Source organism: Daucus carota, chromosome 7 (assembly GCF_001625215.2).
Source record: "Daucus carota subsp. sativus chromosome 7, DH1 v3.0, whole genome shotgun sequence".
Lineage (NCBI taxonomy): Eukaryota > Viridiplantae > Streptophyta > Magnoliopsida > Apiales > Apiaceae > Daucus > Daucus carota.
This window is the reverse complement of record NC_030387.2, coordinates 25685173-25751406: the sequence shown is the minus strand read 5'-3', so window position 1 is coordinate 25751406 and position 66234 is coordinate 25685173. Positions and strand designations below refer to the sequence as shown.

General features: G+C 37.7%; 6 protein-coding genes across 6 annotated transcripts; 5 read left to right on the top strand and 1 right to left on the bottom strand.

The window, feature by feature from the left end:
- Window positions 1-23687: 23687 nt before the first annotated feature.
- On the top strand, window positions 23688-26232 carry LOC108195388 (peroxisomal membrane protein PMP22). The gene is made up of 7 exons (XM_017362347.2): window positions 23688-23873; window positions 23989-24087; window positions 24845-24946; window positions 25290-25365; window positions 25584-25654; window positions 25735-25820; window positions 25940-26232. The coding sequence occupies exons 1-7, from the start codon at window positions 23802-23804 to the stop codon at window positions 26001-26003; spliced, it is 570 nt and encodes a 189-aa protein (XP_017217836.1). The 5' UTR covers window positions 23688-23801; the 3' UTR covers window positions 26004-26232.
- Window positions 26233-28598: 2366 nt separating this feature from the next.
- Window positions 28599-31386, top strand: LOC108194249 (uncharacterized). Its single transcript, XM_017361185.2, has one exon. The coding sequence runs from the start codon at window positions 28961-28963 to the stop codon at window positions 31172-31174; it is 2214 nt and encodes a 737-aa protein (XP_017216674.1). The 5' UTR covers window positions 28599-28960; the 3' UTR covers window positions 31175-31386.
- A 2924-nt stretch (window positions 31387-34310) lies between these two features.
- Window positions 34311-41924, top strand: LOC108196439 (lysine-specific demethylase JMJ28-like). Its single transcript, XM_017363726.2, has 14 exons — window positions 34311-35011; window positions 35100-35245; window positions 36031-36133; window positions 36229-36361; window positions 36631-36688; window positions 37185-37908; window positions 38065-38394; window positions 39121-39726; window positions 39812-39884; window positions 39968-40053; window positions 40544-40663; window positions 40740-40801; window positions 41371-41446; window positions 41536-41924. The coding sequence occupies exons 1-13, from the start codon at window positions 34457-34459 to the stop codon at window positions 41405-41407; spliced, it is 3033 nt and encodes a 1010-aa protein (XP_017219215.1). The 5' UTR covers window positions 34311-34456; the 3' UTR covers window positions 41408-41446; window positions 41536-41924.
- An 826-nt stretch (window positions 41925-42750) lies between these two features.
- On the top strand, window positions 42751-44163 carry LOC108195597 (protein DESIGUAL 2). The gene is made up of 2 exons (XM_017362577.2): window positions 42751-43505; window positions 43815-44163. Exons 1-2 carry the CDS (start codon window positions 43183-43185, stop codon window positions 44029-44031), a joined length of 540 nt encoding a protein of 179 aa, XP_017218066.1. The 5' UTR covers window positions 42751-43182; the 3' UTR covers window positions 44032-44163.
- Window positions 44164-45874: 1711 nt separating this feature from the next.
- Window positions 45875-47461, bottom strand: LOC108193858 (oxygen-evolving enhancer protein 3-1, chloroplastic). Its single transcript, XM_017360695.2, has 3 exons — window positions 47041-47461; window positions 46477-46772; window positions 45875-46165 (listed from the first exon to the last, which is right to left on the bottom strand). The coding sequence occupies exons 1-3, from the start codon at window positions 47339-47341 to the stop codon at window positions 46067-46069; spliced, it is 696 nt and encodes a 231-aa protein (XP_017216184.1). The 5' UTR covers window positions 47342-47461; the 3' UTR covers window positions 45875-46066.
- A 2881-nt stretch (window positions 47462-50342) lies between these two features.
- Window positions 50343-57098, top strand: LOC108193507 (kinesin-like protein KIN-14C). Its single transcript, XM_017360191.2, has 17 exons — window positions 50343-50574; window positions 51217-51468; window positions 51735-51879; window positions 51960-52069; window positions 52165-52284; window positions 52399-52602; window positions 53256-53465; window positions 53552-53626; window positions 53727-53873; window positions 53944-54079; window positions 54205-54314; window positions 54973-55134; window positions 55235-55452; window positions 55680-55761; window positions 56012-56116; window positions 56213-56317; window positions 56688-57098. The coding sequence occupies exons 1-17, from the start codon at window positions 50527-50529 to the stop codon at window positions 56865-56867; spliced, it is 2409 nt and encodes an 802-aa protein (XP_017215680.2). The 5' UTR covers window positions 50343-50526; the 3' UTR covers window positions 56868-57098.
- The last annotated feature ends 9136 nt before the right edge of the window (window positions 57099-66234 follow it).

Genomic DNA, 66234 nt, shown 5'->3' with positions numbered 1-66234 from the left:
GCACAATGCCAGTTGCAGCTGTATGCTTCTATTATAAATCCGGACTCCTCTTTTATCCAGCTTGTACAGTTTTATTAAGCAATTCAATTATTACAGCTTGTTTTCATAACAAAAAACTCTAAAATATTAACCAGTTAAAAATAGAAGAGGACATGACTTGTTTTATTGATGCCTAGAAAGGTATGAACTCTTATTATTGAAACAATAGATATCTTCCAAAGAAGCACTAAGCTATGCTATACTTCCATTTCACAACTGCATCCAGATAGAAGGAAGACACTTTTCCTTGAGAGTAAAGTTACCGTTCCTCTGAACATATCCTCAAGATATTCCAGTTGGAATTCCTGCATTAATCTAGTTGCTACGTCTACAACCTGAAATAGTCTAGTCCACACGTTCTGCATATCAAATGTGTGTCATTGTTGTCATGGAATGCTAATTATGAAAACGGCCATTTGACTATTCTGTGCAATTAAAATCGGTTCAGTTACCAGACTTCCATCAGTAGAGCCAAATCATCACAATTACACATTCACGGCTAGCTTATCTGACTAATCATATTGGTACCAGCAAATAATCAGATATAACCAGTCTCCAACTTCATGTTAACAAAATCATTTGCAAGGAAAACTAAATAAGTATGTCATAGCTGTAGTTTGCAGTTTGATTAATTTGAATCAATGACAAACATAAATCAGAGGACATCTATCTGACATGATATTCATATGTAAATTAGGTAATCTCCTTCTCTTTCTTGTTATTCCAGAAACTTCTGTTCTAACTGTTTAGCTAGTCAGAACATTGAATCAATCTACGTAGACAAATTATATAAAACTTATACAAGCAGCATCATGCTGCCAACACATAGATATACCACATTGAATCAATCTACATACAGAAATTATATAAAACTTATACAAGAACCAATAGTCGACGAAAAAAATAGAAACCTGGTAAAGGGCTTGACTAAGCTCTTCCCTTTCCGTATGAAGTTGTTTCTCCAATGCCAAATTTGATAATATGAGACAGTCCCATTCCAAGTATTAGAAACAATATATACACACGTATACTAAAATATACCATCAAAAATTGCAGGCTTTTGTAAAGTAAATTGATATCATAACCAATACTGTACAACCTAACATAACGCAAAATGGATATTGCTTAGTAATGCAAGCCCGTAATGTTGGTTTAAAAATCTATAATAAGTTAATACTCTTGATCTAGCTATATAATTGAAAGAAAGACTTATAGGCCGCAAAGGCAGTCCTTGGTCACTAAGAGTGACAGTCGTCTCTGGTTTTCTGGGGTGGTGGAACCTGCAACTTACCATTTGTGCAAAGGCAGCATGCAAGCTCGTAGTATACTAAAGCTGCGCCGACCAATCCTCTTTGTTCCATCTTCCCACACTCTAATTGTTTCTCCTTCAAGGGGTGAAAGATCGAAGAGCTCTGCAACAGCACAGAGAATCGATGATCTATTAATTGTAATAAAGAATAAGTCATAATAGGTTATAAACTTTAGCTTTCAAGAATACCAGGTGTGTTCCACGGAGCTTTTGTAGTTGCAGCCCCCTCACAATCAGGAACACCAGCAGCTTTTCTCTCTGTCCTAGCTTTAAGAGTTGAAAAAAGTAAGTTATACTTTAAACCAATGCCCCTAGGACGTAAGACCGGAGTCATGCTAGGACGGCCTTCAATTGGTGCAAGAGTGCCATGGTGCTATTGATTTGGCCTGATCAGTGGCTAGCGTCAGAGTTTTGATGTGAAGAGGCAAAACTAAAGGGCGGGCACAAAAGAGACACAAATGTAATAAGCAGTCATTTATATTTACCTTTTTGAGCAGTTTCGGTTGCTCAAGCTTCTCCTCCAATTTTTTAGAATTCTTGTGCTTTCTAATCCCGCAATTCACAACTCCTCTGGGATCATCGCAAGTGACAAATGATCTGCATGCAATTGAACAAACAACACCTGTTCATCTGTTAGCTAGCCACTAAGAAAAATTCAGTGAAGAAGTGATTCACCTGGTGCTAGGAAGGAAAGCGGAAGATTACCTGGTGCTCCAAACTGTAAGGCATGATGATGCGAGAAAGATTTAGATTGATAAGACAGCATTGCAGTTGTTACGGCGGGAGCCAAAACTGGCTCCTTATCAAAACAAAGACAACAAAAAGGCACGTCTCATCACCTGACCTTAGTTATCATGAATTTAAAACAAAATTCTAATTAATAAAATATAAAAAGCTAGAAAATCAGAGATTTTGTTTAGAGAGATTTGAGACATGCCATGTCATCATTCTTCGTGACAAGATCATGTTCTTTAGTTGAGTTTCCATTGATCAGCCTGCAGATATAAAAGCAATTAGAGAAGGAAGTTCTTTTTTCATCCTATATAACTTTAAGCAAAGTTTGACATAGAATTAGGGTTACTTACTACAGAGAAGTGGCCATTCAAAAATAGAGCATGCTAAAAAACTAAAATAGAAGCATATAGCAGCACAATGCCAGTTGCAGCTGTATGCTTCTATTATAAATCCGGACTCCTCTTTTATCCAGCTTGTACAGTTTTATTAAGCAATTCAATTATTACAGCTTGTTTTCATAACAAAAAACTCTAAAATATTAACCAGTTAAAAATAGAAGAGGACATGACTTGTTTTATTGATGCCTAGAAAGGTATGAACTCTTATTATTGAAACAATAGATATCTTCCAAAGAAGCACTAAGCTATGCTATACTTCCATTTCACAACTGCATCCAGATAGAAGGAAGACACTTTTCCTTGAGAGTAAAGTTACCGTTCCTCTGAACATATCCTCAAGATATTCCAGTTGGAATTCCTGCATTAATCTAGTTGCTACGTCTACAACCTGAAATAGTCTAGTCCACACGTTCTGCATATCAAATGTGTGTCATTGTTGTCATGGAATGCTAATTATGAAAACGGCCATTTGACTATTCTGTGCAATTAAAATCGGTTCAGTTACCAGACTTCCATCAGTAGAGCCAAATCATCACAATTACACATTCACGGCTAGCTTATCTGACTAATCATATTGGTACCAGCAAATAATCAGATATAACCAGTCTCCAACTTCATGTTAACAAAATCATTTGCAAGGAAAACTAAATAAGTATGTCATAGCTGTAGTTTGCAGTTTGATTAATTTGAATCAATGACAAACATAAATCAGAGGACATCTATCTGACATGATATTCATATGTAAATTAGGTAATCTCCTTCTCTTTCTTGTTATTCCAGAAACTTCTGTTCTAACTGTTTAGCTAGTCAGAACATTGAATCAATCTACGTAGACAAATTATATAAAACTTATACAAGCAGCATCATGCTGCCAACACATAGATATACCACATTGAATCAATCTACATACAGAAATTATATAAAACTTATACAAGAACCAATAGTCGACGAAAAAAATAGAAACCTGGTAAAGGGCTTGACTAAGCTCTTCCCTTTCCGTATGAAGTTGTTTCTCCAATGCCAAATTTGATAATATGAGACAGTCCCATTCCAAGTATTAGAAACAATATATACACACGTATACTAAAATATACCATCAAAAATTGCAGGCTTTTGTAAAGTAAATTGATATCATAACCAATACTGTACAACCTAACATAACGCAAAATGGATATTGCTTAGTAATGCAAGCCCGTAATGTTGGTTTAAAAATCTATAATAAGTTAATACTCTTGATCTAGCTATATAATTGAAAGAAAGACTTATAGGCCGCAAAGGCAGTCCTTGGTCACTAAGAGTGACAGTCGTCTCTGGTTTTCTGGGGTGGTGGAACCTGCAACTTACCATTTGTGCAAAGGCAGCATGCAAGCTCGTAGTATACTAAAGCTGCGCCGACCAATCCTCTTTGTTCCATCTTCCCACACTCTAATTGTTTCTCCTTCAAGGGGTGAAAGATCGAAGAGCTCTGCAACAGCACAGAGAATCGATGATCTATTAATTGTAATAAAGAATAAGTCATAATAGGTTATAAACTTTAGCTTTCAAGAATACCAGGTGTGTTCCACGGGGCTTTTGTAGTTGCAGCCCCCTCACAATCAGGAACACCAGCAGCTTTTCTCTCTGTCCTAGCTTTAAGAGTTGAAAAAAGTAAGTTATACTTTAAACCAATGCCCCTAGGACGTAAGACCGGAGTCATGCTAGGACGGCCTTCAATTGGTGCAAGAGTGCCATGGTGCTATTGATTTGGCCTGATCAGTGGCTAGCGTCAGAGTTTTGATGTGAAGAGGCAAAACTAAAGGGCGGGCACAAAAGAGACACAAATGTAATAAGCAGTCATTTATATTTACCTTTTTGAGCAGTTTCGGTTGCTCAAGCTTCTCCTCCAATTTTTTAGAATTCTTGTGCTTTCTAATCCCGCAATTCACAACTCCTCTGGGATCATCGCAAGTGACAAATGATCTGCATGCAATTGAACAAACAACACCTGTTCATCTGTTAGCTAGCCACTAAGAAAAATTCAGTGAAGAAGTGATTCACCTGGTGCTAGGAAGGAAAGCGGAAGATTACCTGGTGCTCCAAACTGTAAGGCATGATGATGCGAGAAAGATTTAGATTGATAAGACAGCATTGCAGTTGTTACGGCGGGAGCCAAAACTGGCTCCTTATCAAAACAAAGACAACAAAAAGGCACGTCTCATCACCTGACCTTAGTTATCATGAATTTAAAACAAAATTCTAATTAATAAAATATAAAAAGCTAGAAAATCAGATATTTTGTTTAGAGAGATTTGAGACATGCCATGTCACCCTCTGAAGAACCTCCTTTATATAAATATAAGATTTGAGATCATTGATGTGTTAGATCCGGAAAAGTTGATTAATTTTGTTGGAGTGCATAAATTATACTCCCACGTGCGTAATTATATATTTATTTTGACTTTTACTAATTAAACGGCTATTGGTTTGATTGTAATTTATATATAGTTAAAAAAATATATAATTAAAATATATATTTGATTTATTTTAATATGTAATTTTCGATTTTTATCAAACAAATAAATATACTTTTAATATTGAGTCAAAAATTGATCGACTTGATTTCTTAGAAATTAAAGTGGACATGTAATCACATATGAAAGAAATCTATTGTAGGAATTTTAGGAGGTTCCATTCTAATTAATTGATAAATAATTATTAAAAAGATCACGTAAAAGATCATTGGGAAATCTACAAAACTACCTACCTTTTCTTTTATTGTTTTCAAAAATACTACCTTCCAGAATTATTTTTAAAAATACCTTTTCATAAATTTTTTTTTTCAAAAATACTGTTTGCAACTTTTGCAACCTCATTTGCAACTACAGGCGGCGCCAGCCGTGTTGCAACCTCTTTTGCAACTTCATATGCAGCTGAATTCCTGATTTCAAGTTCCAGTTTTCAAATGTCATTTTCGACCTCATTTTCGGAATTGATATATATATATATATATATATATATATATATATATATATATATCGATATATATATATATATATATATATATATATATCGATATATATATGAAATTTGAAAACTGGAACTTAAAATTAGGATTTGTAATTGCATATATGGTTGCATATGGTTGTATTCAGTTGCATATGGTTGCATTCAGTTGATTCTATTGTAATCTAATGGCCCCGCAAAGGGCACACCATACATCTGTTGTTACCTACAGTTTTCAGTTGCATTTAGTTGCAACTGAGGTTGCAAATGAAGTTGCAAAAGTTGCAACTGCAGTTGCAACCTCATTTGCAACTTTTGCAACCTCATTTACAACTATATATAGTTTTCAGTTGCATTTAGTTGCAACTGAGGTTGCAAATGAAGTTGCAACTGCAGTTGCAACTTCATTTGCAACCTCATTTGCAACTTTTGCAACCTCATTTGCAACTTTTGCAACTTACAGTTTTCAGTTGAACTAGTTGCAATTGCAGTTGCAACAGTTGCAACTTTCCATTTTTATTTGCAACTTTTGCAACTTTATTTGCAACTTTTGCAAACTCATTTGCAACTTTTGCAACCTCATTTGCAACTTTTACGGCTGCGCCGCCCAAGGTTGCAAATGAGGTTGCAAAAGTTGCAAATCGTATTTTTGAAAAAAAAAATTCATGAAAAAGTATTTTTAAAAACAATGAAAAAGATTGCAGTATTTTTAAAAAAAATAATTTTACAGATGGGTATTTTTAAAAAGATCCCAAGATCATTTTGCTCATTTCACTAATTGTAAATGATAGCCTCATTTTCCGTCCCTCTATATTTATTGTATCGACTTCTTATAGCAGTAAAAAGATGATATATTCGAAATGACAAATGAGGAGGGATGTTTTGAAAAATCACTGATAAATATATATGTGAAAAAAGAGAGAGACAACTATAATTTAAGATATATTATTTTAAAAGAAAACAATCATCTAAATTAGAATGGAGTAATTTATTAATTTAGAATCTGTTACAAGATTCACGTTGAGAGTTCATCTATTTTGTTAATATCAATATATATTTTGATCTCATTGCTTTTCTTCTCAAATAAAAATCTGTCTCCAGATATTTGAAAACACTTTATTATTAAATATCAAAAAAAATTGTTTATATAATATTTGACACACATACATATAAATAAACAGATTTCAAATATAAATCGCTTAATATACACTTAAACTAAGATGAACTTTTCGTCTACGAAATCAGTCACCAAAGTATATAACATCACTCATCCGATCCTATTAAATCCCCTATGGACTCACAAACATCTCACCAAGACTTCAAATAATCTCTGGACACACAGTTAAACAAGCTCTAGAGTCTAGACATGTCAAAGAGCCCCTAACCCCGCATCGGGGACCATACTCAAGCCCAAAACATTTCCCATCATATATAATGGTATTGAATTTTATTAAGAGTAGAATTATATATGTGTGTGATTATGTGTGTATATCATGTTCTAAAAGTCGGTTAATCGAGATTAATCGTCGATTAATCGCTGTTCGGATGAGTTCTGTATCGATTAAACGTTAATCGGGTCAAAGTTGTTTTTTGAAAAATCGGTATAATCAGTAAAAACCGGTCAATTATAAAAATTATTTTTTTTATTTTTTAAAAAAAATGAAAATTTTAATATTTAATTTAACTAAAAATTAAAAATAAAAAGAAGTAATTTTTTGTGATAACTCAAAATACGTATATAATTTTGTTAATGATATTTGCTATACATATGGGGCCGTTTGGCTAAACTTAAAAAAAGTGACTTCCTGCTTAAAATAAATAAGTGGAATAAAAGTGAGAAGCAGAAGTAAAACTTCAGTGTTTGGATAGATTTTTCTGTTAGTGGACAAAGTGAGAACTAGAAGAAAAAAACTTGGACTTTTAGCTTCTCACTTCCTGCTTCTAAAGCCAAAAAAAAGCTGTTGGCTTCTTTTTCCCAAACACCATTGTAACTTCTTGGTTGTGCTTCTACTCAAAAGAAGTCATATTGATTCTCCAATCCAAATAGCCTAATAATAGGTAATATTTTTGTGATATGTAAATTTATGTTATTTTGACTTTATAAGACAATAAATCCATAATATATGATATAATAATTGTATATAATTTTAAAATAATATTAAATTGATTCTGATTAATGATCCGATCAATCCCAGATTATCCAATTAATCTCTGAACGGTGCTTTCACCAACGATTTTACATAATGTCTTACAAGTCCAATTTTGCGAACGATTATAGTCGACCCCATTGAAGATGCTCTAATCAAGATCGGTCGTTGGTTAAGCCAACCAAGACGAACGTCTAGGGCACCATTATCCGATGAGCACCACAAAATTTATGCATATGTAGTATATAATAATAAATTTAAACATCTGTAAATTTAAACATTTGTAAATTTACATGCATTTGAATTGATTGTGTTGTTAATTTTAAAACAATGTTTTTGATTATATCATTGTATTTTGATTTGAATGATTTAAAATTTTCCTTTAAGGTCTTGAAAAATAGGGGCATCATTTTCAAAAATCGTACAGGACACTCAAATCTCTAGGTCTAGGTTTCTGGCATATGTATGCCCGGGACAAGTTACATAATATATACTCCCTCTGTTTTTTTACATGACGCTTTGACTTTTGACACACACTTTTAAGTGCTTTGACAGGGTAATTAAAAATATTATTTTTAAAATTTCTTTTTCTGAATAATAATATATAATCAAAATTTTTATTCTGAAAAATAATATTTTTAACTACCCTGTCAAAGCATTTAAAAGTGTGTGCCAAAAGTCAAAGCGTCATATAAAAAAATAGAGGGAGTAGAAGCTATTTGTCTCTTATCTATATCCCCCGATAGGGTGAGGTTCAGATTAGAACAATATTAAAATTAGAACTTAGGACCACACACATCCATTAGATGAATATGAATTCAATGGTCATGATCTGCCTAGCTATATTATATAAATTACAACTTAATGTTATTTAATATATCTTATCTTATATGTAAACTAGTTGAGAAGCCGCGCGTTGCGGCGGTCCATAAAAATTATATTAATGATTCAATATTAATATTTGTAGAATAATTTTTTCATGTATACAAAGTAAATAATATAAAAATTAACAACAACAAACTTGTCCGATGAACAAAACAAATATTATAAAAGAATAACCAACAAACATACATCACTAATAGTTAATTTATTGACATCAACCATCAATATCATGTCAAGACTATATTCTTTTTCAATGTTTGGATTTGTCGACTCCAATATAACGGTTTATAATGACATTTGCTTGCAATAACCTTTATTGTATAAACAACCTTCACTTATCGTTGCAGAAGAACGACACCTCCGAGTTAGAAATCGAGCAAGATAAAGGTATTTCTAAGTTTTGATATTTTTCATCCAAAAATTTCAGAAAAATAGAACGGAGCGATGTGAGAGGCGTCACCTACACGCCCCTCGCTTCTCCTTTAAAAATCGAGTAAGAGAACTATCAGATAGGTTTGTGGTATTGAGAGAGGAGGTTGTGTTTAGATGATCCAAAACCCTACGATCTATACGGGTATTTATAGGTGCAGAGAGACTTGTTTGCTACTCTTTCCCATAATTAAATAATCTGAACAAAATCAGATTAAAATTTTCAAACTACTATATTCCATAAATAATCTGTCTTTCCCATAATTAAATAATCTGAAACAAAATCAGATTAAAACTTTCAAGTAACTATATTCCATAAATAATCTGAAACAAAATCAGATTCTGAAACTTGCTTCTAATATACCTGAAACTAAAAAAGGTAGTTCTAATAACAAAATCAGATTAAAACTTTCAAGCTACTATATTCCATAAATAATCTGAAACAAAATCAGATTCTGAAACTTGTTTCTAATATACCCGAAACTAAAAAAGGTAGTTCTAATAACAAAATCAGATTAAAACTTTCAAGCTAATATATTCCATAAATAATCTGAAACAAAATCAGATTCTGAAACTTACTTCTAATATACCTGAAACTAAAAAAGGTAGTTCTAATTTTTGATATTTTTCATCCAAAAATTTCAGAAAATTAGAAAAATAGAACGAAGCGATATGAGAGGCGCCACCTACACGCCCCTCGCTTCTCCTTTATATAAGTATATTGATTATTATTACAAATCATAATAATCATTAAATGTTGCCTACTCATTATAATAATCAGTTAATATATATGCACTTTGTTATAAATGCAAATCAAACCTACAACTTGTGATTCTCAATCAATTTTAATAATATAATATTGTAAAACACGAGATTCTGTTGCAGTACATGTAATATTACAAAAATGAGATGTTGCTGCAGTATATATCTAACTAAAATAGATTACAAAACACGAGATTCTGCTACAGTACATGTAATATTACAAGAAACAAGATTATGTTGTAGTACATATCTAAATAAAATATATTACAAAACACGAGATTCTGCTCCAGTACATATCTAGCTCATATAATATTACACAACACGATATTCTGATGCAGTACATATCTAACTCATATAATATTACAAAATACGATATTCTGCTGTAGTACATATAAATAATCATAAGATATCAAAACATACACAATCGAACTCTTCGTATTTTACTAAGATATATGAATTAAATATTAAATATATTTTTATTGCAAAATGATCAAATATAAATTAAGAATGTGCATTAATTGAAGGCATGTATTTTTAAATATGTACCATATTAAAACATATTCATATGTTTAATTTCACACATTATAATTACTTTCATTTATGATTATTGATAACGCCAATCTCCGATCCCGGTCCTTCCTCCGCCGTGACTGGTGGTCCCGTGGTGTAGCTGCTGGATGGGAGCCTACAAAACAACGCCGGCGGGGGGGTTTGGCCCCAAAGCGCCTCCGGCGTGAGAGTAAGCGTGGGTTTCGGAAGGATAAAGATAAGAGAAAGTGTTATCTATGTGTGGTGGGTGAAGGTGTTTGGCTGGTGGTTGCTGGTGGCTGAGAGTGTTTGAGTATATGCTGAGTGCAAGTGTGTGTATGAATGAGTGTAAAGAGAGTGTCGTTAAGTTAGAGTGTACCCTTAAGCCCTTGGTCCTTGGTCTATTTATAGGCCAAGGATTAGGGTTTAAGGGCGCGTACCTGGATCCTGGTCCTACACGTGTAGAGGTTTGATCCCCTACACGTGTCCAGGTGTCAGCGTAGGAGTAGTATTTTGGAATGTTCCTTGGCTTGTCTCTATCGCCAGTAGTTGACCGTTATGTTTGTCTTTATCGTGTCAGTCTGTGGCTTGTGCAGTATTTGTCGGCTGGTACATGTTTGGATCCCGTTCGGGGGTATGCTTTAGGCTATACCCGGGTTCAATGTCATACCCGGGTGGTGTATCCTGGAGGGATCGAGGGGTCGACTGTGGTGTTGGTGGCTATCCGGGTGTGTCTTGATCGGGTTATACCTTATCGGACCCGGGTGTGTCTTGACCGGGTTATACCCTATCATTTGCCCCCCACTCCCTTACATAGATTTTCTATGTGAGGGAGTAGAGTAGAGTTTTTCGCTTTTGCTTCCCCGATTGAGTGGATCCGGGTGTGGTTGGTGTTTATGTTTGCCCCCGGGCCTGGACGGATCCGGGTTAGAGCGGAGTCTTTGCTGATGTCCTCCCGTTTGGGTGGACCCGGGTAAGGTTAGAGATTTTGTTGTTGCTCCTCTGCCTGAGTAGACCCGGGTGAAAGGACAGCTGTCCGGGTCTATAGGAAGTGAATCGATAGTTCTTCTGAGGGAATCCCGAGAGGTTTTTATTCACAGCTGTTTCTTTGTTTCGAAACTTGAACGGGCGCGCCTTTTGAGGAAGTGTAATGATAAATACGGCTGTAATAACTGCCGTACGTCCAATAGAAAGTGGCCACGTGGCCTGGTGCTACGGCTATAAGTATAAGCCCCTGGTTTTACCTCTTCATTTTCACTTTCATTTGCATTTGCCTTATTTGCTTTCTTCTTCGGAAACTGCTCGCTCGTGTGCCAGTATTTCGAGTGCCGTCGCCGTTCGGTTGTCTTCCTCCCGTTCATCCTCTTTAGTAAGTTTGCTTACTCATCTTTATCTTCCGTTCTCGTAGCTTTTCGTCGAGTTTTTTGCATGTGACGTTCGTTAGACTCCTGTGCTTTGTTTGTTGATATGCGAGGGTTTTAATTTGTTTATGCTCGTGTTTTTTGCTGGGTTTTTCTGGGGATCGATGTATATGTATGTGGGTTTCGAGTGTGTGATTTGGGGTTGATTTGTGTTTGATTGGTTTTGGGTTCTGATTTTCGAAAATCTGGGTTTTGGTTCGAAGTTTTGTTTGAATGTTCTTGGTCGTATGTATATGTATGTATGTGTATATTGGCTGGGTTTTTGAGTTTCGATCCTTGATTTTGATTTTGAAGTGTGTTAAAGACTGTTTGTGCCTGTTGGGTTTCCGGGGGTTTGAACTGAACCCGGGTATGATATGTATGCCCGGGTTGGGTAGCTTTAGGGGGTGGTTGCTCTGGGTGTTTTGGAGATTGTGTACATGATTGTGAAGGGTAGGATTTCCGACCCGGGTACATGTGTTGGGTTCGGGTAGGGGTTTCGAGTTGTTCTGTTTCGCACTTAGGGGAATTTTGTTGTACTGTAGTGTATGTATGGGACTCGGGTGGCCTTCTAGTATGTAGTGCTTTTCTCCCCTCGTATATTTGAAGAAGGAGAGAGCCCGGGTTGGTTTGTAGGATGTGTATATAGCTGTGTATTGTAGGTAATATCGATCCGGGTATAGGCTTTCTCACGTGGTTACTTGGATGCTTTTTATGATGAGGCGGCTGTGAGCTCGGGACCCGGGTAACCTCCAGATGTGGGGTGCTTTTCTTCATGTAGATTTAATTGAGTGAGATCCGGGTAAGCTTAGGGGATCCGGGTAGCTACCGGTTGTGTCCTATTGCTTCTTTCTGACTTGATATCTTTCACATAGGTTTAGGGCGGGATCCGGACCTTAATAAAACTTGCAATGAATTGTGAACTCTTAAAACTGATCCGGGTTGTCTTCTTTATTTAGGTCCATGGTCCGGATCCCCAAGCGGCCAAGACAAAATTCTGAAGAGTCCTCTAGTGATAGTGAATCAGACGGGTGCCGCGCCCTTGCTCATCGCGCCCGGGTCCGGCTCTCTAAAAGGCCAAGACAAAAGGTTGTCGCTTATTCGGCGGTGCCCGGAGAATTTTCTAGCGATACAGAGTGTGACGAGGTCCAGACTTTATCTCATCGTGCCCAGGTAAAGATGGCAGAGAGGGAGCTTGCGGAATCCGGGGTCGTATCCGCCCACCAGGATGTGGTACTCACGTCCGGTAAACAAGGAATAATGACTCCGGAGGGGATGTGGGGGAACTCCAAATCCTATTTTATCACCAAGGGGCCTCTGGTGGAGGAAAAAAGCTTCTATGCTAACATGTCTGGCTTCTATAGGTTTAAGCATCCCAACGGTCGGCTGGGACCTTATAATAAAGAAGAGTTCGACGAGAGGTTTCGAGAGCTGTCCGGGGTCCGGGTCCCGTTCCCAGTAAAGAGTCACATAAAGGAGCTGTCTCCGGATGTGGCTGATCGGATGATCCGGACAGCCTTTCAATTGCCTCCTGAGGTCGAATGGAGGTGGCCTGAACCCGGAGAAAAGATCTACCATCGTCCGGCCGATGGTTTCGTCCCAGTATGGATGGAGCATCTCCGATCCGGGTGGAATCCCCGATGGCACGTTTTCTTTAAACACTTATGTAAGTATGAGTGGAAGATCTCGCCGATGCAGCTGACTCCGAATGCGGTCAAGTGGATGACCTGGTTCCTGTGGGCGTGCAACAAGAAGAATTATTACCCGACATTGAAACTTTTCCACATGCTGTTTCAATTTAAGAAGTCTGGGGTAAGGCCTTTGTATGAGTTGCGCTTCCGCTCAAAGGAGTGTGGTTTGGGATCCGGGTTCCTAAGCCCGGTTATCCACCAAAGCTCGCTAAAGGGGTGGAACGGCGAGGTGATCATGCTGAAGGGCTTAGATTTGGCGTTTATGCCCTATATAGAAACAGATGACGAGAAGGTGAGAACGGACTTTGGTACGCCCGGAGCGACTGGGGAGTTTCGGGATCAGTTGGCCGAGTTCTGTAGCTGCCTCGGGTTTCAACTGACCCGGGATACGTTTATGCGGCACGATCAGCTGCACGAGGGTGGCTGTGAGTTGCATTTTTTGTTGTTATTTTTGTAGTGTTTTGTCCGGGTCCTTTTGTAATACGCATGCTCCTATCTTGTCCGGGTCCTCTTGCTTGTGATATGTATGTTCTTTAGGATACTTTTACTGCAATATTTCTTTGTATTGACCCGGGTCCTTTGATTTTCTGCAGGTCTTCCTTATTTCGATCCGGATCTTTGGAGAGTCATGTCTGCGAACGATTCCTTCGCTGCTGCCCTGCGCAATTTGGGAGGAATCCATGTCCTTCCCAAGCCACAGCCGAAGGATAAGTCGGCCAAGAAGAAGAGGGTTGTGAAGAGAGGGGAATCCGGGTCTTCCCGCCAGGAGACGGAGGGGACCGGACATTCAAGTGCTACCCCGGATCCGGAGGTTCCCATTGAGGGCTCGGGGTTGGAGATGGATGCTGTGGAGGTGGAGAGCCCGGTCCATGAACCAAAGAAGAAGAAGAAGAGGACTGGTTCTTCTCAAAAGCAGGTGATCGATATGACGGACGAGGATCCGGTCAAGTCTGCGATGGAGGTTGTGAATGTTGAGGGCGGTTCCCGACCGGCATATAAGTTTGGGAAATACCCGGTCAAGAAGGTGATCGGGTTGATGGCTGAGCTCCCATCTGATCAGGATTGGGAAGTGATGGAGGACCAGGGTCTCGAAGAGAACTTTAAAGATATAGGGGATCTGTGGGGTCAGGTAGTTTTCTAACCCGGATTCGATCTCCCTTTGTGCTGTACTTAGTTTTCCTTGTTTTTATGACTCTGGTTTTGCTGACCGGGTGTTAATGCTCTTTTGTTAGCTCGGAGGTCGGTTGGCCGGGTTCAACACCCACGCTTTGAACAGTCTGAAGAAGGAGAGGGAATTTTCTGCTGAGAACCTTGCCCGGGTTAAGAAGTTGGATAAGGATCTGGATGTTGAGAGATCAGCCCGGGAGGCCTTAGAGGCTAGCGTCGGTTCCAAGATTAAGGAGGCTGAGATCAAGAAGGAGGCCGAGCTAGCTCAGAGGATCAAAGATGCTGAGACCCGGGCTGATAGCGCGGAGAAGAAAGTATCCGGGTTGGAGAATGAGGTGGCTGCTTTGAAGCAGGAGTTGCAGACCCGGAAAGCCCCTGCGGAGGTTATCGCCGACTTTCAAAAGTCGAAGGTTTATGAGGATGCCCTGGCCAAGGCCGCAGCTGCAGAAGTCATGCGCTGCTGGACTGTGGCTGAGAATCATATCAAAACTGACCCGGGTGCTAATGCTCAAAGCTTCATTGACTTATACATTGCTGTGAAGAACAGAATCAATGCAGGTGGGGCGGAGCCCGAGCCTTATGTTGTCCCGGGTCAGGATGTGGACTCGGATTCTTCGGCTGAATCCGAACCGGTGGATGAAGAGATTCCTGTTCAAGATCCTCCTGCCGATGATCATCCCGTCCAAGACTCTCCTCCTGCTTAGATTGATTTTTGCCTTTGCTTTTGAAAAACAATGTTTTTGTAAGATCAAGTATATTTGTGTATCAGGATTGATTATTTGACCGGGTCTGTGTGTACCCGGGTACTATGGATGCTTACTTCGCTGCTTTTGATCAACTATTTGTTTGTCAACAATAGACTCGTGAATGCTTCGTTGCTTGCTTTATATACTTATCGTCCGGATCGGTTGCTTACATAGTTTTGTACTTAGAAAATTTTTCTAAGTAAATAAAATGGATGGACCCGGGCAATTCTTACCCGGGTTGATTGCTTTATTTGTGTTTGCACTTAGAAAATTTTTTCCAAGCAAATGAGATGGATGGATCCGGGCCGTGCTTACCCGGGTTGATTGCTTTATTTGTGTTTGCACTTAGAAAATTTTTCTAAGTAAATAAAATGGATGGACCCGGGCAATTCTTACCCGGGTTGATTGCTTTATTTGTGTTTGCACTTAGAAAATTTTTCTAAGTAAATAAAATGGATGGACCCGGGCCATGCTTACCCGGGTTAATTGCTTTGTACATGTTTATACTTAGAAAAAAATTTTTCCAAGCAAATGAGATGGATGGGCCCGGACAAACCTTACCCGGGTTGTGTGCTTTATATGTGTTTGGTTGCCTTAGAAATTTTCTAAGTAAAATAACAGGTGCAATTCATTAGTAGCAAAAGACTTCATTGACTTCATTGATATTCAGAAGATTATACAGCTTTGATAATGATCAAAAGTACATGATTGCTTTTTAGGGATATATTGCTGTCTTCTAGGATCCTTCCTTCTCGTCGATTTTACTGATAGAACTTCCTCAACCTAAGACCATGCCAGGTGTTGGATACTTCTGACCCGTCCATATGCTCCAATTTGTAGGTGCCCGGCCTTAGGACTTCTTTGATTCTGTAGGGGCCTTCCCACTTAGGCATCAACTTGCCAGTGTTGGTTGGATCAGAGGCTTCGGTGTCTCGTAGGACCAGGTCTCCTGTTTGAAAATTCTTAACCCGGGATTTTTTGCTGAAGTGATCCCGGGTCTTCTCTTTGTATTTTTCCATCCTTGCGATTGCCTGGTCTCGGACCTCATCTACCAAGTCCAAGTTGACCCGGAGTCCTTCTTCATTCGCAATTTCATCAAAGTTGATTGCTCTGTGGGAAGGTGACCCGACTTCGATTGGGAGCATTGCCTCCGTTCCATAGGCCAATTTGAACGGAGTTTCTCCGGTGCTTGTCCGAGGACTGGTTCGGTATGACCAGAGAACGTGCGGTAGTTCTTCTGGCCACTTGCTCTTGCTTTCTTCCAACCTCTTCTCAATTCCTCTTAACAGGATCCGGTTAGTAACTTCTACCTGGCCATTCCCTTGAGGGTAGGCGACTGAAGATTTCTTGTGTTTGATGCCTCTTTCAGCCAGGTAGCTTTCGAAGTCCGACCCTATGAACTGGGGTCCATTGTCTGAGACCAGGACCCTTGGTAGCCCGAATCTCATTAGGATGTTATCCACGAACCGGATGACATCTTGCTGATTGATTGTCCGCATTGCTTTAGCTTCGACCCACTTGGTCATATAGTCGATGGAGACTAGCAAGTACCTAAGGTCTCCTTTGGCTCGGGGAAAGGGTCCCATGATGTCTATCCCCCAAACAGCAAAAGGAATTGGAGATAGGACTGAGGAGGGTAGGACAGGGCTTACCCGGGGCACGTTGCTGAATAGCTGACAGTTCTTGCATTTTTTCACAAACTCCACGGCGTCCTGGTGGATAGTTGGCCAATAGTAGCCTTGCCGGATGATTTTATATGCCAGGCCTTTCGCCGACATGTGATCTCCACAGATCCCTTCGTGAACTTCTCTCAGACAATATTCGGCCTCCTCCGGACCTATGCATTTCAGGATTGGGGATGAGTAGGTCCGGCGGAAGAGTGTTCCTCCTTCGACAAAAAATTTGGCCGCCTTAGCCTTCAGCCGTTGTGCTTTCCCCTTGTCTTCGGGTAACTCTCCCTTCTCTATGTAATTGATCAGGGGAGTCATCCAGGTAGGGTCGTTGTTGATTTCAAAGATTTCTTCCTGCTCTATCGTTGGCTTGTGTAATTCTTCGAAATAGACTGAGTTGTCCAGATCCGCCGAATTTTGGACCAACCTGGAGAGGTTGTCTGCTTCAGCATTTTCTTCTCTGTTGACTTGCAAAACTTTGCACCCGGGGATCAGGGTAAGGTAGCTTTTCACCAAGGCTTGATACTTGGTCAGAATCGGGTCTTTGGCAAGGTATTCTCCATTGGTCTGCCTGACCACGATCTGGGAGTCACTGTAGATTGTGAGATTTCGGATGGACAGGGTCCGGACTAATCTCAACCCTGCTAGAAGAGCTTCGTATTCCGCTTGGTTGTTGGTTGCTGCGAAACCGAAGGAGATTGCTGTTTTGATGGTGAACCCATCCGGGCTCTTCAGGATTAGCCCGGCTCCTGATCTTTCGGTTGTTGAGGAGCCGTCGACATGGAGTATCCAAGACCCCGGGTTAGACTGTACCGGGGTTTCTGTTTCAGTTTCCATGGGAGTTGTCTGGCTTTCAGGGAAGTTGCATTCCACCACGAAGTCTGCCAGGACCTGGGCTTTGACTGCTGTCCGGGGTAGGAAGGTTAGGCTGAACTGGCTAAGTTCAATTGCCCAGTTCACTAGTCTCCCAGAGATGTCTGGCTTGTGAATGATTTTCCTTAGCGGTTGGTCTGTGACAATCCTGATTTCTCTTCCTTGGAAGTAATGTCTGAGTTTTCTGGATGCGGTGATCAGTGCGAAAGCAAATTTCTCTAGGTTGGGGTATCTGGTCTCTGCGTCTTTGAGGACCTGGCTGACATAGTAGACAGGTTTCTGCTGTCCGGCTTCTTCCCTGATCAGGGCTGCCCCGACGGCCAAAGGTCCGGCTGACAGGTATAGATAGAGAGGTTCTCCGGGTAAGGCTTTTGTCAGGATCGGGGGTTTGGACAGGTATGCTTTTATTTCGTCAAGAGCTCTTTGGCAATCCGGGCTCCATTCTACTAACTTCTGATTTTTTGCCCCTTTTAACAACTCAAAGAACGGTAGACATCTTTCAGCAAGTTTGGAGACAAATCTCCGAAGTGCTGCTAAAGACCCTGCTAGCTTTTGGACTTCTCTCTGAGTCCGAGGTGGTTGCATCTCTTGTACAGCTTTGATCTTCTCCGGGTTGGCCTCGATACCCCGGTTGCTTACCATAAAACCCAAAAACTTTCCAGCCTCTACTCCAAAGGTGCACTTGTCCGGGTTGAGCTTTAGCTTAGTCCTTCTCATGTTTTCAAAACATTCTTTGAGATCAGAAATGTGACCCGGGACCGAAGTGGATTTGGAGATGATGTCGTCGACGTAGCATTCCAAATTCCTTCCAAGTTGATCTTTGAAAATTTCATTCATGGCTTTCTGATATGTGGACCCGGCGTTCCTTAACCCGAAAGGCATCAGTTTGTAGGCATACACTGCCCGGTGGGTTATGAAGGCTGTTTTGGCTATGTCTGCTGGGTTCATCTTAACCTGGTTGTACCCGGAGAAGGCATCCATAAAGCTTAACATCAGGTGTCCTGATGTGGCATCAATAAGCTGGTCTATGCTTGGTAAAGGATAAGGGTCTTTCGGGCATGCCGCGTTCAGATCTGTGTAGTCGACACACATCCTCCACTTTCCGTTTGCTTTCTTTACCATGACTACATTCGCTAGCCACTCCGGGTATTTGATCTCGCAGATGATATCCGCCTTCATCAATTTGCCAACTTCCTCATCTATTGCCTTCTGCCTTTCTGGTGCGAAATTTCTTCGTTTTTGTTTGACTGGTTTCTTCTTGGGGTCCACATCCAGGCTGTGCATTGCTAGTGACTCGTCCAACCCGGGCATGTCGTCCGGGCTCCAGGCAAAAACATCTGCGTAGCTCCGAAGTAATTGAATGAGTTCTTCTTTAAAAACGGTATCCAAGCCTTTTCCAATTTTGATTTTTCTTGTCGGGTTGTCTTTTTCGATCAGGACCGACTCGGTCTCTACCGCAGCTTCAACCTTGGTTAGTTCTTGTGCCGAGATCATCTGCTGGATCCGGGCGTCAGTGTTTTTTTCCACAAAATCTTGAGCGGAGCTCACGGTTGCTTTTTGGTTGCTTTGTTCGGGATCAGGGTTGGTTGCTCCCGGGTTATGACTACCCGGGTCAAGATCGATGACCTGAACTTCACCCTTAGGGTTTGTTCTCAGGTAGGGTCGATGCTTCTTGTTACTTCTCTGTTTTTGGAAAACGGTGGCCTTTCTCTTGTTGTCCAGGTGTGTTTCCGCCATGACCAAGGCTTGGCTGTAACACATCCCAGCTGTTTCCGAATCTCCTCTGACTTCCCCTACCCCGAACGGGGTTGGGAATTTGAACTTTAGGTGTGGGATGGAAGTAATAGCTTCGATCTTGTTCAGACCTGGGCGACCGATGATCACGTTGTAAGGGGAGGGTGTATCCGTCACATAGAATTTGATAGTGTGGGTGACTTGGTTCGGGAGAGTTCCGAATCGGACCGGGAGATAAAGTGTTCCAAGGACTGGGACAATGCTGTTCCCGAATCCATATAAAGGATCCTCCCTGTAGTCGTTCATCCGGATGCTTCCTAGTTCCATCCGATCCATGGTGTGTTTGAACAGAATGTTGGCTGAAGAGCCGTTGTCTACCAGGATCCTCCTCACTTCATTTTCGGCCATGTCAAGGGTTACCACTAAGGCTTGATTGTGACCCCGGGTAACACCCTCGAAGTCCTTGCTGCTGAAGGAAATGACTTGTTCGGGGAAGGCCTGGATGGACATGACTTCTTGACAGGAGCCCGGGCTGGGAGGAGGGGAACAGGATCCGCCCAGTACCACGTTGACAATGTTCTTTTGTTTCCCCGATCCCTCTCCCTTGTTTGCTGTGTTCCGGGCTATGTATTGCCCCATGTTGCCTTTGCTGATTTGCTCTTCAATGAAGTACTTGAGGGATATGCAATTTTCCGTCTTGTGACCGTGGGTGCCATGATAGTCACAATGCCGGTTAGCGGGTCTGCTCTCTGGAGGAGTCTGCATAGGTTTTGGTGGGTAGTAGAAGGGTTTGTCTCTGATTTCCTTGAGTATATCCTCGCGGGATCTGTTTAATGGAGTCCAATCAGGTTCTGGTTTTGGCTCTCTGGTTGCTTTGTTTGGACCGGGGTCACTTCTGGACCCGGATCCTGGTTGGCTGGTTCTCTTAGAACCTGAATGCTGGATGAAATTGGTTTGTCTATCTGGTTTGAACTTCTTATCCTGATGATATTCTTTTCTGGGTCTATCCTCGACCTGTTTCCCTCTTGAGCTACCCTGTCTGGTCATTCTCATGGCTTGGAGTACATCGGTCTCTTTGATGAATTTTGCAGCCATGGCATAGGCAGCCGCCAGGCTCTGGGGTTCTTTGTTGATCAACTCGACCACATATCTTTCATTTTGTTCCGGGTCTAGGTTCCTTCTGAAAATGCTCAAAGCCTCACGCTCGTCTAGGTTGGAGATTTTGTTGATTGCTTCCTGGAAACGTTTCATGTAATCTGAGAGTGCCTCATTGTCATACTGACGAACCGTTTCCAGGTGACACATATGAAGTTCATGTGTCTTGTTTGCTCGGAACCTTCTGAGGAAGGCTTCCCTGAAGTCTTTCCAGGATCCGATGCTCCGGGAGGGGATCCGGCTGAACCATCTCTGGGCCCCTCCCTTGAATGTGGATGCGAAGAAGCGGCATTTGGTCAGATCATTGTAGTAGTAGATCAGGGCTATCTGTTCAAAATAGTGCAGGTGTTCCTCCGGGTCACCCAGTCCATTGAAGGATTCGAAGTTGTAGTGTTTCATACCCTTTTGTCGGGGTATGGATTCCAAGGAGTGGCTGAAGGGAGTCAGGGTTCCCCCAATTTCAAGCCCGGAATCATTTCCGATTTTCCGGTTGAGTTCATTGATCATGTCTCTGAGGTTGGTTTGCCCCGGTCTCTCATCCTCGTCATCAGAGATGAGTTCGGGTGTTGTTTCCTTCCGGTAGCGCTTGGATCGGGATCCCTTTATCAATTTCTCTTCTTCGAGCTGCATCCGGATGGCAATTTTTTGTTCAAGTTTTTCCTCCTCCTCTTTTCGGATCTGTTCTTTTCTTTCAGCTAAGATTCTTAGCCGGGTTTCCTCACTATCCTTCTGTTTCTTTTTCTTGGCTTTGTCTCCGATCCGGTCGAAGACGGAACCCCGGGATTGACGGCTGTTCCCGGAGTCCTCGGATTCACCGATGTCCTCAAGTCTACGGTTGCTTTCCCGGCGATCATGGTACTGCCGGATGGCTTCAGCCAGCTCTACATTGGTGAGTTGGGATAGGTGGAGGGTGGTGACCGGGACATCGGTGTACTTGTACTGGTTTGCTTCGATCGTGACCCGGGCATCATTGGGGTTGATTGCTTGGTTCTCGTCCGGGTTCACATGGGTGAAAAGGGGTCCTGAGGCATGATCCTGGTTCGGGTTATCCTGGTCTGTCTGAGGTTATCCGGGTTCTGGGGAAGACCCAGGTGGGAGCGCGTCCTTTTTGTCATGGTCTCAAGAACTTACACAGGGTGTATGGTTGCTGTTTTGGTGGTAGTGCGCACAAATAGTATAGATAGTGACAGGATGACAAAAATAGTGTGCACAAGTAGTCAACTTACTATTTTCAGAGATACCACAAATAGTTAAGTGACAAAATGTGTGCAGGTGTGAGACAAAAGATTTTATGTGCTACAGACAAGATTAGGGTTTTGCTCAGGCAGGGTTTGCTATCATGCACACATCAAGAAAAACCATGGCTGAAGGTTTTGAGGAGCTGGGTGTTTTACGAAAGCTTACTGGTGTGATTTGGACCCCCGTTTCGGGGGTTTGTTGAAGAAGATGAGTCCAGTGGCACCGTGACCACAGGACAGAGGACACCTCCCCCTCCTTCTAGCGCCAAATGATAACGCCAATCTCCGATCCCGGTCCTTCCTCCGCCGTGACTGGTGGTCCCGTGGTGTAGCTGCTGGATGGGAGCCTACAAAACAACGCCGGCGGGGGGGTTTGGCCCCAAAGCGCCTCCGGCGTGAGAGTAAGCGTGGGTTTCGGAAGGATAAAGATAAGAGAAAGTGTTATCTATGTGTGGTGGGTGAAGGTGTTTGGCTGGTGGTTGCTGGTGGCTGAGAGTGTTTGAGTATATGCTGAGTGCAAGTGTGTGTATGAATGAGTGTAAAGAGAGTGTCGTTAAGTTAGAGTGTACCCTTAAGCCCTTGGTCCTTGGTCTATTTATAGGCCAAGGATTAGGGTTTAAGGGCGCGTACCTGGATCCTGGTCCTACACGTGTAGAGGTTTGATCCCCTACACGTGTCCAGGTGTCAGCGTAGGAGTAGTATTTTGGAATGTTCCTTGGCTTGTCTCTATCGCCAGTAGTTGACCGTTATGTTTGTCTTTATCGTGTCAGTCTGTGGCTTGTGCAGTATTTGTCGGCTGGTACATGTTTGGATCCCGTTCGGGGGTATGCTTTAGGCTATACCCGGGTTCAATGTCATACCCGGGTGGTGTATCCTGGAGGGATCGAGGGGTCGACTGTGGTGTTGGTGGCTATCCGGGTGTGTCTTGATCGGGTTATACCTTATCGGACCCGGGTGTGTCTTGACCGGGTTATACCCTATCAATTATTAATATGGTTCTGAGGTTCTAAGTTTAAGTGGTTCTGTTGGAACCTGACCCTCCATAGATATATATGTTACACTATAATATTACAGATATTTTATGGAAAGTACCTTTTTATTTTGTAACGTAAACTGTAACATACAACGGATGACAGATTCATCAATTTGAACCGTCATTTGATTCCAGTTTTTACAAGAACGATTATAGGATTCTAATAAAAAAGAAAAACAAAACATAACAGAAGAATATACGTTCCTTAGAGCATCTCCAACCTCACAAAACCCTTAGGTAAAAAATGAGTTGGCATACCATATATAAAAAATATAGCCAATCTGTTGAAAAAAGCGCACTCCAACCACATGAAACTGTTGTCTATAATTTTAGCCAACCTCCTATGGATGGCTATATTTGTCGAACCTCTACAGGTCTGTAAAAAATCTGTAGGAAGATTACACATCATTTATTACTATACTGAACTGATATATTCTATTTTAACAAACTAAAATATTAATAACATACTATTTTTAAATTATAGCCAACCAATATAGCCAATACCGTCGAAGCAAAATGTCTTACAGGTTCAGCAAATTTTACATAATGTCTTACAGGTCCAATTTAGCCAACGATTATAGCCAACACCGTTGGAGATGCTCTTAAAAATTATTATCCACTTAGTTATCGACTAATCCGTCCACTAAAGTTTAGTATTAGCCGTCCGATTGATTATCACATGGACCAACTAGATTACATTAATATCATCGATCTACGTTTAAATATTTAACTCTACAGTGAATGAATATATTATTCGCACTTCGCAGTCTGAGCAAGTCAAGAATGAGCAACTCATATATAAAACGCTATATATGCATGATGCTGTGAACACCCAGATTTATTTCTGAGTTTTCTTCTTCGATTTTAAAAAAATAATCAAGAAATGGGTTCAGTGGCTAAAAATGGTTTGAAACAGTACCTTGTACAGCTTCAACAACACCCTCTGAGAACCAAGGTTATTTATTAATTTTAATAGTTCTTGTGTTATTTTTGTAATGGATTTGAATGGGTTGTTGTAATGTTTTGAGATGTTTGTTATAATTTAGAAGATTTATTTTTTGTTTGCTTAGGCTATTACTGCTGGAGTGTTGTCAGCAATAAGTGATATAGCTTCTCAGAAGCTCACTGGGATACAGAAGCTTCAGCTCAGACGCCTTTCCTTGAAAGTGGTATGCATATTAATTTATGTAACTATCCATTTTTCATTCTCAGAAGCATGAAATTTCTACACAAACACATACATGTGTGGATGTTTTGTTTCTTGCTTATAGTTGATTGGTTTGATAACGCGGCAAATATGAGTTTGTTTGATAATGAAGAATAACTTTAACCAAATATGCATAGTATATGTACTCGATTTTAAGGTTCGGGTATGTTCAGTATATGTAAGCTGTTTGTAAAATCTGTTGTGATCATGATCTTGATGGATTTTTGTGATGCTTTGACTTAATATACATGTATGAATCAAAGATCTAATCAGCTTTTATATCGGATATTATTGTTCTTTGATTTTTCTCTGGTGAGATTTAATTAGTCATGTTATGTGTAAAACTGTCAATTTTGATGCGAAACTATTTGCACCATATTTTACCCTGCATTAGAATTTGATATTACCATATTTTGATGTCAATTTAGACTGGTCTTATCTAAATTTGATATGCAATTGAGTATTTGCACCATATTTTACCCTGCATTAGAATTTTCTAAGTTGTATAGTAACACTTAATAGTCTTTTATATCTTGTGATATTCCCTTGTATCTGAGATGAAGTGTTCTAGCCTGCTTGAGTATTAAGTGAATTAATCTTTAACGGATTTGGTTACAAATAATTTTGAAATCATTTATGAATGCCTAATTGCCGAGGATAAAAGTAATTAATATGTCTGTTGATTGTTATTGGGCATTTACTAACACATTTGAACGCAGCTCCTTGGAGTTGTCTATCTCGGACCATTTGGCCACTATTTTCATATCTTGCTGGACAAACTTTTCAAGGGAAAGAAAGACCCCTCGACAGTGGGTAAAAAGGTGATATATGTATTTCCTTTCCAAGATCATGAGTACATGTAATTGCTATATATCAAACATATATTGTATAATCTAAATCAAAGTCAAAACTGATCTCGATCTGTTCATGTTTTCTTCTTGACCACTGGATAATTTGTTAATCTTACTGATTCATTTGATCTATTTCCAATGTAGTGTAAATGTGTAATAGTTAAGAAACCAGTTCTGAAGTATTAAATCATGGCCTTAATTTGTATTCATTTTTTACTTATAAATCTATCCATATTTCTGTAAAGAACTTCGGGGCAGCATAGGAAATTGTACATATATCCGTAGCCTAATGTGCTAAATGAAATGATTTCAGGTCTTGGTGGAACAGTTCACTGCTTCCCCTTGGAACAACCTGCTTTTTATGATTTACTATGGCTCGATCATCGAGGGTAAGTGAGCTTGAACATATAATTTTTTCGTCTCCAGAGAAAATGATTCAGTTAAGGGTATCAGTTATCTCCATTGTTTGATCCTATTGTCTACTTCATTTTAACAGAAAATTTGATTGTCAAATTTAGGAGTAAACTGGATAAAGACTAAGCTAGTAACTTTAACTATTTAAATTGATGTAATTCTTGCTGTATCTAACTTTATATGTATGTTGCAGGAAGACCCTGGAACCAAGTAAAATCTAAGATTAAGAAGGAATTTCCAACAGTTCAATATGCAGCATGGACGGTAACTATTTGAATTATTTTGTACTTATATCTTCTCGACTACAGAACACTATTAACTAAGGAATTTGGAAATAAATACAGTTTTGGCCAGTAATTGGGTGGATTAATCACCAGCACGTCCCACTGCAGTTCCGTGTCATTGTTCAAAGTGCTATTGCATGTTGCTGGTATGTATTCACAAAACTTCTTCCTATATATTTATGAAATAATCTTTTACTTGCTTTTGCAGAATGTTATGCGGTAGAAAAGAAGTCTTCATTTTTAATATTGATGAAAAACTTTGCAGGGGCATATTCTTGAGTGTACGAGCTGCGAAGGCAGTGACATTGACCCCAGCCATTAAGGGTTGAACGGATGATTGCAACATGATGCGACGGCCTCGCATGCTAGCTATTTTTATGCAGTATTTAAGTGGTGATCAGGTGTATGACATTTATATACGCCTAGTACTAGTAGTTATCTCTCTTCTCTTGCTGATTAAGAGATAGAGGGTTTGAGACTTAGTAGCAAAGTTCATATACATTACGACATCAAATTTTTGTATAATTTTGATCTCTGTCAGTTTATTTCTGTTTGTGATGTTGCATTTTTCTTTACTATGTAAATCATCAAGCCCTAGGATAACACAATGAAAACAAAGTGGATAGACTGTCCCAAAATTAATGAACCACTTCTTTCGTATTTCACAACCAGGATTTTTTTAATCCTATGAAAATACAAAATTCTTATTTTGAAACAAAGCAAGACCCCTGATAAACAAACAAGGCGTAGAAGAATGTGAATGACTTCTTCCTTGCTTTGAAAACTTTCTATGTTGCTATCTATCTCGGGGTAATAGAATTGCGCTAGCACCAGTTGTTCTTGCCAGCATTTATACGGATATGAGGCTGTTATGCAATTTTGTTGTTGTGTCCATTAAATCAAACTCTAAAGTTCTGTTGAGGTTTTATTTATGTCACTGGAGAAGACGTTCAAGAATGACTCTGTCAAGAAAGAGGGAGAGCTTTATGAAAGACATGATCTTGATGATATGCTAGTATTAAAAACTCATTTTGGAAAATTTACTCCTGAAATAATTACCTGCAGGTCGCAGGACTGAACCTTTGATACCGAGTATGCGATGCGGAGCGGAGCATGTCATCTTCTGACAAGAGCAGGGAGTGTCATATTCTTCTAAAAGATCTGTAAGTTTAAGTGAAGATGCAGTTGTGAGAAAAGCTGATTTTTGCAGCATGATATTTTGTGAATACTAAAGAAGAAAGTTCGGATAATAGTACATCTGAGTTGCCACATTTGCCTCCATGTTGGGTTTCCACACGGCCTTCAACCTAGACCTGGCAATTGGTGCAGATCGTGTAATTTCGTGCCTTTTTCGTGTCGTGTACTCAAAAGCCAAACACAAAACCGACCCGTTTAGCATTCGTGTGTTTTCGTGTCGTGTACTTCCGTTTTCATGTTGTTCTCATGTCGTGTTTCGTGTAAAATCAAATTTAAATATAAATATAAATAAATATATAAATTAATGTAAATATTATATTTCTAGACAAAAAATTTACAAAATAGTATGAAATATATATATATATTTAAATTATTTACACTTACAATATTATAAGCTATGTATTATTTTAAAAGAAAATATACATATATTTATTATAAATATACATATTTATAATTAAATATTAATATTTAACTATTAAATTATATTTATTTCGTGTACGTCGTGTCGTGTCGTGTATCCGAAGGTAAACACAAAATCGACACGACATCTCAGTCGTGTACTTCGTGTCGTGTACCTTTTCGTGTCGTGTACTCAAAATGCAAACACAAACACTAAATTTTCGTGTCGTTTTCGTGTCATGTATTTGTGTCGTTTGAAAATTTGCCGGGTCTACTTCAACCTTCGCAATCCATTTTTGTAGAAAATATGACAACTAAACTGAATTCACTGATGAGCACGGTTGGATAGCTCAGTGGTTAAAAACACGTATTTTGAGACTCTTATTAAATATTGTTTTATAAATTATATTAAAATTCTTTTTCTTCTCAATAAAAGTTAAATGTTTGAATCTTTATTCATAAACAAAAAATTCTAAAAATAAGTAATGAAAATCTTAAAATGTGTGTCAAATAATATAAAAAAAATTATATAAAAATGAGTGGGATGTGTGCAGAGGTATTGTCCCCGAAGAGGGGTATAAGGGTATAAACTTGTGATTTAACCGGTTAACAGCTAATTGGAAGAGAAAATTGAAGCTGAAATTTGGGTGATCCACTTTACACCGAGAATGAATTGGGTTCTTTCTTGACACAAGAGAAATATTAAAGTGGAAAGCTGACACAACCTAAAAATCTCTAGTCCTGATTTGAAGGCAAATATATTCCACTTTTGCTCCAAAGATATAGGCACAACAGTGAAGTTTCTCTCTTTTCATTTTCTCATTTCCTTTAATCACTTGTTACTCATTCTCCTGGCAATAAAGTTGATCTATTATGATGCATAACTTATAACATTGGCTATTCAAATGTTCCCTGGAATCATCTGAGAAACAAATACAGCTCATTATGAAACTTTGTAATATAATAATTATCCGATAAAACACGTATACATTGTTCATGCATGATGAATGGATGAATAACATGCACTTGATTTAACTTTCTTAAATTATTTTTAGAAGGTGATTTAGTTATGTGACGAGTGATCCGTACTACTTAAAAGGCGTTTGGTTCATGGTTAATGAGTCCGGATAACGGGAATCGGAACTTCAAACTTATGTGTTGATGATTGGATTAGCAATTTTGTAACATGAAATGGAAACTCCAATCCTACTTAGAGGGTAAATCATTCCTTATACAGTGACACTCGTCTTGGGATATCCATTCCTATACCTTTCATTTCCATTCCCGAATTTCATTCTCTCTTACGATCCAAACGCCCCCTTAGACTGCTAGAAGGTGATTATTAGCTGCTTTTAAGAGTATGTATGCTACAATTAATGGGTAGTTCATAGTGAAAATGTTGTTAAAATTTGAATCTAAAGATGTTTAATCCTGTTTGCTTAAGCATGTAATTTGATTGTAGTTAGTGTCTTGTTTTTCACTTTGCGGTACAAGTGAATCTTATACTCTCAAGTAAACATCTTTGTTCACGTGTTTCCCGTTGTAGTGCATCTATAGATATCAGATGAATGCAGCACAATCATGCATAATCATAAACCTTTCTTCTTCTTCTTCTTGTGCTAACTAGCTCAACCGACGTCTGGTTGAGCAGCAAACACAGTTCTTATTCATCGAATTTCTCTTGATTATAATGGGCTTGACTGACGTAGGCATCAATGATGTTGAGCTCTCACTGAAACACATCTTTAATCAGTGGGAACTCAGGACTTGCATCCTACTCAGTCTTTTCCTTCAGGTATTGTTGATTTTAGCAGGGCCTTTAAGAAGGATAGTCTCGCACAAATCGCTAGATATCCTTCTTTGGTCAGCATACTTGCTAGCAGATGTCACTGCAATTTTTGCAGTTGGGCTCATCTCGAGCAAGCAGAATGACTTGTCCAATCAATGCAAGAATGCGCCTTCGCCTTCAAGCACGGTCTTGGCAACCTTCTGGGCTCCTTTCCTTCTGGCGCACCTTGGTGGTCCGGATCCCATCACTGCCTTCGCCCTCGAGGATAATGAGCTCTGGCTCAGGCATCTGTTCGCCTTGTTCACACAATGCGGTGCTGTGATTTATGTTTTCTATCAGTCTCTCCGGCCTGAAAACCTCTGGATTCCATCACTGCTTATGTTTCTCTGCGGAATCATCAAGTATGCAGAGCGCACATATGCTCTGTATTGTGCCAGTGCCAACACCTTCCGTGACTCCATGCTGAGGGATCCTGATCCGGGGCCTAACTACGCGAAACTCATGGGGGAATACATTTCCAAAAAAGATGCTAAACTCCCAACCAGAATTGAAATGCTTCCGGAGCCGGATAGAGTGATCAAAGTAGTCAACAGAATGAAGACTACCAAACTGGCGCCACTGGAAGTTGTGCAGTATGCTTTTAAGTACTTCGCTAACTTCAAAGGACTGGTGGTGGACCTCATTTTCAGCTTCCGTGAGCGCAACCAGAGCCGGGATTTCTTCCTTGCAAGAAGCTATGAAGACGCCTTCAGAGTAGTTGAGGTAGAGTTGAACTTTCTTTATGATGTTTTATTCACCAAGCTTCCTGTAGTGTATTATAAGGCAGGGTTCTTCTGTCGGGCTGTATCCGTTGGTGCCATTGTCACTTCATTGGTGATTTTTCATTATGTTGATAAGAAGAAATTTAATCCTGAAGGATTCGAGGTAGGAATTACCTACACTCTGCTTATCGGAGGAATTGCCCTGGAAGCCATTGCATTTTTAATGCTTATTTTCTCGGACTGGACCGTTGTGAAGCTGAAGCCTTCTCCTGATGAGAATCCCAATGACCAATCGTGGACTGGTCGGTTCATTCGTTGTGTAGTAAGTACTAATTTCACAAGAGGGAAGATCATATGTTGGTTTCTCAACATCGGTACTGTCCGTGGAGACGGTTCCCGGTCAGAACCTACTGATAGCAGGTGGGCTGAGTCTATTGCAAACTACAATTTCATATTTTATTGTTTACATAGACGTTCAAAAACAAAGGAAAGATTTTATGATCAGTTTGGCCTTAGGGCCTTCATCGATGAGATGGTATACACTGAACATTACCGATTGGCTTCCGATATGAAAGAATTCATTTTCAAGGAGTTGAAAATGAAGTCGGAGATGGCAGATGATTTAGACACTGCTAAGGAGATTTGTTCAGCCAGAGGTGAATGGGTACTCCGAATCGAAGGCTACAGCGGCAGTGAGTTGTTTTCTTATGTTTCTGATGTTGACTATGATGAGAGCCTTCTTTTGTGGCACATTGCCACTGAACTTTGCTACAATGATAAAGAAGACGTGACATATCAGCGCGAGCAAGACCGGAGCCTAGATGAATTCCATAGAAGAATCTCCAAGCGTATATCAGACTACATGATATATCTTCTGGTCATGAAGCCTGGTATGATGTCAGCTGTTTCTGGTATTGGACTTATAAGGTTCCGCGACACGCGTGCTGAGGCTTACAAATTCTTTGAAAGTGAATTATCAACAGCTGATAAATCACTACCCGCAGAGCAGTTACAAAAAACAGCTTGCGAGAGAATTATTAATGTTAATACAGACGTTAAGCCGGTTACCATAAAGGGAGACAGAAGTAAGTCGGTCTTGTTTGAAGCAGCAAGATTGGCGAAAGAGCTGAAAAAGGAAGAATTCAAGAAGAAATGGGAGATCATCAGCAAGGTTTGGGTGGAACTGCTATCCTATGGAGCAAGTCATATCAGATCAAGCGCTCACGCTCAGCAGCTAAGTAAAGGGGGGGAGCTTATCACCGTTGTTTGGTTATTGATGGCTCAGCTTGGCTTGGGAGATCAGTTCCAGATCAATGAAGGTCATGCAAGGGCGAAGCTGATCGTCGGAAAGTAAAATTACAGCCTACTGTGTTTTTTCTTTTGCCTTTTCTTTTGTTTTTGGTTATTCTGTTGTCACAGTGACAATAAAGTTTATCAGGGTCTAAATAGATAATAATCTGATAAATGTATTTAGCTATTTTGATTGAAATGTTTTCGTGTGTTATGCTGAGCTTCTCAGTACTGTAATCTCTTGAGAAGCTGATTCAATAATATAATTCCTCCTTTAATTGGTGCGGAGTTTAAGCTAGTATGAAATAAATGAGTAACCAAAACACTTGTAAACTCATCAACATCAGAAGCAGAACTCAACATATAGATTTATTTACATATGGCTTGATCAACTTCACAATTTTGATATTCTTTATAATACAATGCCTTCTGATTTCACTGCATAAATGTGAAGAAACTCAACAAAAACGCCACTAACATCAAGGTACTTGTGATAATAAGCTCGTAGTTGGCTCAGTAAGTATAAGTGATCCACAAGATGTTGAAATCAAGTACTTTGGAGAGTTTTAAGTGTTCTTTTGGCTAAATCAAGCTTATATCCGCGTTGATAACTGGTATTTCGAGTCATTTTTCACAATTCTGTCATTCTAGACATTACTCTCAAATTTTGTGAGATCTAGGACCATTTTCAAATACACTTTTTCATAGACCAAAAGAAATGCAACTCTGACCTCTAACAAAAAATAGGAGAGATTTGATCATCAGGTAGCAGCTAATTAACTATTAATTACAAAATATACGTAGACATGTATAGAATGCAGCGGAGCAAGTACCGCATCAATTGTAACTTTATGTCCATGTTCGAAATCATGCTTGCATATAATTTTTTCTGAATGAAAGAAATCTTTTACCTCGATTACCGACCCTAACAAAAAAAGTTGAGCTAAACAAGCAAGACATAGAACCTTGGTTAATGAAGCTTCAGTTTGGCGCGATATATTTCAGAACAAAGACTAGCTTGTTCTGAAAATGCATAGACCTATCTGTCTTGGCCTATGTTGACTGGTCATTTCTAGAACTCGCTTAAAACAAGTACGGAGCTACTAACTAAAAAAAAACAATTTAGACGGATTCCAGCTCCAGGCCTTGTACGGCCGTTGCTGGTTTGGGCCTGGGCACGTACAACCAAACCTATTTTTCTCAAAGCTATCAAGTTCCCACATAAACCTATGCTAGTCTTTGGTCTTACATACGTGGGTTCAGTAAACATTCAAAGTACATTAGGGATGGCAACGGGTCGGGTCGGATCGGGTTTCTTAAGATCCAGATCCGATCCATTATATTTCGGGTCGGTTCGGGTTCGGGTCCGGGTCTGGAAAATGAAGATCCAGATCCGATCCGTCGGGTTTTTTCGGGTTTCGGTTCGGGTTCGGGTCTAATTCGGATATTTAAAAAATAAAATTAGATAAAAATAAAAATTATATATATTTATAAAAAAATGTGATGATTGATTTTTTTAAAATTTAGGAACATAAAAAAGGGTTTTACAAGTTTCGTCTAATACAATAAACACGTGAAACATGTTAACTTAATTGTATACAATCATTCAACTTATCATTTATATTTTATATTTTTATTATATTTAGATTTTTTAATGCACAATAACTGAAAAAAATATTGATGAAATGAATAGTAATTCTATATTGGGCATATAAAATTAAGTAAAATGTTAATATTCATACCTAATAATTCATAATATTTCAATATGTATACTTTACATTAAACACATAATATACATAAATATATATATATATATATATATATATAATATTTTGTATCGGGTTTTATCGGGTTTCGGGTTCGGATCGGGTTTAAATCGGGTTTCGGGTTTCGGGTCGGGTCTCGGTTCGGAATACCTGAGATCCAGATCCAGATCCAAACTCTTTCGGGTCTAAAAATAAGATCCAGATCCGGATCCAGATCCAAAAAAATCGGGTTCGGGTAGACCCAATCGGGTCGGAACGGATCGGGTATCCATCGGGTCGGGTAAAACTGCCATCCCTAAAGTACATGCATGATACCAAAAGTCTATCATTGATACATGATATTCTCACGCGCACCTCGTCGGGTTCGATTCTCGCTCGTCCCGAGAAATATCACTAGAAATACTCTTATAAACCTGGATATTGAAAAATAAAATAGAAGCCTGCTGGGCACCCATTACTGTACAGAATGAGAGACATTTTCCTTAAGAAATCAACATCCCCATGACTCTGATGTATACAAGTGATCCACAAACTCTGATATCCATTTGGCAAAAATACACATGATCATGACAATCTATATCGAAAATTTATTTTTCTGCGACTTTTTCTGAACATAATTCCACGCATATACATCATCCCTAGTTCTAGGAGAGGGTAACCAGTTTACATCCCACCTCACTCCATTTCAGAAGATATATTAATTCTATGTTTAGTTTTTCAAATTTGTTTATTAAATATATCAGTAAAATAACATACACTAGTCATTATTGCAAACTGCATTTTCTGAGCATTAAATTCATCAACCTTTAAAATCAAGATCATCAACCTTTAAAATCAATCCCAAATAGAGTAGTATTAACTTCAAATCATTACAGCTTACATGCACTGTATATTCTCACTTTCATATACTTGAAAGATTACACCAAAAATAACATAAACAATCTGCAGCATTAAAATTAATCAAGTGGAACACTACAGAAGGTTGTTGCCTGTTGGGCTGTAAAGCCTGCAATTTCATATAGCCCAATCTCCAACTCACAGTACCATACATATTCAGATATTCTTCTCAGATAATTTAATTACACAAATTTCTGCTCTGCGAGAAATTTGCAGTCTCAATCTCGTCGAATATTTCCATGCCATCTTTTCGATATCAGAAGTCCACAGTCTGCAAAAATTCCGAGTTTTGTATATCATAAAAATGAATCCTCATACCATGTCATAAGTGTACATCAACCTTAGTTCCGAGTTCCGCGTAACTACCGGATATGTTTGGTTTGATTCCGTTGTCACAGCAGAGGTGCTTCTGCAGAATTGGCTTTTGCTCACTAATTTCTGACATATATGGATATCTAAAAAATTAACAAAATCAGAAATCTACAGAAAACACATGTACGGCTTATTTATATACGTTTCTATCTACGTTTACTAATATCACGCCACACACGCACATACTCTGCTTTTGACCGCCGCTCACACGCAAAAATACACACACAAAACCCTAGAGCTTTTCACAATTCACCAATTAACATCGATTTTCCGGCCAAAACGTTCACTTTTCGACGGAAATTTCAAATTCAATGCCGGAGAACGCCGATTTGCCGGACAATCACCGGTGCGCGAGGACAGACGGCCGAAAATGGCGGTGCAAACGCGAAGTTTCCGCCGGTAAGCGTTACTGTGAAGATCACTTTGTTCAGCTCCATAAGAAAGGTCAGAAGAAGAAGAAGGGGAGGAATCAGGAGGATAATTCTCGAAAAACCGGAGAGAAATCGAAAGTGAAAGTGGAAATAGACAATAATGGGAGTAAGAAGCGATCAGCGAGTGAGGCGTTAGACGAGACGTTGAGGAAGATGAAGTTGAAGAAAGGAGATATACAGTTGGAGTTGATCAGAGAGTATTTGGTTCGAAAAGTCGAGAAAAAGAAGGAGAAAGATATGGAGGAGAGGAGGAGTGGACTGAATAATATAATGAAAGAGTTGCCGAATGGTAGGATGGCGATACCAGTGGAATCTCGAGAGAAATTTGATAATGTAGGTCCTTATAATGTGAAGTTGGGGGTGAATTGTAAAAGTATTGAAAGGCGGAATTTTAGGTCGAAGAATGTGGAGCCGATTCCTGTTTGTACAATGCAGGTCTTTTTTTTTCAAATGAGTTGTTTGTTTTATTGTTTTGTGAATCAGCATTGTTTGTATTATAACTAAATTGTTGGTTTGTGCTTAGATATTACCGCATGTTAAAGAGACTGTGAAGTTGAAACAAGGGAAGAGGAGAAATTGTCATTGGTGTCGAAAAAGTAGTTATCGTATACTGGTTAGGTGTAAAAGTTGCCAAAAGGAATCGTTTTGTGAAGATTGTATAGAAGAAAGGTTTGCTCTGTTTACCTTCAGTCTTGGGCTGTGGAATGCATTTGCTATCAACTGTGATCTTAATTTGAATTTTCTTTTGATTCATGATGGTTTTCTGCCCCAAGTATTAGAATCTGATCTGACGCTTACCCTCGAGCAGTCTTGTGTGTACCAGTATATTAGAAACTTTATAATTTTTTGATTAGTATAACGTTTTAATTTTTCTTATTCATGTACTAACAGTAGGTGAGGCAAAAAAATATATAGGCTTTAGCAAATACAGAATTAAATGGTATACACAGTAGTATCTTATAAGCTTACTTAATTTATCCTGTTTCGGATTGAGTTTAGGTACTTTATTCCGGTAATTAATGCTTTTACGAATGTATATAAAAATATGAGTTTGGTAACAGCTACAGAGGCAGAGAATATCAGGGATATAATGACGCCCTTAGGCCTAGTAAAAATTATGCTTATCTGTTCAAATGACATGACTAGTCTTTACACTTTAGTAATTAAGAAGGCTAGGAGATGTAAAGTTTAATGCTCATTTCCTTGTGGTAGTGAGTCCTATATTGATGATTGCCTTGTGATTCCTTTGGTTATTACTGTATATACATAATGCAAAAATTAATAGCTGTTTGCTCAAATGTATCAAAGCTTGCATCATGAGCTCAGTTGTAACAGGTAGCCTTTTAGCTCTGGTATTTCTAAACCTTCAGTGAGTAGAGGGTTTTCAGGTATTACCTCTCAAGGCAACTTTGGATATGTGATTTTACTTACAATTTTTATCTTCATCATATCAGGGGTTTTATTAGGGAAGAAGTTAGAATAGCTTGTCCAATTTGTCGCAAAACATGCAGATGCAGGGCCTGCTCAATCTCAAAATCCAAGGACTTTGAACGCAAGGTATTGCAAGAGTTTAGTAAGGTCTAGGTAATTATTTGTGGAATTAATTCTGCTGTATCTATACTTATGTATATAAATATATATTAATCCCTCAGGAAACTACTAAGGATGCAGAGAAAGTTGAGAAAATTCGGCAGCTTTATTATATCATACAATTACTTCTTCCTGTTATGGAAAAGATGAACATGGAGCAGAGAATTGAGCTTGAAACAGAAGCTAAAATAAAAGGTATTATGACTTTAATTTGCAAAAAAGAGTCTCATCATATAAGTGTAACTACATTCCAAAGATAGTGTATATATGTGTATAAATCTGACAAGTGACAACCATACCCTAAAGATATTGCATATATAGTGTATGAACTGCACATTTTTAAAACCAACCAAAACTCCATCAAGGCCTCACCCGTAAAGCAATCATTTCAAAGAATTGTCCATCTTTTCCTTTGCTCTCTACCGTCTTCTCATTTCTTATTCCCATCTGCATCTATATGACAGGAGCAAAACGCTATGAAATTCCTCAGATTAAAGTAGGCTGCAAGAACTTTGTGTGTTGGTATGTGTAATAGTGCTGCTGATAGTTTTTGTTGATCAGCATATCTCTCTGTAGAGGAACTGGTTCAGGAAAACATTTGTCCCTGGGTCAAATTAGGCAAGCTCATCTCCCAGCTATTTTTATATGTGTAGGTTCATTAAACCTTCTGCAACTATTAGGTGTGGAAGGAGATGTCTACCATTCATGGAAGGAAATATCTCATCAGCTCCTAATAGGTGCGGACTATATACCCAAGACTTATGGTCCACACCAATTAGGCGCAGATAGAACTTCCCTTTCACAATTCTTAGGTGTGCATAAGTCTTTTACTTCGCGAGTAATTTGTGCAGAAGATTAGTAAAATTATAAATCTTGGCCATCCATTATATAATTAGCTGAGATTTAAGTTTGCTCTAATCAGTCCAGGGACCGTGGACCAGCTCCTATATATATAGATATTTGTATATGGGTTTATGGGTTTACTGTTACTGATTGTATGTGGTTTGACATTCTGCAGTAACTGTAATACTTCCATAATAGGTTTCTACAGAAGCTGCAAAAGCTGTTCCTATAATCTGTGTTTAAGTTGTTGTCATGGGTTCCGTAAGGGAAAATTAACTGGAAGTATCCAAGAAAACAAAATCATGTTTCCAAACAGAAAGAGAGCTTGTACATCTGATAACAAGCTACCATCACATAGGAATCAGAATAGCTCCCCAAACCAAGGTAGAAAGTCAATTGTTTCTTCAACATTACTTCGAAATTGGAAAGTGTATAGTGATGGAAGAATATCTTGCCCCCCCAAGTTTTTCGGTGGATGCGGTGGTGATTACATTCTTGATTTGAGACGCATATCTTACTCTGGTGGGGACAAAGAGCTACAAACAAGTGTGGAAGACATAGTTAGCAGATATGACTTTACAGATGCTACAGATGTTGGTTCATGTTGCTCATTGTGCAGCAATACAGATAATCAATCAATGGGAATTAAGCTGTTGCTTGAAACAGCTCGGAGAGATGATTTAAGTGAAAACTTTCTATATTACCCAACCATTCAGGACCTTCACATTGAAAAGATTCGACACTTTCAAAATCATTGGGGCAAAGGTCATCCAGTCATAATTCGGAATGTGATTCCAGTTGCCACAAACGTACTTTGGGATCCAGTTACCTTGTTCTGCACTTATCTTGGAAAAAGTAATGAAGCAAACAAGACAGAAAATTGCCTGGATTGGTTTGAGGTAAGCCATCTAGGATACTGAGGAAACAACTGAAGTCCTTGTTACATTATTCTTAACTATAAGGACTAGATTCATACATTAACAACTCCAAAGCTCCAAATGTCATTGGTCTGAATAAAAGTATATTCTTATATTGTTCTCCAAAATCTGTTGCAGGTAGAACTCAGTGATAGTCAGATTTTTATGGGCTCGACGGAGGGCCAAACCAATGCATTCATGCGCCAGGAGACGGTAAAAGTAAAAGGTTGGTTTTGTCCAAATCTTTTTCAAGAACATTTCCCGGAGCATTTTGCTCAGATCATGCACTTGATGCCACTTAAAGAGTACTTGGATCCAAAATCTGGTCATTTTAACCTAGCAGCAAAGTTACCAGAATATGTGTCGAAGCCAGACTTGGGTCCTTCTGTACATATTGCTTACGGAGAACCCGAGGAATTTATGCAGGGCCATTTCATTACAAGGCTTAGCTATGAATCCTATGATCTGGTAGGTTTTGTTTATTATAGTTATCATAAAGATATCTTCTTCCAGAGCCCTTCATTTCTGTAAGATTCCTGCATTTTGTTTCATTCATTCTACATAGCTAAAAAAGTGACACGCCCATTAAAGGGTCGTAACAAGGGTGGTGGAATTAAAATTATGTCTACTTGTTTTGCAAGTTTCAGTAGAAGATACCTTATTAGCTAATAGTATCATTACATACTTAGTGTTAATGTACAATTCCTTCATTGATTATCGTAGTATCTTGTTATGTTTAGAATTTTTCTGTTATACAGTTACTTTGTTGCACAGGAAAATTTAAAAAAACTTCTTATGCCGAAAGAACATTTTGAGCTTTTAATATAGTTAAAAAAAATTTATTGTCTACCTCACAAAAGATCATATTTTATATTTGAATACTTAAATGACAGAATAATGTAGAATTAATTAACATGATTAATGTTTATGCTAATAAAACAATTCTTTTACATATGCTGTCAACTGACATTTGAGTTTAGAAATAAAACTCGTCTTCTTTTTTTTTTTTTTTTTTTTTTTTTTTTTTTTTTTTTGTGGGAGTCCTGTACATATCTGTACCTTGCTCTAAAAGTGTAGTGCATGAATTTGTGTTGTTCTTGACATGGCTTGGCCATCAACTGTCCTCTTTACCAGTAACAGATTTCAATCTGTTTTAATTTATTCTTATGACTTTTTTGTCATTTCTGCTCTCAGGTTAATATTCTTGCACACACAAGAGATGTACCGGTATCCCAAAAGGAGCTCAATAGGCTCAAAGCATTGCTGGAGAAGTATAAGGATCAAGATCATAGTAAATCTACAAATAAGGTGGTTGATCAGCCAATAAGAAATGAAGGTGAAGGAAGATTAGAATTCAACAGTGAATGTATGAAAGATGTGACTAGAAAGTCATCACTTCAAGATGAAAACACCAAAGATTTTGTCTTTCAGGATAGGCCTGAAATAGACTTAAACCTCCCTGATAGAAGTGCACAAGCCTCTACATGCTTAGTTGTTTCTAGAGGTGATTTCAAAGGTGTCCAATCCCAAAATATGTCAAAAGTGGATGAACAAGACCAAGAATTTGACCCTGAGACCACAATTCATTGCTCTGGGACCATTCATAGATTGGAAGACCTGGAGGATGAGAATTCATGTCGGCATGATATAGAAAGCTCAAGTTGTAAAAAGGAGAAACCAGCAACCAATTCTTCTGGTGCCCAGTGGGATATCTTTCGCAGGCAAGATGTTCCGAATCTTCTAGAGTACCTCAGAAAGCATTGTAATGATTCCATACCAGCATACCAAAGTCCAGTTCATGTAAGGAAAAGGGAAAAAATATCTTTACTTTCAAATTGTGCAGGTTTAAATAATTATTTTGTTTTAACCTGTCTATCTGACACAGGTGGTTCATCCGATTCTTGATAACAGTTTCTACTTTGATGCATTTCAGAAGATGCGTCTAAAAAAAGAATTCAGTAAGCTTTAGATTCGAGGCAATCAATCTCCTTACTTTTTACAAGTCGTCTAGTTTCACTAAACTACTTCATATTGGTATCAGATATTGAACCTTGGACCTTTGAGCAAAAGACAGGCGAAGCTGTCATCATTCCTGCAGGGTGTCCATATCAAGTCAAAAAATCCAAGGCGCGTTATAATAATAATTCTGAAAAAGCATCAATTTGAATAAGATCATAAGATACATGTAAAGTTTTGCAACACAAAAGATGATAATTACTTAAAAAGAAAATAAAAAGGTATTTTAAACAATTTGATAGGCTAATCCTCATTTGTCCTAATAGGATCTCACTTCCTTTCTTCTAATAAATAGAAGATGGACATAGTTAGTAAACTTAGTAAGATGAACATTTTACTTTCTCAATATGAATAAGTTACAGTTTATAAATACATTTTTTAAAAAGAAATCTTCAATTTTAAGGTTGCATGAAATTTTTGCATAGATGTTATTTAGAAAACATATTATTCTTTTTTCCCAATTACTATGTGCACTGGAAATGCATATATACATTATAATGATATTTGATATCACTGACCCCCTCTGAATGGCCAGTCTTTCCTGTCTTCATTTTTTTGATCTTATTTTTTATAATTGACTATGTGTTCCTTGTTCGTGCAGCCCAGCGTCAATGTAGTCCTGGAATTTATCTCTCCTGAAAATGCTCCCGAGTGCGTCAGATTGGCTGATGAAATCCGTTTACTACCTCAAAATCACAAAGCCAAAGGGAAATATCGTGAGGTGGTTTAGATAGTTTACTTGCTTGTCTGTAAGTGTCACTTCAGAGCATTTGAACTAATTAAAATAGCTTCTGCAGGTGCAAAAAATGACCCTCCTTGGTATCAGTGCTGCAATCGAGGAAATTAAAAGCCTTACAGAGTAAGTTATTTTGTTGCATGAACTTTGTGACACTTGGCTTATACAGTTTTAATCAAACGAGGCATTGTACATGATGTAAAATAGCATAACAACAGCATCCCTGCAGATTTTAATTATGCATATATCTGGTCAAAGGGTCAAAATATAGACCTGATAAGTTTTAATATCTGCTAGAGGATAAATTGAGGTTCTTTGTAAATCTGCAAGGATGCATTTCATCTGAAATTTCTGTGTTCTATTTTATATTGTCCTACGAATAATATGTGCACTGCATAAATGAATGGTTATATATCTGCATGTGTGTGTGCGCGCGCGCTCTTCCTAGTTAATGTGAGTATGATGTGATTGATTTCCTAACTTTGAGCAAAAATTCCTGATCTTTGTTTCTCAACATCTTCTTTTATTTGCACAATTTTTTTGTGGAGTTAAAGGGGCAATTGACCTGCCAGACTCCATGTTAGTTCATCTCACCTTGTCCATCAAAACAATCTCTAATGTTTTGCGCTTCTGGTATGAAATTTTTGTTTTAACTTGATGCATAATAGTGAGATCTCCTATGCTTGTTGCAGCATGGCATCAAGCGAAAAGGAAGAAGTAAGCCTGTGACCTGGATCGTCTTCCTGTTGCTATCAGTTATTGTTAATGGTGAGTAATGATGAATTCCATCCCTGAGTGTTACTATTATTTAATAATCAATAGCAAAGAATGTTGCTGAAAAGGGATTTTCTGGTCAGGCTTGCGCTAAACACTTACAGAATGTAGGCTTGCGCAAAAAATTACAGAATGTCAATTATAGAGTATTCCATTAAGCCGATCTGATCAAGCATACAAACTTGGATCCAACAATTTTTTTCATTAAGCGCATTGGTCATATTATTGGAAGTGTTCATGCTAAAGCTCATCTTGGTTGTAAATCCGAAAGGCATGCATTGCTGTGTATGTGTTACCACTTATGAGGCAAGGATGTTACTGGTGTCCAGGGGTCGGGGGCTGCAATCTTTTGTCAGTGGGTCAGTTTACCCTTGTATGTTCAGTGTATTGCCGGAGCATGTATATAAGATGATGGTATAATTACATAATTTAAAAATAGTTAGTCAAATATAATCAGTTTTGTTTATTTCAATTTCTCTGTTGGTTTATACTTATATGCGTAGGATTCTGCAATATGTGTTGGATAGGTGATGAAAGAGTTGAATGTGGTAAAGTGTACTTTGTCACTGATCACTGTACCATGTGGCAAGGCTTTCAACAAATTGTCTAGCAAAAGTTTTTTTTTTTTTTTGTCAGGAATTGTCTAGCAAAAGTTATCCTATACTCTAACATATTTTTTAGTATTATATTTTTAATAAGTGTTTAAGAATGTGTGTTTTTGCAGGAAGAAGTCACTTATTATTAGGAAAGGTACGAACATACATACATTTTTATAAGTGATTTAATTTTAAAAAAAATTAAGATAGCCAAACTGATCCCATATATAGTCATTTTATTTGAATTACTGTTTCGAATCTTGATTTCACTCAACTTTTCGTTCATAATTTAGATTTTAAAAATTTTCTGCAATCTTTCATGAAAAAATATCTCGACCTTGCGCGAATTTATTCTAGAAACAGAATTTGTACAAAGAAAATGTATATAAACACAAGGAAAAAAAATATACAAAACGAGTACGAAGAAGCTAGGTTTCACCACCAATCTGATTGGCAGAGCTGTTTGCAGCCAACCCCGCCGGCTCTGATGGTGGCACCAATTAGCCTCCATGCATGTTTTTTTTTTTTTTTTTTTTTTTTGTAAGGAGCCTCCATGCATGTTTGGCTCTACGATAACAAAAATATTTAACGAGCTGAACTTGAACAAAATTACGAATTTGGCTCGGCTCATTTACGGCTCTGGTCCGATTCAACATTGATATGCATGTGTGGTTAACATTTTAGAGGAAAGCATAGATTGGTCCAATTTTAGTGGTAACATGCAAGTGAATATATACTAGCTTGCTTTTTGGAATATGTAGATCTTGAAAGAGAGTATATTGATAGATCAACTTCACCATATATATGCATATACCTAGCTATAAGATTAAAACTCCATGCAAGTGTGTTATGATACCCTACTTTTCTTCTACCTCATGAAACGAATCCAAAACCACATGCAAAGAGAACAACACAAAAGCAAAGAAACTAGTAGAATAAAGTGAAAACTTTGAAAACAAAGGAACCCTTTTTCCAACATTACCCACACCTCATTATTCTCTAATCAGAACTAGTTCAATACTTTCTCCATTCTTCCTTTATGTTTTCTTTACATATATATACAAGAGTTTCCTATTCTAACACCTTCACCCTTTCCATTTTCATCCAGTGTACTCTGGAATACTTCTTCTCATAATGGCTCTTGCAATGGCTTATTCGAAGAATATGGGGCCATTCATCTGCCTATTGATCATCATCATAGACGTGATCGCGGGCATACTTGGGATTGAAGCTGAGATATCACAGAACAAAGTGAAGCACTTGAGGTTATGGGTGTTTGAGTGCAGAGATCCGAGCTATGAAGCATTTAAGCTAGGATTTGCTGCTGCAATCATGTTGGCCTTTGCTCATGTTCTTGCTAACATGCTTGGGGGTTGCATATGCATGTGGTCCACCGAAGAATTGGATAAATCATCTGCTAACAAACAATTGGCTGTCTCTTCTCTAGTCTTGTCATGGTGCTTCATCTATCTATTTCTTCTCTTTATTTTGCTAAACAAACACACACACACACACACACATCATCTGTTTAGATAAAATGGTCCGCGTAGATTTTATTTTTCACGCATTGGCCTTATGAATCAGCAGGATCAGTTTTATGTTGCACAACAGAATCTGATCATCGGTCTGAGGTTATGTTGCTCAATGAGCTCTAACGACAACTTGTTAACAATGCAACCATTTTTATACTGCTGTATTATAATTTTTAGCAATGTTCATGCATATATGGTATTGATAGTGTGTTTAACACAAGAAAACTGAAACAGGATCATTTTGGTTATTGCATTCTCAATGTTGATAGCTGGAGCCTTATCAAACTCCCACTCAAGGGCTGATTGTGGAGTGTCTCATCATCGTTTCCTGTCGATAGGAGGGGTTTTGTGTTTCCTTCACGGACTATTTGCAGTGGCATATTATATATCTGCAACAGCTACCCTTGCAGAAGAGAAGAAATTAAACGAAGCAGCACCTGTAACAGCATGAACATTTAGGCAGAGACAATAATGCTTTTCTATTTGTTAAATTACGATTATCTTTCTGCCTGATTTGATTTATTATTGATGTAACCTTGTTGTTTTAGCTGTTTATTTCATTTACAATGTCATATGAATTGATTTAATAAAGTCAAGAAATTCTGATACCAGAGTTATATCTGTCATTTGCATTAAAATTATGAAGAAAAAAGATCACAGGAACTCTTATTTAGCTATAGAACTGTCAACAAGTACAGTCATGAACAATAGCTATAGAACTGTTAACCAATCCTATTATTTAGCTGATGTAGAAGCTCATCATCAGTTGTTCCGGATTCACATAAGATCGCGGCTCATATTAAGCACTCCCCACAACACAAAGCCACTGGCCGACAAACAATGCAGCGCAGTTGACATTCGGGTTGATGGAGTTGAACTCATCAGTTGACAATGCAAAACTCTGAGCAATGCTGAAGCAAGTATCTCCACTGCTCACTCCAGTCACCGAATCACATGTCGGGACTGATGCCTTTGCAAGCCTCCCTGTGTCAAAAATACAAACTCATAAACAAATTTGCATTACAATAATAACAAGGGAAATTCTGGAGAGTTATTGATCCAGATACTTACTGGGCAAAACTGATCTGCTTTCAGCAATGGTAAAGATGAGAAAAACAGCAAGTGTAAGAACGAGCAAGGCGCTTCTGTTGTAGCTTATCTTGGCCATTTCACTATTTGTTCTTGGAGTAAAGCAGCTAAGCCAGATAAGAGAAGAAGAATGCTTGCTTTCTTACTTTGTGTTGATGCTTCCTTAAACCTGACATTTATACTTTACATTCTGGAATGAGACCAACAAGTAAGCCAAAAATCATCGTTTCCTTCAAATTATACCAGCCCTCTTGTGACACCATGCGATTTAACCAATTAGACAGCCGATTTGTATTCCCATAACAGGTAGATGATCCACACACTTCAGTAAAACACTAAGTAAAAACTCAGATAAATAATTTAGTAACGCATGAGCCTGTTTGCAATGACTTAAAGCCCGGGTTTAAGTCATTTTGACTTTATAAGCTGAAAATGACTATTTCTGTAAGAAGTCAGAAGTCAACTTAAAGTCAGAAATAAGTCAGAAACTGACTTAAAGTCAGATTTTAGTTTGGCTTGATTTTTTTTGAACTTTTTTTTTTTGATAAAAATTACCCATAAGCCATATGTTACCAATAAATCACTTTTATTTTTATTATTATATTTTTAATAACTCATAAGTCATTAATAATTCAGAATTACTCAAACAAACATTTTAAACTCCCAACTTATCATATCACATGAGCCACGCTAAGTCATAAGCTCAGCCAAACGGCCTCTCTTAAATAGTGAATTGCAGACTACAGTAGTCATTTAGTTCTGGTTCACACATTTGTTTAAATAGTTTCATCGATCAACAGTTTCAGGTGTTTGAAAATTCAGGGTCGGTTGTTTTAGTGTACATGTGTGGAATTTTTGTCGTTTGACGATATATAACAAGGGTGTAGAGAAGAAAAGAACCAAGAAAGGTCTGTTGTGATCTTTTTGTTCCAATGAAATTTAATTGATCATCCTGAATTGTGATAGTTATCACCTCACCATATCGTGTCTTCAAGTTCAACTCTTTTGTTTAACAAGCACCCCTTGTTTGTAATACATGTCTGAACACCGCTGCTCTATTGTTGCAAATTATCGGAATTTCTTCTGGAATATGCACAAGATGCTTCCGCATCTCATGTTCTCCTGAACAACCATTCTAACTGTGCCGATTATTGTAGGCTACTTCCACAGATACATCAGTCTAGAATGCGTGACAAAAAAGAATCTAACAAAAGACTGAACAATTACTGAATACATCAAGAGAAGTACAAGTGACAAACAACGGGTCTTCTTATTTTTCACAATTTCCAGTATAACAACCTGTTAATGATCTTTGGATCGATTCTTTTTGAACAGCAACAAAAAAATGCTTCAGTTAATCGTAAGAACAAAGCTTGTATCATAATACCAGAACTTTTTTAACCAAGCTTAGCAAGAACATCATTAAGTGCAGTTACGGTTTCAGCATAGGCCTTCTCTGCTTTAGGAGTACTCTTCGTCTTGGCTGCATAGTCCAACTGGCAAAAGCACAAAAAATTTGAACAATTATAAACTAAACTATAGGCGGAAAAGTCCATTTTACATACGAGTAATGCTACGTACCGTTCCCAATTTTTTTTCCCAACACATGACAGACATATGACTGATTTTAATTGGGTGGTTTATGTGCATACAAGAGGTCTAATTATTATTAGCGTGAGTTGAACACTTTCTGGGGTACCTAACATTTTCCTTTACATACAGCTTATAACATGACATATGCTGATAGTATTAATTCGCGCAGAATGAAAAGACTTTGTTAATGAGCATAAGGAAGGTATCAACTCACTTCATTAATTACTTGGAAGAGCTTTCCTGCGAGTTCTTTGAGTAACTTCTTTTCGTCTTTTGGCTTTGCAGAAATAACAGTGTTGAGATCATAGCGCAGATATTCTGCCTTGGAACGCAGATCATTTTGCACATAAGGCCAGGCCTTCTTGTCGATGAGCTCCTTCACATTGATAATGTCCTTGGCCGAATCCTTAGCCCTCGCTGCTGCCTCTACTGGCGGCAATGGTTGCAGGTAAAACCGCTTTTTCAGTGGCTTATCGAGGTCCCTGGCCTCGTCTGAGTTGTCAGTTCCAGCTGCAAATTCACAAAATTATCAACAAAATTATTCGACTTATCATACTACCCGACTTTGTCAAATTTCAAATAATGTACATTATCAGAATACTAAAAACAACAAAAATCTCACGCAACAAAAAATCCGCTAATATAAATGCTGAAAATTAATCTAATGTAGATTAATTCCGAGGTGAATTAACTTTGTACATTAAAATTGCGTAAGATTTTTATTTTAATAACAACATTTCTAACATATTTGAAGATCTAGAAACAACAAAAATCTTACGCAATCCGCCTGATGGCGGTGGAGGTGGTCCAATTTTAATCGAATTCGCAGCAGCTAGCACATCTCTAGCAAAGGAGCCAACACCGAAACCAGCAACAACAGCAATGACTGCGCGACGACTAGTCTCGGTGTCAAATGACATCTGCTGAGCTCTAACACTGAACACTGGTGGAGCCAGGGTCACACGGGTGCAGCTAGCAGCTGAGCTTAAGCGAGTGGAGCCACTGAACTGGAGACTACCTTCCAAGACAGCATTGGAAGAACCAAGTAGACTGGCCATTGATGTCATTGCTCCAGACATCTCTATTGCACTTTACTATAAAAATTTGATGCTTGTAATAATGTTGTAAGCAAGTGATGGATAGGGAATATGTGGAATATAATGAGTTGTTGTCTTTAACCCCAAGTTCTGTCTTCATGTGCTGTACAAGTAAATCCAGTCAGCTAGCATCTTATCCTGCATTAACTTCATCTCACCCAATAGTAGCTTGACATGTAGATCTACATGTTGGATGGCCAGATTCATTGTTATTGTTATTATTGTTATTGTTATTAGGAATTTTAGCTCACTGAGTGAGCAGTTATATTTATCTATTTTTCTAAAATAAATATTTTTTGTTTTAACAAATAAAACTATTTTTACCTTCTAATTTAGCAATAATAAAATAACTATACGACACAAGTTCTAATAGATTGAAAAAGGGAAAATATCTAAAAGAAAGGGTTAATTATCTAGTTGATCACTAAAGTGGACTTAATGTATCAAATTGGTCACTGAATTCAAAACGGTATCAAGATGGTCACTGAAGTGGCCATAAATATCAAACAAGTACCTTGAAATATAAGTTCAAACAGTAAAAATATTATTTATAAAGTTTTACACATTATTTTTGAATGTTACCAAACCCAAGTAAAATTTATGACTTTTAATATTTATGATAATATATTTAAATTTTATCAAGTTTATTTATTATTTATTTTTAATTAAAACAAAGAAAATAACTATATAATAAAATATAAATAATAAATAAATTTGATCAAATATAAATATATTATTTTAAATACCAGAAGTCATGACCTTTTAGTTGGTTGTGATAACATTTAAAAATAATGTGTAAAACTTTATAAATAATATTTTTACTACTTGAACTCATATTTCAAGATACTTGTTTGATATTTATGGCCACTTCAGTGACCATCTTGATACCGTTTTGAGTTCAGTGACCAACTTGATACATTAAGCCCATTTCAGTGACCAACTTGATAATTAACCCGTAAAAGAAACAATAAACAATATATCGGGATCAGTGTTCCAGAATCTGATTTAGAGTTAATCGAAAATCGGGGATTAATCGGAATGAAGATCAGATGTATTTTATTATTAAAATATTATTTAATATTTAGTTATTATTGAATTTGTTATTTATTAATAAATACATCTTTACCATATCATTTAATAATTGTTCATATTCAAAATGGTATAGTATTTTGATTTTAATAAATTATAATTTATATTTCAATTTTTATAAGGATTAGTTGAATTTCAAAAATCGAATCCATCGATAACATTGCAGGAGATTAATTAGTTAAATCGGGATTTTTTAAAATCTATTAAACATTGCATGAGAGGTTTTTTCTTTTTTCTTTTTGTCACGACATGAGAGGTATTTTAATAGGGAAAATTAATTTAAAGTTCCCTGAACTATTGGTGTTTTATTGTCTAGATCCCTGAAATAAAGATTCCAATATCCGGATCACTTATGTTTTCAGTTTTCTTATTTGAGTCCTTCTGTTAACTAAGATTCTAACGGACGTTAGAATCTCGCTCAGACTTGTTGACACGTGTATATGAATTTTATTTTAGAGGTCCTTGAACTATTAGTAATTTTTTTTATCTAAATCCTTTCATTAATTTAAAATTTATTTTGTATTAAGATACTGAAATTTAATAGTTTTAGAAGGTATTCAAATTTTAGTACAACCTAAACTTTTTAATTCGTAATTATTTTAAAAGTCTAATAGATAATAAAAAACATTAATATAACACAGTAAAATAAACATTAATATATTTATTAATATAACACAATAAATATATTAATGTTTATTTTACACAATAAATAAATTAATTTTTACTAATTAATTAATAAATATTATTTATTTTACTGTGTTATATTATGGTTTAACTCGTGCTTCCATGTATCTTAATTTATTGTTTATTAGTTTTTTTATTATATAATAAATGACATGTAAAAGAGACTAGTCAAGAACATTGTCATAACAAACACAAAGCTTATAGTCTTATTGTAAAAAAAAAGACCTCACAAGATATTGGCCCTGTTTGGAAGATAGAGGTTTGGGCCAAAATTAGAGGTTTGGGGTGGTTTAGAGATTTGACCACTAAAATCCGCTAATATAAGTGTTTGGTAGTTAGCGGATTTAAATAAAGGTTTGGACCCAGAAAGCTAATTTTGAAAAAGCTACTTTGAGGAGTTTTTTGGGTTAGAGGTTTTGGTTTGTGTCAGAAAAAGCTAATCAATCCGCTATTAATCAAACAGTTTTACGAGAAACAACTAATTCAATCCGCTAGTCAAAAAATCTATTTCAATCCGCTAGTCAAAACATCTGAATTAATCTGCTAACAGCTAATCCCCAAACAGAGCCATTGTCAAAAACTCTAATAACAAATCAATTTTGAATTTATTTAACTTAAAAGCCATGTTACAATTCAATATTAATTTGTCAAATAACTATCAATATTAATTTTGCAAGAATTCCAATTGGTGTTACACATAATATTATCTATTAGACATTTAAAATAATTACGAATTAAAAAACTTAAGTTCTACTAAAAATTGAATACCTTCTAGACCGATTAAATGTTAGTATCTTAATACATAATAAATTTCGAATGATAAAAAAAAGTGCTTAGTTTCGTTTAAATCAATGGAAAGACTCATATAAGAAAATTACTAATAGTTTAGGGATCTTTAAAATAAAATTAATATACACGTGTCAACAATTCTGCCATGTCATCGAGATTCTAACGTCCGTTGGAATCTCATTTAACGGAAGGACTCAAACAAGAAAACTGAAAACGTAAGTGATCCGGATATTGGAATCTTTATTTCAGGGACCCAGACAATAAAACAACAATAATTCAGTGATCTTTAAATTAATTTTCCCTATTTTAATATAATCTATAATCTATTTATCTGTTTATTTATAAGAAAAAAGGATGAGTATTAGGACCCAACAAACGACCCGACCGGAGCGGCCCGTTAGCTAAAGTGTAACGAGTAGAAGCGAAGCGCCACTTCTCATTTTCAAACTAATTCAAATTTCTCATTCACCTACGCTCTCTCTCTTACTTTCACTCTCTCCCCAAATCGAACAATCTAGGGTTCAATTTCAACATCTCATTTATCTCTGCAATTCACATCCACTTATACAGACAATCTCCTTGTATCTTCCTTCGTCGCTGGCGAAATGGCCTCACGGAATCAGAATAAACCCCCTCCTCGCACTCCTCTCACTGTAACTCTCTCTCTCTCTTTTTCAGCTAATTTACTTATTTGCTTCAATTTAGGTACAAATTTGTGGCTTTATGAGCTTTAGGGTTTGTTTTTGATATCAATTTTAGGGCTTTGCTTTCGATTTGTTGTTTCGGTGTTTATTTGAGATCTCTCTTTGTTGATAATTATTTTTGATTTTGTGCTTTTATGTCTGTTTTGTGGTGAATGAGCTAGAATTGGGTTAAAGATGCAATGATTAAAAACATGAAGACATTACTTGGTTAAATTATGTCGTAAGCTTAGTTTGTTTTGTGGTGGATGAGCTAGAATTGGGTTTCTGTGTTGAAGCTTTCTTCTATTTTTATAAATTGTTACTTCTCTTTGAATTGAATTTTTTTTAGAGTTATGGTGGATAGACCCTATATTGCACCTTTATCTTGATTCCGGTTGGAAGTTGTTATCACTGGAATCTATAAACGATATGCTTCCTTACAATGTGCTTCAGTCCATCCTTTTTTTCCGTCTAAACATATTACATAATGGGTAATGCTCAACTATCTTATGGTTGTTGAATTTGGAGAACGGACCGATTGACAAGAACAGTCTAATTGGGTATGCTCAAATTTAAAAATTTGGCTGTTTAACTTGGTTTTTTGTTTTTCAGAAAATTAGTAGCCAAGATGATGGACCTAATGATAAGCGTAGGAAGGTCGCATCTGGAAGGATAACGGGATCTACAGCCGCAAGCCGAAGGAGACAGGTCTCGGCCGTGGTGACTAATCGCCAAGATGCTGTGGTCGGTGGCAATGCTGAGTCTGTAAATGAAGAGTTGGAGAATGTAAAACTAGAGTTCACAAAGGAGGAGGTTGACGTGTTGCTGAATGAGAAGATTAGAGCCAAAAAGTTTGACTTAAAGGTTAGATTCATTATATATGTTATATGCATGTACAGTACTGTACATATTATGCACCTTCTGAAGTTGATTGCATTTCCAACATGATTAAAGTTTAATTTTAAAGTTGTTTTGCTTTTATATTGAAAGGGCCTTATCATTAAGTTACATCTATCCCCTTCCCTTCAGTTCAATATGCCATCATAAGGAAGTATGTGAATAAGCTGACTGTTTTTTTTTTTTTGGTGTTTGGTGCTTGCTGGATTTACTTGTCTTATTTGCATATATAGGGTAAAATGGAACAGATGAATGAGCACATAAATAAGCTCAAGCTCTGCATCAAATGGTTCCAAGGTAATGAAGAAGGACACATTCAAGAACATGAAAAGCTTAATAGTTCGTTAGAATCAGCCGAGAGAAGATTTACAGAAACAGGTTAGTTTTTCTGTAAAGTAATTTAGACTAAAATTAAAAAAATGACCTTCTAATGTCATGCTTCTTTTTCTTTATGTTAGAAATTGCAATGAAGGCCAGGGAGGAAGAACTGAATAAAGTTTTAGATGAATTAAAGCTGAATATATCTTCCTTGAAAAATAAGTTGGCCGAGGAAGAATCTTTAAAATTGGTAAAATTTACAGTCAAATATTTTTGCTATCTTATATGAATATATATGTTCCTATTTTTATCCTTGTACATACCTTTAATCATAGATGTTAATAGGATGCAATCGTATCGCACAAGAGAGAAAAGGAAGCAAGGGATGAGTTGGAAAAGTTGCAAGCTGCTTTGAGTGAAGAGCATCAAAGGGCCAAGCAGGAGATAATGGATATCAATCAGAAGGTAATATTTTTAGTAATTTTAGTACCATTTACCAAAGTATCATTTTATAATTTCAGTTCAGATGCGGAGTGTTTAATATTAATACAATGCTTTCTATTTTTTGAGAATGTGTAGTTTGCATCTGTCAATGCTGATCATAAGCGGTTACAAGAATACAATAAAAGCTTGCAGCACTACAACAGACAACTGCAGACAGATGTTGCTACTGCTACTGAATCAGTCAAAAGAATTGAAAAAGAGAAATCAGCTATAGTGGAGAACCTAAGCACGTTAAGAGGCCACCATAAATTGCTGCAGGAACAATTAACTTCCTCCAAGGTATGCCCTTTTTCATTTAAATTATCAAACATCAGTGATTATATTTGCCGGACAAGATTATGCATTGTTATTTGTATCATAACTCTGAGAATCCTTGATTCTCAAGCATTCATTAATTGTGAAAGTAAATTATATCCTGGGCATATTTTGCGTGTCAATGAAAGAGTTTCCTATTGCAATCTTACGAGACTGAGTTTTCACTAGACAGAAATGCCAATTTTATTGCATAATAAATCATTCAGCAGGTAAATGTTATTTATCTGCATTGAACACTAGAAAAGTCCGGACTTTATCTGCATTGAACTTTAGAAAATTTCAGACAAGTTCACATAAATTTAAGATGTGTTTGCTTCTGCAACTTTTTATATTATTTAACCTCTGTGACCTCCCTTGGTCAATAAATGCTCATCACTTTTCGCCTATCAAGTTCTGTTCCTACTTGATAAATGCCATGAAGGCAATATTCACATAATTTTTTATCAAATAATTTTCTTAATAATCCTTTCGCCATTCCTACAGCTAGGAAAACTTTATAGGGTTAATAATTATATAGGATTATATAAAAAAGTGTCCAAGTCATGTTAGTATAAGAAAGCAACATATTTTCTGAGAATAAGTTGGGAGTTATCGGATCTCATATGGTATTTTAACAGGCTCTTCTCGACGAGGCTATTATGAAAAAAGAATCACTGGGAAGTGAAATTGTGATACTTCGAGGAGAATTACAACAAGTTAGAGAAGATCGTGATCGACAATTGTCAGAAGTGCAGGAATTAACTGCCACCGTAGCCAAGTACAAAGAAAGTACTGGAAAATCAGTTGCTATGTTGGATAGTCTGACTTTGAAATCAGACGCTTTGGAGGTTAGTAACAGGTTGATTTGCAACGTTAACTAGGCCTTCTTGGTTTGCTGGTTTCTGATATGTTAGGTTCATTTTGCACTTTGCAGGAAAGATGTTCAACTCAAATTGAACAAATCCGTTTATTAGAGCAGCAGTTAGCTGCAGCAAATGAGAAACTAAAGGTTGCAAAAATCGTTTTAGATATTTTCCGTTGCACAGCTATTTACAATTTGCATTTCCTTTACTTTTATTACCCTTGATGGTCGTTATATGAATCTTCAGATCACTGATTTATCCACTTCAGAGATAAGGATAGAATTTGATAAGAAAAATCAAGTTGTCAGTGAACTCCAACAGCGACTTAGAGAGGCGGAACTACAAATTGCAGATGGAGAAAAGTTGCGAAAGAAGCTTCATAACACAATTTTAGTAGGTTAATTTTCTCATGTTACCTGTTTTATCATTCCTGTGTACAGTTGCTAACTAATTTCTACTACAGGAACTGAAAGGAAATATTCGTGTATTCTGCAGAGTTCGGCCTCTGTTGCCGGATGATTCTCATGCAACAGATCCTGCTGTTTCTTTCCCTACCTCAGGAGAACTAGTAGGCCGCGGTATTGATTTAATTCAAAGTGGTAAGAAAGTCACTAATATATGTGCGCCTGTGTGGTGATAACATGTTTTTGCTCAAAGTTATTCCCTCCAGTTACCTCCTAGGCTCGAAATTTAGTCATGTATCTTTTAAACTTCTGTTTGACAGGACAAAAGTATCCTTTCACTTTTGACAAGGTGTTCTCCTTTGAGGCTTCCCAACAAGATGTTTTTGTAGAAATATCACAGCTGGTGCAGAGTGCTCTTGACGGCTACAAGGTGATTCTTCTTTTGTCTCCTGGGATTAGTGTTCAATGTAATAGCATAGTGATTGAACGTTCTATTTGGACTGAAGTGCAAAGCTGTCATGGCCTCCTGGGGCATATCGCAACGCTCGAAAGTTAGGTGTGAGTTGCTGAAGTTTATTAAAGTGAAGCGCAAAGTACATAAAACTGTACATATGATAAAATTGATAAAATTACTAGCAATAAATATAAACTTGTCAGGTTAAAGTTGATGTAATTAACAAGACTGGAATAGAACTAGGGTTTATAATAACCGAAGAGGACTAGCAAGGTGTTCAAGATAAATTAATCATCTTCATCACATATCTAGGGCTGCTAAAATCTTGATTAAGATTATTATCATGATCCTCAGCACGTTTATATTCTTCTCTGTTTTTTTTTCCTCATGAATCTCCTCCACGTGAACTAAGCGCCTTTTACTGTCACTTTTAAGATCTGTGTGATTGTGACAGTAATATTCTACGAGTATATATTTTAATATTTTCTTGCTTATGCACACTTTTAAGTTTTAATACCTTGCTGCCTTTGTTAATATGAAAACACACACACACACACACATATTAGTTAGTAAGTACATATGACTATCTGACTCAATGTCTGACTTTTTGTCAAAATGGATTTTGTATTGGTAGGTTTGTGTATTTGCCTATGGCCAGACAGGGTCAGGTAAGACATTTACCATGATGGGTAGACCAGAAGCTCCGGAGCAGAAGGGCCTAATACCGAGATCATTGGAACAGATATTTCAGACAAGCCAGGCCTTGAAAGCCCAAGGGTGGAGATTTAAAATGCAGGCAAGTTGCTTGTTTTTAAATTTGTTTGTTCAGAATTAGACAATGTTGTATCACAATAATTTGCAAAGTGCATGTTCTTAACTAGCTGTGTTAATATCAGGCCTCAATGTTAGAAATTTATAATGAAACGATACGTGATTTGCTATCACCGCGATCAACTTCCTCAGACATCAATCGTACTGAAAGTGGCGGTTTAGGGAAGCAATACTCCATTCGACATGATGCAAATGGAAATACATATGTTTCTGACCTCACCATTGTGGATGTCTGTAGCATAAATGAGGTTTCCTCTCTTTTGCAGCAGGCTGCACAAAGCAGGTACGTTATACAATGTTTCCCTTTTGTCTTATCAGTATTTTATGTTTGACACAGTAACAACTTGGAAGTTATTGCCTAGAGACCTCTTTTTCTCCTACTTGCGAACATTATTTCAAGTTGAATCAATATTGTAATTCTCTTTATTTAACTCCGTCTCTGTAATTTGTCAGAAAACTGTGACAAGAATATTTATTTGTTCCAATTTTGATAAGTTCATTTTCTGCCAGGTCTGTTGGCAAGACTGACATGAATGAGCAGTCATCTAGAAGTCACTTTGTATTCACTTTGAGAATCTATGGAACAAATGAGGTATGTTTTTGTTATTCTGATTTTGAATTAGGTGAATAGAATTACTAATACGATTCATACTGTAAAATGTAGTTATGATACATAACTTATAAGCAAAAAGTTACCTAAGAATCATGATAAAATCTTGTGTTATAACAAGATTCCCTAAAAATATAATTACACTTCAACATCTCTTGGTCTGTAAGGTAAAACCTCATGCTTATGTAATACAAATATATTCTATATCAAGCTAATAATTTTGATCCTTCAGAGCACTGAGCAACAAGTTCAAGGTGTGTTGAATCTTATTGATTTAGCTGGTAGTGAACGACTAGCACGGAGCGGAGCAACAGGAGATCGACTCAAGGAAACACAGGTATCCCATATGTTGACTAAGCCTGAGCCCTAATCGTATTTTCCAAGTTTTTTTAGTGTCAATTTGTTGTGCTGATTTAGCAGTTCTGTCAAACAGGCCATAAATAAGAGTTTGTCATGCTTGAGTGATGTTATTTTTGCTCTTGCAAAGAAAGAAGACCATGCTCCATTTAGAAATTCGAAGTTGACATATCTTCTTCAGGTATATCCTTTTTTGTACCTCTTTAAACAAAATTAAAATTGTTAATTACCATGACAGTCATGCCAGAGTTTTCTGTCACTGTAACAAAACAATGTAGTTCTCCATTTTTGATAAAGATTCTCACACTATTATTCAAGCAGTCTTGTAACACCAAGCCCTAAATTTTAATTAAATTTGTTCACTTTATTTTGAATAATTTGAAAGACCCCTGTCACTAATTACATAATTATAGGGGTAAATATAAGCTGATTTTGTAAAATCTTTATATTTGCACGAAAAAAAAATAGTTATGGCTTGTTGGAAGTATCTGAAGTTGATAAAGAGATGCTCTGCTAAAGAAGTCACTGATTATTTTCTTTGACTTGTGCAGCCTTGTCTAGGTGGAAATTCCAAGACTCTTATGTTTGTGAATATTTCTCCGGACCCGTCTTCTACCAATGAGTCATTGTGCTCACTTCGATTTGCTGCCAGAGTGAACTCCTGTGAGATTGGGATTCCTCGAAGACAAACTATCAGGCCTCTCGAGTCTTCTCGCCTCAGTTGTGGTTGAACTTGTAGAGACTCATCCTATTTGTTCTGTTGCATCTTGCAACTTTTTCTGTTGTAGCATATCTGATATGTTTTCCATATAATTTGAGTGTACTATTGTAGTTGTGGTGGTGTTAAGACTTAATAGGCTTTCATTCTTAATGTAACCACTCTATCCCCATTCTTGGGATGGTTTATATAATAACAATTAAAAATCTTTTATATGATTTGATAAAGTCTTTTTTTAATGATATTTCAGATCTAGTTGAATCCCTTTTAGGGAAATTCCTATTAACCATAAGAGTGATCACCTCAAAAATGAATTCTTATTTGGTTCAGAGTAAAGTATACTTTGTGTACGTGCATTTTACATGATACTATAATTCAAAACTACCGCATGCGATACCAACTTTATGTCGTGTGTATTGCTGTCAAGTTTTGTGAACTCCGTCTATTGTTTTTAGGGTGTATATGCCTTTTCATTGTTTGCTTGTCCTTGTAATTATATATCATGTTGCCTTTACCTCATTTCAGCATCTTTTTCTTGTATAAACCCTGATTTGAAGCACTCTCTCCCCCACACACAGTAAATGCTTGCTGCTTGAAGAGTGTGATGCGAGTCTTGACCTTATGTGCGACTGTTATCGTATGAGTGAGGAGACTGTTATCGTATGATTGAGGAGAAGACACATTGGTATAGTTAACGTATAGTGTTAACGGAAGTAGGAGGTTCCCTGAGTGCTACGGAGAAATGTTGGTTTTATATTGTGGCATTTTGCACTTAGTTTACAGGGATTTTTGTGGGTAAGGCCGTTAGTTCTTATACCGGGGTCATAAAACACGTTCGGGCCAAACTATAGACGTTAGGTTAAGGACATGCCGCAGAGGGGTAAAAATTTGAAATCGGAAAATTACCTCCATGACACGACGTAAGAAAAACTAAATCAATTTGAAAGAAATAGTGTTTGCGAACTAGTTCAGCATTAGTATAATTAGAATAGAATGAACGTAAACATAAGAAGCAAAATAAGGCTAGTTGATAATAATTATTCTGTTAAATAAGCTAATTCATCACTACACTATATAAGAACTTTTAGTTGAATCATTAATCCAAAAAAATTTGGATCAAATACTTGGATAACTAAAATATCTCAATTGGGTGTTAGTCGTTAATCCAGTTAAATAAAAATATGGTAAATATATGTGAAAAGTGACATGGCCGATCCAATCTCATGTATGTTATTTTCACCCTCCCTCTTTTCAAAATTTATGTGACACTACTTATCTTCCCTTCACTACCAAATCCCTGACACTCTTTCTTCCAAAGCCTTTAGCTACATTGGAAGGATAAGTCAAATTTTATATTACTTCGAACCAAGCATGTCGTGTTACAGATTTTGTTGGAATGTTGTTGTGATGTTTCTGTTAGAAAATGGAAAGTTTAAAGCATATTTTTTAATATGTTCTTGATGTAATTTCCGGGACATTTTCTTAGTGAAATCCATTGAGAAATAGAGTTGAATACAGTGGCTTGAAAGAGCTTGAAATGAGAATGTGATTCATTTAATCTGGACAAATAAATCTGGTCAGTATATCTGATAGATACAGATTCATTGAATCTGGACAAATGAATCTGGCCAGTATCTCTAACAGATACAGATTCATTGAATCTGGACAAATGAATCTGGTCAGTATATCTGATAGATACAGATTCATTGAATCTGGACAAATGAATCTGGTCAGTATATCTGACAGATACAGATTCATTGAACCTGGACAAATGAATCTGGTCAGAATGTCTGACAGATACAGATTCACTGAACCTGGACAAATGAATCTGGTCAGAATGTCTGACAGATACAGATTCATTGAACCTGGACAGATGAATCTGGACAGTGTGTTGGTGGCTTGGCCTCACTATAAATAGTGAGCCTCGACACTTGAGTTGAAGCACGGGAAAAACACAAACACCATTCTCATTCTTCTCTATTACACTCTCACCATCTACTCCGATATATACACATATACATACTGTTCTCGGGCGAACTGAGGTGTTGATCGCTGTTGATCGTACTCGTGTCTGTGAGCGGTTCGGTCTGTGCTGTTTTATCCTGGGAGCGATATTGCGACTATCCATCACAGCGTAGTGGGGAATAATCACTTCAAGAACAGTCTAGTCTTCATCGAAGGGCTAGGCGACTCAGCTGTTCTGTATACTAAATTCTAGCGACGGTGTAAGGTGCGCCTTTTTCTTTTTCTTTTTTTGTAATTTATCAGTCACTGATTATTGTATATACGATCTTCGTGCATGCTATATTGTTGTTGTTTCGTTGGCCTACTCTTGTTTATATAATATAACTGCTCTACACATTGTTGCTGTGATTTTCACTGTGACTCCCAACAATCTTGAAGTGATTAACTGTTATATTGTGTAGTAAGCAAAATGGTTAATGAGATTGCGGATTCTGTTGTTGGTGGTGGTGCTGGTTCTGGGTCTGGTGTTACTAGTAACATCGATTGGACTACGTATCGTTTTCCACAGCCCATCGATTTATCAGGTATTCCTGATAAATTCGGTGGGGGAGTTTCTTTTTCTCGCTGGCAGAAAAAGATGAAACTGTGGCTTACGGTTAAGGGTCTGTGGCCGGTGTTACAGTACGAGAAACCAGTTGTGGTACAGGAAAAAGCTGAAACCCTTAAGGCCTATGCTATGTGGGAGGAAAAGGATGGGGTGGCTAGGGCTGCTATTCTAGCAGCCTTAACGAACACTCTGTTCGATGTTTACTCATCTGACTCCTACACTGCTAAGACCTTGTGGGAGAAACTTGATCAGACACACAATACTGACTCGCAAGGGTTGGAAAAGTATTCTGTGGCTAAGTTCCTGGACTTCAAACTGGTGGATTCAAAATCCATGACTGAGCAGGTGCATGAGTTTGAGACGTTGGTGCATGCTTTGAAGGAGTCCGGAATGGACCTTCCTGAAAAGTTTTTGGTTATGTCTGTGATTGAAAAGCTCCCTAAGTCTTGGGAAGAGTTTGCACTCTCCCTGAAAAGGCAGAAGGGAGAGATCACTTGGACTAACCTGATGCTGGACATCTCTGTGCAGGAGCAGCACAAGTCCAAACAGGGACATGTGATGCCAACTGAATCTGGTAGCTCGAAGGTCAATGTAGTGACTGTGGGACAGAAAAGAAAGTCTGTCGCTAAGAAGGTGAACACTAAGCCCAAAACTGACAAGGGCAAGGCTAAGAAATCAAAGGCCAACAAACCATGTTGGTCTTGTGGACAGGTTGGTCATTGGAGTAAGGACTGTCCTGTAAAGAAAGCAAAGAAAGCTGAGGTGGTAGCACAAGCAAATACTGTGCTTGGAACCACTGATGGGCCTGTGCTTAACATGGTTGTTGGTGAGGCTGTTGCTTCTGAAACCAATGACGGGTATGTTAAGTACAACCCTGAACTATTTTCCACTTATCTGTCTAATGAGTGGTTGATTGATACGGGAGCTAATGTGCACATTTGTGCTGATATTACTCTCTTTGTATCTTATCAACAGGCTCATGGGATGACAGTGACGATGGGGAATGCTAGTGCAGCTCAAGTTCGTGGAATAGGAAACGTGGACCTGAAGTTTGCTTCAGGGCGTGTTCTATCCCTTACTAGAGTGCATCATGTTCCCGAGATTCGTAGAAATATTATTAGTGGAAGTTGTTTAGTTAAAAATGGCTTTGAACTTTCTTTAAAGTGTAATAAAGTAGTTATTACCCAGACTGGTGTGTTTTTTGGCAAAGGCTACTTGTCAGACGGCTTGTTTTTAATAAATGTGGAGCCTGTTTTAGGCGGTTTTATTAATAATACTGCTTCTCCTTCTGTTAATAATATTGAATCATCCGATTTGTGGCACTCTAGGCTTGGTCATTTAAATTTTGGTGCTCTAAAGAATATGATGAACTTAGAGTTGATTCCAAAGCATGCCATTGATAAGAAAACTAACTGTCAAGTATGTGTGACAGCTAAACTAACAAGGAAACCTTTTCATAGTGTGGTTAGGGATTCTGACTTGTTAGATTTAGTGCACTCGGACATATGTGAATTTGGTGGTGTGTTGACTAAGGAACACTGTAGATATTTCATTACCTTTATAGATGATTGTAGTAGATATTGTTATGTTTATTTGCTTAAACATAAAGATGAAGCACTTGAAAAATTCATTAGATTTAAAACTGAAGTTGAAACACAAACTGGTAAAGTACTTAAACGTTTGAGATCTGATAGAGGTGGTGAATATACGGGAAACACCTTTAATGAATTTTGCAAGAGCAATGGTATAATTCATGAGGTGACTCCACCATATACACCTGAGTCTAATGGGGTGGCAGAACGAAAGAACAGAACTTTTAAAGATATGATTAACAGTATGTTGATTAATTCGGGGTTGCCTAAGTACATGTGGGGGGAGGCTCTGAATACAGCTTGCCATATTCTGAATAGAGTCCCTCTGAAACATATGGACAAGACACCTTACGAATTATGGAAAGGCAAGAAAACTAGTATAAAGTATCTTCGTGTGTGGGGGTGCCTTGCTAAAGTACTTGTCCCTGAACAGAAGAGAAAGAAACTAGGGCCGAAAACTGTTGATTGTATCTTTCTGGGCTATCTCGAAACCACTACAGCTATGAGATTTTTAGTATTAAAATCTGACATAGATGGTATAGTGGCAAACACGATAGTTGAGTTTCGTGATGCAACATTCTTTGAGGATGTGTTCCCTATGAAGACTGGTATACCTCATAGTTCTTCTAGTGATGATCCTACTCACACATCTAGTTCTATTCCCGATCATGTGGAAAAGATGACAAATGTGGGGGCAGATCCTACTAGTAACTCTACTCCTAATGAAGTTGAGGAACCTAGAAGGAGCAAGCGTGCGAAGGTAGTTAAGGACTTTGGAAGTGATTTTATCACTTACAATGTCGAGGACGAACCTTTGACTTTCCGACAAGCCATGGATTCTTCGGAATCTAGGCATTGGAAAGGCGCTGTGAAGAGTGAAATTGACTCTATTGTTTCTAACGGAACATGGGAGTTGGTTGACCTCCCTCCTGGGTGTTCTACTATAGGATGTAGGTGGATCTTCAAAAGGAAGATGAAACCAGATGGCTCAATAGATAAGTATAAAGCTAGATTGGTTGCTAAAGGTTTTAGGCAAAGAGAAGGTATTGACTACTTTGATACATACTCTCCTGTTGCAAGATTGACAACGATCCGAATGCTTGTAGCATTGGCTTCCGTACATGGTCTTATCATCCATCAAATGGATGTAAAGACAGCTTTTCTTCATGGTGATCTTGAAGAAGAGATTTATATGGATCAGCCTGAGGGATTTGTTGCATCTGGCAATGAGAGCAAAGTATGTAAGTTAGTCAAATCCATCTACGGCTTGAAACAAGCACCTAGAGACTGGCACAAAAAGTTTGATGACACTGTTTTGACTTTTGATTTTATTGTTAATGATAATGACAAGTGTGTCTACTATAAGGTTAAAGGAAATGAACATATTGTGTTGTGCTTGTATGTGGATGATATACTACTGTTTGGAACCAATATTGAGATTATTAACGAGACAAAGAATTTCTTGAAAAGACACTTTGAAATGAAGGACATGGGTGAGGCGAATGTGATTCTTGGACTCAAGTTGACTCAATCAACTGAGGGAATAACCTTGTCACAATCTCATTATATAGAGAAATCTATACTTGAGAAGTATGGTTATTCAAATTGTAGAATTGCTAGTACACCATATGATCCTAAAGTTGCTCTTATCAAGAATGCTTCAGGTGTACCTGTGTCTCAGTTAAGATATTCTCAGATTATTGGTAGTTTGCAATATCTTGCTAATGGTACTAGACCAGATATAACATATTCAGTGTCTAAGTTAGCAAGATATACAAGCTGTCCAAACAGAACTCATTGGGATGCTCTAGATAGAGTACTTAGATATCTGAAAGGCACCATATATCTTGGGTTGCACTACAGGAGATATCCGAGTGTGCTTGAGGGATATAGTGATGCAAGTTGGATAGCTAAGAAGTCTGGTTCCAATGGAGTGACTGGATATCTGTTTACCCTTGCGGGTGGAGCAGTATCCTGGAAGTCGACTAGACAGACTATAGTAACTCGGTCTACGTTTGAGGCCGAGTTGTGTGCATTGGATGCCACGGGTACGGAGGCTGAATGGTTACATGGACTCATGTCTGTGTTACCTGTAGTAAGTCGTCCGCTACCGGCAATTTCTGTTCATTGTGATAGCCGTACAACTATCGACAAGATCAGAAGTGTCAAGTATAATGCTAAAACAAAGAGACACATCCAAGTTAGACTTAAGTCTATAAGGGGTTTGGTGTCTGATCGGACTATTGCTATTGAGTTCATTGGAACTCAAGATAACATAGCTGATCCACTGACTAAAGGGCTTGAGCATGCTGTTGTCCTTAAGTCAAGGTTGGGGATGGGACTGATAACCCATCATGATTCATCTACAGCGGGAACCCAATACATCTGAGAGGAGATCCCTCAAAGTGTATTCAATGTGGTAAACAAGCTGTAAGGGTGGATCGGTAGTACCTTTAACTACAATGTAGATACTTATGCATCTGAGTCTATCCCCTGCAAACCTAAAAGGTACTGACACTGCAAGTATAGCAAGAGTTTTTAGAACTCTGAATGGGGTCAAGTCATTTGACGAGATGGTTGCAGTACATCTCTGGAGATGCCCAGCTAAGCGAATGTAATTGTGAGGTCGCAATTAGAGGAAAGGGGTTATTCCTTGAAACATTCGACGAACAGGATCGAGACACGACCATTAATGTCTCAAAGCCGTAGATCGGCACCATAGCCTTTGACTTGTCGTCGTCTATGGAGTGTGGTTACACCCAACGGATAGAGATTCAAGGTGAAACAATCCATCTATATCCGGTAGCCATCGAAGTAGGGGACTTAGGAGGGTTCAAACCCGGAAGGGTACCTACTCTGAAAAACAAGTCATGATGATGACTAATATGCATCTCTATATGGATTTGTGGGGGATTGTTAGAAAATGGAAAGTTTAAAGCATATTTTTTAATATGTTCTTGATGTAATTTCCGGGACATTTTCTTAGTGAAATCCATTGAGAAATAGAGTTGAATACAGTGGCTTGAAAGAGCTTGAAATGAGAATGTGATTCATTTAATCTGGACAAATGAATCTGGTCAGTATATCTGATAGATACAGATTCATTGAATCTGGACAAATGAATCTGGCCAGTATCTCTAACAGATACAGATTCATTGAATCTGGACAAATGAATCTGATCAGTATATCTGATAGATACAGATTCATTGAATCTGGACAAATGAATCTGGTCAGTATATCTGACAGATACAGATTCATTGAACCTGGACAAATGAATCTGGTCAGAATGTCTGACAGATACAGATTCACTGAACCTGGACAAATGAATCTGGTCAGAATGTCTGACAGATACAGATTCATTGAACCTGGACAGATGAATCTGGACAGTGTGTTGGTGGCTTGGCCTCACTATAAATAGTGAGCCTCGACACTTGAGTTGAAGCACGGGAAAAACACAAACACCATTCTCATTCTTCTCTATTACACTCTCACCATCTACTCCGATATATACACATATACATACTGTTCTCGGGCGAACTGAGGTGTTGATCGCTGTTGATCGTACTCGTGTCTGTGAGCGGTTCGGTCTGTGCTGTTTTATCTTGGGAGCGATATTGCGACTATCTGTGGCGCCCTCCAAACCCGGGTCAGAAGTTTGGGGTCCACAACATAACATAAACCTGTAATTAATATAATATATGCAGTGACCCTTAACTGTCCATGGATCGCAACAGGTTAAAGTATAAAACAAGCCACAGCATAACTTTAATTATTACAAACCCAAATCCCAAAATATAAACTTAATCCTTACAAGCTTACACATCACTTGTGTCTCGTTACTCAAACTAATACATATATAAAAAGCCAAGTGCTGCTGATAGCTCTCTCCATCTCTCAGCCTGGAATCCTGGCCTTACCACTAGCCTGAGGGTCATCGTTACCAACTTTCTCTGCCTTCACTGGAAAGAACGTAAAGTATCGCAAGAGTGAGCTAACAAGCTCAGCAAGTATAACAATATCAATTTAAAATATTAATCATAAGCTGAAGGAAACCAGTGTCTAAGGGAATCAATCTCAATATCAAGATTTGTTTTTAGAGTATCAATTAGAATTGGATATTAAATTTATTTTTAAAAGAAATCAAAGGTTAGGCTGCTGATCAGTCAGACACTAACCCCGAGCAGGTCCCACCATGCTCGTTTACTGGATCCAAGGCACACATTGGCCTAAAGCGACCACTCATCTGGTCTGACCATTCATTTGGTCCAAGTTTAGAAAACTATCCAATTCTATCACAATCAAGATGATCAACAATATTATTCAATAAAATAGAAACATCAACATCATAAATAAATTTTGAAGCAGAAGCAAACTACTATTCAAAGTGTCTCAGATGGATCTCACAGGAGGAATGAGGAATATCTTCATGGTTTAGCAAAGAATCAGACATTGCCTTATAGGATGGCAAGGCATATCAAAGTTTAGTGTTTTTATGAAGAAGGGTTCTAGGTTCCCAAAAAGAATCCAAGTATAAATGAATGCTTTTAAGATCAAGAAACTGGAGTTTATGGAAAGAATCAATCAACTGTAAAGTATATGTCATAACAGATGTTATTTGGGGTTGATCAACTGGTTAAGGTCTGAAAGATGTGTGATTGATAACTGGTTGAGGTATCGAGGGTATATTCTTGAAATGAAATTAGGTTCTTAGGGTAATCATGTAGAAGTTTTAAAAATTGAAGGTTTACAATTGAAATAGGTTTCGTAGCAGGTATCAAAGAATCGAGTCAAAGGTTCAAGAATCAATAAGGTAAGTAATCCATAGTATAATTCAAGAAATCTGGTTGAAGGTTCAAGGATCAATAGGATAAATAATCCATGCTATAATTCAATAGGTCACAGGGCTTAATCAGAAAGCTCACTAAATAATTACAACAGATACAGTATATAATTGAAGGAAAGTCTCAGGGAACTTGCCTTGTATAGCTGATCTCAAGTTTCAATTACGCTTGCTCGCTATACTACTCTATCACCACTTGCTTTCCTTTTGTTTTTACGTCTCGCTTCTCTGCTAATCACAACAATCATCTATCAATATATGATTCCATACTATTCTTATTCTCACACCTTCGCAACGAGTTCCTAACTACCCTTCGTTTCATTTAAATCCGACTTACGGATCAAAAGATATGTCAAAACAATCCTATAACGTTCAT

Coding starts and splice junctions, on each gene's coding strand:
- LOC108196439 (XM_017363726.2), top strand. CDS start 34,457: ATGCCGGAGAACGCCGATTTGCCGGACAATCACCGGTGCGCGAGGACA. Junction 39,727..39,811: donor CATACCAAAGTCCAGTTCAT/GTAAGGAAAAGG, acceptor TATCTGACACAG/GTGGTTCATCCGATTCTTGA. Junction 40,054..40,543: donor ATCAAGTCAAAAAATCCAAG/GCGCGTTATAAT, acceptor TTGTTCGTGCAG/CCCAGCGTCAATGTAGTCCT.
- LOC108193858 (XM_017360695.2), bottom strand. CDS start 47,341: ATGTCTGGAGCAATGACATCAATGGCCAGTCTACTTGGTTCTTCCAAT. Junction 46,773..47,040: donor ACCGCCATCAGGCGGATTGC/GTAAGATTTTTG, acceptor GTGAATTTGCAG/CTGGAACTGACAACTCAGAC. Junction 46,166..46,476: donor TCTTCCAAGTAATTAATGAA/GTGAGTTGATAC, acceptor TGCTTTTGCCAG/TTGGACTATGCAGCCAAGAC.
- LOC108195388 (XM_017362347.2), top strand. CDS start 23,802: ATGGGTTCAGTGGCTAAAAATGGTTTGAAACAGTACCTTGTACAGCTT. Junction 23,874..23,988: donor AACACCCTCTGAGAACCAAG/GTTATTTATTAA, acceptor TTGTTTGCTTAG/GCTATTACTGCTGGAGTGTT. Junction 25,366..25,583: donor CTATGGCTCGATCATCGAGG/GTAAGTGAGCTT, acceptor TGTATGTTGCAG/GAAGACCCTGGAACCAAGTA.
- LOC108194249 (XM_017361185.2), top strand. CDS start 28,961: ATGGGCTTGACTGACGTAGGCATCAATGATGTTGAGCTCTCACTGAAA.
- LOC108193507 (XM_017360191.2), top strand. CDS start 50,527: ATGGCCTCACGGAATCAGAATAAACCCCCTCCTCGCACTCCTCTCACT. Junction 56,117..56,212: donor ATCGACTCAAGGAAACACAG/GTATCCCATATG, acceptor TCTGTCAAACAG/GCCATAAATAAGAGTTTGTC. Junction 56,318..56,687: donor AGTTGACATATCTTCTTCAG/GTATATCCTTTT, acceptor TGACTTGTGCAG/CCTTGTCTAGGTGGAAATTC.
- LOC108195597 (XM_017362577.2), top strand. CDS start 43,183: ATGGCTCTTGCAATGGCTTATTCGAAGAATATGGGGCCATTCATCTGC. Junction 43,506..43,814: donor TCTTCTCTAGTCTTGTCATG/GTGCTTCATCTA, acceptor AAACTGAAACAG/GATCATTTTGGTTATTGCAT.